This window comes from Eptesicus fuscus, chromosome 8 (genome assembly GCF_027574615.1).
Source record: "Eptesicus fuscus isolate TK198812 chromosome 8, DD_ASM_mEF_20220401, whole genome shotgun sequence".
Lineage (NCBI taxonomy): Eukaryota > Metazoa > Chordata > Mammalia > Chiroptera > Vespertilionidae > Eptesicus > Eptesicus fuscus.
In genome coordinates, this window is record NC_072480.1 from 76,272,075 (window position 1) to 76,343,548 (window position 71,474).

At 44.3% G+C, this 71,474-nt stretch overlaps 2 protein-coding genes and 1 non-coding gene across 5 annotated transcripts; all 3 read left to right on the top strand.

The window, feature by feature from the left end:
* Positions 1–5,524: 5,524 nt before the first annotated feature.
* On the top strand, positions 5,525–23,341 carry UPF3A (UPF3A regulator of nonsense mediated mRNA decay). 3 transcript variants are annotated; one of them, XM_008144010.3, is made up of 10 exons: positions 5,525–5,771; positions 7,033–7,139; positions 10,092–10,198; positions 12,600–12,698; positions 12,822–12,932; positions 15,388–15,443; positions 15,527–15,685; positions 18,507–18,667; positions 20,462–20,759; positions 22,924–23,341. In XM_008144010.3, exons 1-10 carry the CDS (start codon positions 5,565–5,567, stop codon positions 23,074–23,076), a joined length of 1,458 nt encoding a protein of 485 aa, XP_008142232.2. In that variant the 5' UTR covers positions 5,525–5,564; the 3' UTR covers positions 23,077–23,341. The 3 variants fall into 3 exon arrangements, with proteins under 3 accessions (XP_008142232.2, XP_028004565.2, XP_028004566.1); XM_028148764.2 differs by having other exon boundaries at positions 15,527–15,673; XM_028148765.2 differs by lacking the exons at positions 18,507–18,667; positions 22,924–23,341 and having other exon boundaries at positions 20,462–20,551.
* A 7,864-nt stretch (positions 23,342–31,205) lies between these two features.
* Positions 31,206–56,049, top strand: LOC103288202 (uncharacterized). Its single transcript, XR_008556769.1, has 3 exons — positions 31,206–31,487; positions 35,541–35,663; positions 55,843–56,049. It is a non-coding gene; the product is annotated as an uncharacterized LOC103288202 (transcript).
* On the top strand, positions 39,663–43,171 carry CHAMP1 (chromosome alignment maintaining phosphoprotein 1). Its single transcript, XM_054719990.1, has one exon. The coding sequence runs from the start codon at positions 39,704–39,706 to the stop codon at positions 42,164–42,166; it is 2,463 nt and encodes an 820-aa protein (XP_054575965.1). The 5' UTR covers positions 39,663–39,703; the 3' UTR covers positions 42,167–43,171.
* Positions 56,050–71,474: the final 15,425 nt, after the last annotated feature.

Sequence of the window (71,474 nt, forward strand, 5' to 3'; positions counted from 1 at the left end):
CAGGGGAGGGCACTTGGGGGGGACCAGGCCTGTAGGGGAGGGCAATTGGGGGCAGCCAGGCCAGCAGGGGAGGGCAGTTGGGGGAGACCAGGTCGGCAGGGGAGGGCAGTTGGGGAGGACTGGGCCTACAGGGGAGGGCAGTTGGGGGTGATCGGGCTGGCAGTGGAGCAGTTAGGCATCGATCAGACTGGCAGGGGAGTGGTTAGGACAGAGGTCCTCAAACTTTTTAAACAGGGGGCCAGTTCACTGTCCCTCAGACTGTTGGAGGGCCAGACTATAGTTTAAAAAAGAACTATGAACAAATTCCTATGCACACAGCACCTATCTTATTTTGAAGTAAAAAAACAAAACAGCAAAAACACCCACATGTGGCCCGCGGGCCGTAGTTTGAGGACGCCTGGGTTAGGGGGTGATCAGGCTGGCAGGCAGAAGCATTTAGGGGCAATCAGGCAGGCAAGCGGTTGGGAGCCAGCAGTCCTGGATTGTGAGAGGAATGTCCAACTGCCAGTTTAGGCCCGATTCCACAGGGATCTGCCTAAGTCGGACATCCCCTGAGGGGTCCCAGATTGGAGAGGGTGCTGGCTGGGCTGAGGGACACCCCCCCTAGTGCACAAATTTTGTGCACCAGGCCTCTAGCTCTATCTAATAAATAGGGAATATGCTAATTGACCCTCATGTCATCACAAAGATGGTGGTGCCCACATCCAATAAGGAGGAAATATGCTAACTGACTGTCCCGCCCTCAAAGATGGTGGCGCGCACAGCCAATAAGGAGAGAATATGCTAATTGACTGTCCCGCCCTCAAAGATGGTGGCACCCACATCCACTAAGGAGGGAATATGCTAATTGACCAGTTTTTGCATTTATGTCCTCTTTCTCTGCCAGCATCCCATCCAGGGGCCACACTATGCAGCTGTCCTGTCTCTTTAGGCTCTTCTTAACTCAGTATCTCAAAGATGGCGACACCCACAACCACAAGATGGTGGCACCTGGTCCCCTCAGTCCCGCCGGGGCAGCAGGCGTGTGGCAAGGCCGGGCTTGGCCACTCTGCGCACCTGCATCGGGAGTCCCCCAGTCCCCTCAGCCCCCAGCCGCCCAGAGCTGGCCTGAGGTGCAGGCAAGCCTCGGATGGTGGCTGCCGTGCTGCCCAGGGCCACCCAAGGCTCAGGTAACCAGGGCCGGCTGAGGCTTGCACTGCTGGCAATGGCAGCAGCAGAGGTGTGATGAGGCGTCGCCTTCCCCTGATCGCCAGGTTGCCTCCTGCCCCTGAGGGCTCCCGGACTGTGAGAGGGGGCAGGTCAGGCTGAGGGACCCCCACTCCAGTGCATGAATTTTCATGCACCGGGCCCCTAGTCCTATATAATAAAAGGCTAATATACAAATTGACCGAACGCCGGAACGACCAGTCGTTATGACGCACTGACCACCAGGAGCCAGACTCTCAGCGCTCTGTGGCAGCGCTAAGGATGACTGACTGACGGTTTAGGCCCACTCCCCATGGGCTTCTGGACTGTGAGAGAGAGCAGGCTGGACTGAGGGACACCCCCCCTGAGTGCACAATTTTCATGCACCAGGCCTCTAGTATATAATATATAAGACAAAAAAATATTCGATCTCATTTTGTGAGGCCCCCCACCGATAAGTCTTTCTATAAATGAGGACTCTGAGCACTGTAATGAGGCAGCCAGGCCCCATTCTCTGTCTCAGCTCATCACAGAGAATGACAGTTTAATGCAATGATGCACTTAGAGACCATAACCTGCCCTCTATTTAGACTCAAATAGTGTGTTTTGAGTTTTCCTTTTTTTTTTTTTTTTTTTGCATTAAATATATATTTTTTTTATTTCAGAGAGGGCGGGGGGGAGAGAGAGAAACAGTGATGAAGGAAAATCATTGATTGGCTGTCTCCTGCATGCCCCATACTAGGGATCAAGCCTGCAACCCAGGCATATGCCCTTGATCTGGGACCCTTCAGTCCATAGGTCAACGTTCTATCCACTGAGCAAAACCAGCTAGGGCTTGAGTTTTTCTTTTTAATGGATTTTCTGTCTTGGTCAGGCAGGCAGGTGAGTGGTTAGGAGCCAGCGGTCCCTGATTGTGAGATAGATGTCCGACTGCTGGTTTAGGCTCAATCCCACAGGGATATCCCCTGAGGGGTCTCAGATTGGAGAGGGTGCAAGCCAGGCTGAGGGACATCCCTCCTCCCCCGCTCCTTCCTATCCCTCTACCCCCCCATTCACAAATTTCATGCACCAGGCCTCCAGTACTTGTATATAAGGATTTCTGGTACCAAGAATTAACCAATCAGATGCAATCATATGGAATGTGACCAATAAGATGCAACTCTATTATATGACATATTTATGGTTCAAGATAGGGCATTCACACTGGATGGCTATTTTTTTTTTTGGCTGTTGTCATTTTTTTAATTTTTTATTTGACAATCTAAGGGAAAGAAGGTCAGTGCCCCTGACTAAATAGTCAGGTATTACATGTTTTATAAATTCTTGCAGCACACCTTTTGAAAATCACTGAGTTAAGCAAAAGCAAAGTTACTGTATTCATGCTGATATTTTGAGATTATTACTGGTTTGTTTTGGATATATTTATCTGCGTAAGTAAAATAGAATATTTAACAGGATGGGTAAATCTTTACATTTTTAAAGACTTTCTTCATATAAAATCATAACCTATTTTACCAGTGTATTTCATTTACTATATCTTGACATTTGTATTTTATTTAAAGAATAATTTCACAGACAAACCTGAATTCTAAAATCTGTCATTTTTGTTCATTCATTTCTCAGAAGTTTGTGATAATAGGCAGTACAGAATTAGAGGGGTCTTTTAAACTTTAGATTGGTTTATGTTACTTGGGGGAAAAACATTTGGACATATTGCTGGCTGGATTGTCAAGAAATACACATCCAAATGAACACAAGACACCTTGAGGGGGTGGGGGGGTGACGGCATGTGCCAGGGGTAGGGGAGGCTGGGGGGAGGTCAATGGGGAGAAAAAGGAGACATATGTACTACTATTTGTAATACTTTAAACAATAAAATAAAATTTAAAAATAAACAAAAAGAAAAGAAAGACACATCCAACAAACATGTGAGTGCCTTTAAGTGCCAGATACAGGCCTGAGGTGGACATACCGAGTTTAATAAAGACATTAATTCCTGCTGCTTAAGTAAAGGCACAGTTTGGGGTTGTAGGGAGTGTCCTCTAAGCATTGAGGACAATGTAGTAACTAGGTGATGGAGGTCTGTTCAAGATTCTGGGGGATCTCAAATGAATCGACCTTGGCTGGGAAGGCGTTTGGTTGGGTTGAGAGGGCTTCATAATAACATAAGCCATGGCTTCGTAGTAGTGGAGGCAAAATAGGGACACAAGAAACATAAGGCATAGTTCATGATTGTGCCTACTGAGAAGCTGAGGACAAGAGATCTTTTCTCCATTTGATAATTTTGGTGTTATTTGGCAGAGTAATAAAAAAAAATTCCCTTGGAGCAAGAGTGCTTCAATAAGAAGAGATGAGAGGTGTGAGACCTAGGATCCTTTTTGTTATTACCCCTATCTAGAAATCTCACTACAGACCTAAAATTAAATACTGCTAGATGATTATTTAATCTGAATTATAGTTAGAAATTAGAGAGGGAAAACCTGCAAATAGCAGTTTTTTAAAAGACAGTCCAAATATATGCTCTGTATTTAAAGACTGTTTGAAACATTCAAATTTTTCAAATGAATGTTTTTTTACAGTTTTCACCATCAGCCCCCTCTGCCCTACCTCCCACTCACTATAAAAAGATTATGTCTGGCAACCATATTTTCCTTCTTTATATCACAGATAAGGCCATCAGAACTTCTGATCAGCATAACGAGGCTTTCTATACCGACTTTATGTGATATAAAAAAGGACACTGGATCTAGTTTGTATAACTTTATCAATAGGTGTGTTTTTAATAGTATACCTTTACACTTTATAATACATTGAAAACAGCTCCTGGCCCCCTTTGTGGAGTTTTAGAGAACTCAGTTTTGGGACTGCTTTTTAAATCTTTTGGCCCATTAATATACACTGAATGGCCAGATTATTATGATCTCTGAACGCATAATAATCTGGCTACTCAGTGTATATCCTATATTAAAAAAGGCTAATATGCAAATTATCCCCTCGACCAGGAGTTCAACCAGCAGGCAGGCAGGCCGGCCAACCGCCCATGTCCCCTCCCCCTGGCCAGGCTGGCCAGACTCCACCCATGCACGAATTCATGCACCGGGCCTCTGATTTTATTTATATATATACATATATATATATAAATTACACACACACACACACACACTGAGTGGCCAGATTATTATGCGTTCAGAGATCATAGTAATCTGGCCACTCAGTGTATTTCCACTGTGTTCACAGGTTTTAGTGGTTCAAGGAGCACTGGCTTGCAGTAAACCTGGATTTACTTCCAGTGTCAGCCAGTGGCTCCCTTGATCTCTTAATGCCTCAGTTACTCCATTCTCTAATTTCCTTTTTATTTGTACTTGAAATTCTGGGAAGAAAGGTACTATGAATTAAAGTATAGCCAACATATATAAAGAAAAAAAATGAGAAAACGATGAAAAAGCATTGCATTTTAAAATGTAGAACTTCCATGTATAAATTATACTAACCAAATGTTAATGCCTGTATGTTTGTAAAATAAAAATATACAAATGTGAACCTGGCCTGGTTGCTGTCCTATTAATTGAGAGCCCCCCAAAAGTTGAGTAAAAACTACATTTGAAAACCTTACGACTTGTTTTGTGAATGTCATGGGTCTGAACTATTACTCTAATCTAGCCAGAACCACCATCCAGACAGGGGTCAACGTTGACACCTGAACTCCTAAGGTAAGGCCTAGAGCTAAAATGAACTTTTTATGCCAGCCAATTCATGCTCTCCCCTCTGATGCACTTATTTTATTCCGTATAGAAAAGCCACCGATCTGTGCAGTTTGTCAATCGATTCACTTTTCTTAAATAGAATTGCTGTTCTCCGGTGAAACTTTCAGATTGCCTTGGAAAAGGAAAAAAAAAAAAATAGCTGTCAATCGTTTATTTAGCACGTGTATGTAACGTTTAGCCAAAGGGCCGGCTCTTCTCCGTGGGAAACAAATGCAGCCCCGCTGAGACCAACGCCCTCTGGTCCTCAGGGTCCCGGCGACTGCAGACAAGCTACGCCCTCAGACCCTCCGAGGTCCAGGCAGCAGGAGAGCGTGGGCAGTCGGACCTCTCACCCTCCCTCCCTGCTTCTCGGTGACCGAACACCTGGCAGGGGAGAGGTGGGTGCTCGGGCTGCGGGGCCACTAACCCCCGGGTGGTCTGCAGCCCCGTGTGCGGGGGCGGCTTCAGAGGTCTTGCTCAGGGAGCAGGGAAGCTGGCCTTGGAGCTACACGGACGGGGAGGGGGCGGGCGGTGTCAGAAGCCAGGGGGCGGGGGTGCCCCGGAGGCGGCGGCGTCTCAGTTCTCGCGAAGTTTAGGCCCGGGCGGGAGGCGGCGGTGGGTCCGCGGCCGTGCGGGATGCGCTCGGAGAAGGAGGGGCCCGGAGGCCCCGGCGTGGCCGTTGCTGCGCGGAGCCAGAGCGGAAGGGAGAGGGCGTCCGCCGCGGACGTTCACGTCCCCCGGGAGTCGCCTCGGCGGGAGGCAGGGGCGCCGCCGGCCTTGGCCCCCAGCTGTGCCGGCAGCGCAGGCAAACCTCGCGAGGAGAAGAGGACGGTCCTGAGCAAGGTGGGTGCGGCCAGAAACGGGGCGGGGTGGAGAGGATGAGGGTCCTGCCCGGCTTGGAGGGGCGAGAACGGTGGTGCCGGCAAAGTCGGGAGAAGAGTCGAGTCCCGAGCCTGGCGGGGAGGGCGAGGGCCGGACGCCGGGTGGGCGGAGCGGTGCTGGCCACCCGCGCTGGAGGAGGCGGAGGGTTCCAGCGAGGTGGGGCGGGGAGAGGATGGGGTGGTGCGAGCGAACGCCCTGGGAAGACTCTGGTCCTTGGCGAGGCGGAGGCGGGGCGAGGGCGGAGGGCGGGGTGAGGAGATGCGGGCCTACGTCGCGAGGAAGACCTTCCCGACCAAGGAGGAGGCGGGGCCAGGGCGGGGCTGGGTGGGCGAATGGGAGAGTGGGCGAGGCCAAAGGGCAGGCGCTCGGGGCGGGGCTAAGGTGCAGTCCTTGGGCGGGTGGGCGGGGCCGAGGAACTGGGCGGTGCACAGGGTCGGGGGCGGAGCTGCTAGCGTATCAGCACCGCGGACAGCGGCCAGGCTGCGCGTCCTGAGCCCCTCCTGCAGCCAGAGAGTTTGGGGAGAAAGAAACGTATTTTCAGTCTCTGGAGGTGGACGTGTCCTATTGAGGCTGAGTCGCTGGGCTCAGCAGCTCCCCAATGTCGAGGACCTGGGCCTGAAGGGACACGAAGTGGGTGGGTGCGGCTCAGGGAAGGTCCTATCAGGTCCAGGGAAGCTGGGAAGAGAGCCTGGGAAAGCCTGGTGGCGCGGTGGGAGAGGACCCGCAGTGTGGACACTCTGGACTGGAGGCGAAAGGTGTCCAATGCAAATGGCATTCCTCTTGGCAGTAAGAGCAAATGCACTGTTGATTTGTTACTTCTGCTAACAAACATTCCAGCATACATACATTCCCGGCATGGGTCTTACCTTCTCGTGTGGCTTACCCTGCAGAGAGAGTGTAGGAGAAGCTATTATTTTTCATCTCGGGCACAGACATACCAATGGGTTGTCCAGTAGTAATGAAATGGTTATATGAAAAAAGAACTGTTATGCACAGCCTTTTCTGACCTCAGGGATCCTTTTTCAATTATTCACGCTTCATGACCCTTGTGACAGCCATGTTCTCATGTATGTTTTTCTTAACCTTTCCTAAAATATGTGTTTCTGCTAGACTCCTGGATTAGATTTTCCTCTGAGCATGAATACAGGTCACCAAGCATTGAAATAATTAAAGCTTAATACAGTAAGAGTGAAACAAAACCCAGCCAGCTTCCTTTCCCCAGGTAGTCATCCGGCGCCTTCCTCCCAGCCTCACCAAGGAGCAGCTGGAAGAGCAGCTACACCCACTACCTGCACACGATTACTTTGAATTCTTTACTGGGGATCTCAGGTGAGAAGCTGTTTACCAACATTAAGAATCTGAGAGGCATTGTCTCTTTCTGGCAAATTATCCTATCTAATAAAAGAGTAACATGCAAATTAACCATCACTCTGCTACACTCACAAGCCATGCCCACAAGCCATGCCCACTAGCCAATCAGGAGCAAATATGCAAATAAACCCAACCAAGATGACTACGGCCACAGAGAGCAGGAGAGAGGCTTGGGTTTCCCAGGCAATGGAGGAAGCCAAGCTTTCTGCCTGCCCTTGCCAGCCTAGGCCTCCATTCAAGGCTACAAAGTTTCAATGATAAAAGATACATAAATCCAAACAGAAATGGCGGCAGCAACCGAGCTGGAAAGAGCAGGAGGCTAGGGTTGCCCCCAGCGATAGAGGAATCCAAGCTTTCTGCGCACCTGGCTGGCCCAGGCCTCCGCTTAAGGCTACAAAGTTTCAATTATAGAAGATACGTAAGTCCCAACAGAAATGGCTGCTGCCACAGAGCAAGCAGAAGGCTTGGCTCCACTCCAGGCTACAAAGTTTCAATTGTAGAAGATAAATAAACCCCAGGTACCAGGGCCTCCGCTTGGGTTGCCAGGGAGAGGCCAGCCTGCAAACCACCACAGGCCCCTCGCCCAGGCTGCCCCACGTCCCAAGGGAACCCCCACTCTGATCCGGGACATCCTTCAGGGCAAACCAGCTGGCCCCCACCCATGCACCAGGCCTCTATCCTATCTAATAAAAGAGTAATTTGCAGATTGACCATCACTCCAACACACAAGATTGCTGCCCCCATGTGGTCAAAGATCCTGCCCCCATGTCGACACAAGATGGCTGCCACAAGATGGCCAGCAGGGGAGGGCAGTTGGGAGGGACCAGGCCTGTAAGGGAGGGCAGTTGTGGTCGATTAGGCCAGCAGGGGAGGGCAGTTGGGAGGGACCAAGGCCTGCAGGGGAGAGCAGTTGGGGGGGACCAGGCCTGCAGGGGAGGGCAGTTAGGGGCAAACAGGCTGGCAGGGGAGAAGTTAGGCATCAATGAGGCTGGCAGAGGAGTGGTTAGGGAGTGATCAGGCTGGCAGGCAGAAGCGGTTAGGGGCAATCAGGAAGGCAGGCAGGCGAGGAGTTGGGAGCCAGCAGTCCTGGATTGTGAGAGGGATCCCAGATTGGAGAGGGTACAAGCTGGACTGAGGGACACCCCCCCCCCCCCCCGTACACAAATTTCGTGCACCAGGCCTCTAGTTGTAGATAATAGAAGATATCTCCATTTTCATCTTCTTTCCCACATTTTCCCAGAAACCAGAGCAGTCCTTTATTTCTGCAAGTTATTTTAAGTAGGCAGATCATTAAAGGCCTCTAAAATAAATTTTAAATATGCCTCTACTGGCACCACCAGTCTAAGAAAAAAAACAAAGCCATACCATATAACAACATATTAATTTTTGTTTTTGAATATCAACAAACCATATTTCTTGTAGCTTTTTAAAGTAAAATGTATTAAGACATAACAAAGTAAATTGAATATATAGATGTATAACCTGATGAATTTCACAAGAGAACATGCCCATGTAACTAACACCAGATAAACAGAAATTCCAGACCCCAGAAGTCCCACTCTGCTCCCTTCCATCACTAATACCCAGACTCCACTCCACTCTTCTCAATTTATATCTTTTTCAATTCCCTTTTACAACTTGGGAGATGGATGACTGACAACACTTTTTTTTTTAAATATATTTTATTGATTTTTTACAGAGAGGAAGAGAGAGGGATAGAGAGTTAGAAACATCGATGAGAGAGAAACATCGATCAACTGCCTCTTGCACACCCCCTACTGGGGATGTGCCCGCAACCAAGGTACATGCCCTTGACCGGAATCGAACCTGGGACCCTTGAGTCTGCAGGCCGACGCTCTATCCACTGAGCCAAACCGGTTTCGGCTGACAACACTTTTTATTTTCGAATCTCTCTTTCGTTAACAAAGAGAGTGCTGAGTTCAGGTTAGACCTTCAACAGGTGACAGTTCAGCTGTGATTTAGTGATTTTTCAGTATGTTTTTATTATTATCTTCATTGTTATTATCCTTTTTATCTTCAATATCATGAGTTCTTATTTATGGTAGCCATAAAACTTTCCTTTTGAATAAATACATTACAATAAATAATGTTAGTCTATTCAAGAAAAAATACCTCTAAAAGGTACATATAAATGGGGTTTAAAAAAACAAAGATGATATTCAAATGACTAAAATTTAACCTTTTGCACTCAGATGTCGAGTGTGACTCCACACGGTTAGCATTGGTAGCAGGAATCTAGAAAAAAAGCAAGCGAGTGCAAAGGGTTAAGAAAATGTACAGTTAAAGGAGGGCTGACACTGGACCCAACTGCTCAGATTGGAATCCCAGGCCCACCTTTTAACTAATGGCACCCTCTGAAAGTACCTAATTTCTCTGAGCCTCAGTGTACTCATCTGTGATATCAGGTTGAGAGTAACTGCCCTGAAGGAAACTGGTAGTTGTGAGATAGCAGAGAAAGGCTTAGTTCTGTAGACCCTGTTCATTGTGCTACAGTAAATACTCTCACACCTAAAAATGATCTCTAAATCAGTAAAGAACCTTTTTTACAATATAACATTTTATTCTATGAAGGAATTATAACTAGTTTGTATTGCAACCATGATGCAGGATGAGGAATGACTTTGCAAACCCTGAGAACCATGCAGTAGAGAAACTAACATAGAGTCTTTCCCAAGTCATTAAAAAGGTATCAGTTAATGTTTTGTTTGTTTGTGGGTTGTTGTTTTTTGCTAAAGAATATCCAGATTGTTGTCATTTACTGAGAGATGAATTTTTGATAAAGAAGTTTTATCTGAAGTAGTTTTGTTGTATTCAGACAAGGAAAACAAAGGCAAAATTAAAGAAGTCATATTTTTTACTAACCATTTTCACTGTTATTTCTTATTTCAGTCTTTATCCTCATCTCTACTCAAGAGCATACATTAATTTTAGAAATCCTGATGACATTCTTCTTTTTAGAGATCGATTTGATGGCTATATCTTCATTGACAACAAAGGTTGGGTCATTGGCTTTTTAAATCCTTTGTTATAATCTTTAAGTACATTAATTACATTATGCTGGAATATTTGTGAGTTTTAATAAAAAAGCTATCAGGGCCGAAACCGGTTTGGCTCAGTGGATAGAGCGTCGGCCTGCGGACTCGAGGGTCCCGGGTTCGATTCCGGTCAAGGGCATGTACCTTGGTTGTGGGCACATCCCCAGGGGGGGGTGTGCAGGAGGCAGCTGATCGATGTTTCTCTCTCATCGATGTTTCTAACTCTCTATCCCTCTCTCTTCCTCTCTGTAAAAAATCAATAAAATAAAATTAAAAAAAGCTATCAGGTACAAATCTAAAGTAAAGCAGAAATTTACATCATGTTATTGTTATTGTGTGCTTGTTAAAAATTAAAATGATATATCAATGGAAAGAATTCTAACAGTTGTGTAATAGTGATAACCTATTTATGTATTATCATAGGACATAGAAGTTTTTCCATATAAATGGGCTTTCTGGATAAGTGAACTTTGCTTTTTATGTCTCCAAACTAAATTATTTTACCCATGTTTGATAAAATTTTCTAAAACATATTATTTATTTATATTAGTATCTTCTTAAACAAAATATTCTTCATAATTATACCATTTCTGGATGATGTCATGAGGGAAGGGATTGTAACACTGAGCATCAGTTTTTGACCCCGTTTAACAGGGTTGTCTGCTGAGAATGTAACTTACCTCTTCTTTAAATGGTTCCAATTCTCTGTCCTTTTTAGATTCTACTTAGGACTTTTTTTTCTATTTCCTCCTTTCCTGTCAGACTGTCAGCCGTTGTGTTCACTGCTATCATGTGTGTACACTTTTAGGAGCATATTGTTGTCTATACACCCATCACCAACCAGCCTCTTTCCATTTTACCCCACCCCCACTACTGACAGTGTCTTCTTCCCTTCCACTGTGTGTGGGTCACAAACTAGAAAAGTGCGTTAAAGAGTGACTAGATTGAAACCCAGACATTTTTGCTGTGAGTAAAAGCAAGTTTAATGCTTGACCTATGTGACATTTCTGTTGAATGCTCATTTATTCGGTAATTCATTCAAGTGCCTTTTTCTTTTTTTTAAATTGTGGTAAAATACACATAACATAAATTTACCATCTTATTTTTTTAAGTGTGTAGTTCAGTAGTGTTAAGTATATTCACATTGTTGTGCAACCAATCTCCAGAACTCTTTTTAGCTTACAAAGCAAAAACTCTGTACTCATTAAATATCAACTTTCCCCATTTCTCCCCCCCCACCCCCAGCCCTGGCAGCAACCCTTCTAATTTCTGTTTCTATGAATTTAAATACTCTAAATACCTCATAGAAGTGAAATCATACAGTATTTGTCTTTTTCTGACTGGTTTGTTACACTTAGTGTAATTTTTTCATGGTTCACTAATGTTGTAGTGTGTGTCTTCCAGACAAATGAGAGAATGACAGTATCATAGTTACCTGGTCATTCCTGATAAGTCCAGAGTGATTACTCAGTGGGTTCAGTATGGAGATAGAGTGTACTATTTTTTAAAATATATTTTATTGATTTTTTTACAGAGAGGAAGGGAGAGAGACAGAGAGCTAGAAACATCGATGAGAGAGAAACATCGATCAGCTGCCTCCTGCATACCCCCCACCGGAGATGTACCCGCAACCAAGGCACATGCCCCTGACCGGAATCGAACCCGGGACCCCTCAGTCTGCAGGCTGACGCTCTATCCACTGAGCCAAACCGGTTTTGGCTAGAGTGTACTATTTTTATTAAGCATCTAGCAGATTCTCCCATGAACATTTTTATGTGCGTGCCCCCGCCCCCCGCCCATATCACAACAAAATGAATTGTAGTGACTTTCAATCTGAACTTTTTTATTTGAAGCAAATCTTACTTGAATATTATGTAGACACTTTGAAGGCCCCTCTTTTAGCCATGTGTCTATTCAAAAGCAAAGTACTTTTCTTGAATTCATATAGCAGATTAATAATTGCATTAACCTTTTAAAATTAAAAAGACTTAAATGTGATTAAGAAACTGATTTAAAGATATTACACTCTTTAGTGAGGAGAGAGACGCTTATTGAGGTATAAGTAACATGGCAAAACTCATCATTTTAAGGTAGATAGTGTGATGAATTTTAAATGTATTCAATCATGTAATCACCACTACAATATGAGAAATCGTTTTATTTAATAAACAATTGTTCTCCTTTACTTAAATGTGGAGTCTGACATGCTAAGGTTGCACTTGCTTAAAAGTATAATTAAATTATAGTTTAAACAGTAACATTTTCATTGTTATGTTCAATCCTTAAGAAAGCTAGATCATTCTTCTACAAAATGAATATAGAAGGATTTCAGAATGATTTTTGGAATTTGTTTTCGGTGAAGGGCTAGAATACCCCGCAGTGGTAGAGTTCGCTCCATTCCAGAAGATAGCCAAAAAGAAGCTGAAGAAAAAAGATGCCAAAACTGGAAGCATTGACGATGGTGAGTCCTTTTTCAAAGGCTGGATTATGAAACTACCAAATTAAATACAATGATCACATACAGTTTATCTCCTTTATATGGGGAGGAGTGTATTTATTTTCTTTTTTCTCTTTAAATATACAGATCCAGAATATAAGAAGTTCTTAGAAACTTACTGTGTGGAGGAAGAGAAAACTAGTGCCAGTCCCGAAACTCTTCTGGGAGACATAGAGGCAAAGACAAGAGAACTTATTGGTCTGTTTTGCTCATTTCCTCTCTTTACTGTATTAAGATATGTATTCATAGAGTATACTAGAGGCCCGGTGCACGAATTCGTACATGGGTAGGGTCCCTCTGGGTGGCCTGCAGGGATCAGGCGAAACCCGCCATCCAACACCAGCTGCAGCTCCTACCTGCTGCTCCTGCTCATCCAGGCCCCACTGTGCCTGCTGCGGGCTCACGCCCAATCAGTCTGATTGGGAGAGGCTCGCGCTGCCGCAGCAGTGGTCACCAGCCATGAACCCCTGCATCTGGCGCCCTCCCAAAGCAAGTGGCCTGTGGGATTGGGCCAAAACCGGCTCTTCGACATCCCCCGAGGGTTCCTGGATTGAGAGAGGGTGCAGGCCAGGCAGAGGGACCCCACTGGGGAGGGACCACAGGAGGGCTCCAGGGCGTGTCCAGCCCCATCTCACCCAGTTCTGTTCTGGGCTGATCAGGATCATCTGGCTGGGGAGGGACATGGGAGGTTGGCCAGCTGGGGAGGGACCATGGGAGGGCTCCAGGGCATGTCTGGCCCATCTTGCTCAGTCCCAATCAGCCAGACCCCAGCAGCAAGCTAACCTACCGGTTGGAGCATCTGCCCCCTGGTGGTCAGTGCATGTCATAGCGACTGGTCAACTCTCTGCCTCCTGGTGGTCAGTGCACTTCATAGCAAGTGGTTGAGCAACCTTAGCATATCATTAGCATACTAGAGGCCTGGTGCACGAAATTCGTGCACAGGGGGGGTGGTGTCCCTCAGCCCACCCTTCACCCTCTCCAATCTGGGACCCCTCAAGGAATGTCCGGCTGCCCTCTCACAATCCAGGACTGCTGGCTCCCAACCGCTTGCCTGCCTGCCTGATTGCCCCTAACCACTCCCCTGCCAGCCTGATCGATGCCTAACTGCTCCCCTGCTGGTCCGATTGCCCCTAACTGCCCTCCCCTGCCAGCCAGGTCACCCCTAACTGCCCACCCCTGCTGGCACAGTCACCCCTAACTGCCCTCCCTTGCCAGCCTGGTCGCCCCTAACTGCCCTCCCCTGCAGGCCTGGCTGCCCCCAGCTGCCATCCCCTGCAGGCCTGGTTGCCCCTAACTGTCCTCCCTTGCAGGCCTGGTCACCCCCAACTGCCCTCCCCTGCCAGCCTGGTCACCCCTAATTGCTCTCCCCTGTTGGCCTGGTCCCCCCAAACTGCCCTTCTCTACAGGCCTGGTTGCCCTCAACTGCCCTCCCCTGCAGGCCTGGTTGCCCTCAACTGCCCTCCCCTGCAGGCCTGGTCCCCCCCAACTGCCCTCCCCTGCAGGCCTGGTCCCCCCCAACTTCCCTCCTCTGCTGGTCTGGGTACCCCCCAACTGCCCTCCCCTGCAGGCCTGATCTCCCACAACTGCCCTCCCCTGCCAGCCATCTTGTGTCGACCATCTTGTGTCCACTGGGGGTGGCCATCTTTGACCACATGGGGGGATGGCCATCTTGTGTGTTGGAGTGACAGTCAATTTGCATATTACTATTTTATTAGATATAATTATGCTTTGATTGGTTGTTTGGTTGTTCTGCCGTTTGGTCTATTTGCATATTACCCTTTTATTATATAGGATACTTATTTCTTCTTTTTTATGACTTTCATAAAAAATTGACACCTTTGACAGGTTTGGCAGAAATGTAGAATATTTCCTACTTTTGACAAAAGGATTGCAAGACAGCAGCTTGGGAAAATATTCTGAGTATCTGTGGATGGGATAGCTTGAGCTTTCAGTTACATTATACTCATCTTGTTTCAGAGTTGTGATGAATGAACAGTTGAAAAGACATTTGAGTGCTCTGTGTCTGGCTGTATTCAGGAAAGGGCGTTATATCTCAAGGTTGGAGTCAGTATCTTTTCAAAGACCAACCACTGAAATGAGATGCGTGGCTTAAATATGAGATCATCTTGCTGCTGTTCAAAAACATATCAGGCCTTCTGAGCAAGCAAGCAAACAAGTTGATAAATACAGCCAGAGCACATAATCAGTTTGAATCAGCCCTACACCTGCAAATGGTGTGTCTTAGAAATAAATGGTTACCTCCTACTAGCATTCTCCAAAAACTTGAGTAGACATAAAACACCTTTTCATAATTAAGTTTCCTTAAGTATTTTAAAGATTACATTGAAAACAAGTATTTAAAACAAAGGCAAGATGCCCTAGCCCATTTGGCTCAGTGGATAGAGCGTCGGCCTGCGGACTGAAGGGTTTGAGGTTAGATTCTGGTCAAGGGCACATGCCTGGGTTGTGGGATCCATCCCCTGTATGGGGCATGCAGGAGGCAGCCGATCAATGATTCTCTCTCATCATTAATGTTTCTATCTCTCTCTCCCTCTCCCTTCCTCTCTGAAGATCAATAAAAATATATTTTTAAAACAAAGGAAAGAAATCTTATTTTTTAGTTAAATACTTTATTACAATTTTTTTGTTCTAGCTAGAAGAACCACACCTCTTCTGGAATACATTAAAAATAGAAAATTAGAAAAGCAGGTATGTCTGGCCTTTTGTGCATATGCTTTATGTTTCTACCACATCCATGCAGACAATTTATGCACAGACTTTTCCACCTCTAGAGGATTCGAGAAGAAAAGCGAGAAGAGCGAAGGCGAAGAGAATTGGAAAAGAAACGCATACGGGAAGAGGAAAAAAGAAAGAAAAGAGAAGAAGAAAAATGTAAGAGAAAAGAAACAGACAAACAAAAGAAAGCTGCTGAGAAAGAAGTAAGGATTAAGGTAATTTGGAGACCTTTCATATCTTTTTTCCAAAAATAGTTCTGCTATCCTAATCATGACTTTGAAGTATTTTAGCTGGGTTTCTGTAATAGTAGTTCTCAAACCGTGTTCCTTGAGCCCTTGGGGTTCCTTGGGCTTGCTGTGTTTGGAAGGACTGAGTGGGTGGGAGAGGGGAGGAGGACCAGCCTCCTGAGTGCGAATGGAGCACTTCGCTCAGAGGAGCCCTGCATTTAAGAACCATAGATTGGGTTCCTGCTTACATTTTACTTTAATGAAAATATGTCCTGACTAAAAAATACACATCTGAAAACCAGTGGCTCAGTGTATACTAGCCCTGCCTTAATACTCGTAGAACTGGGTTTCTCATAGAAATGGTTTCTGCATCTCTTGCCCAATTTTCCCTTTGCCTGATGCGTACATTTAGGAGGGTTGCTTCATTCATAGAGGGAACTTTTTGCTATGTAAAATATGTTGCCCCAAATTAGAGTCAGCCCTTACCTTCTTAGTGTTCTGCTCAGATGACCTTATTAAACTTAGGTTTCAACCTAATGTGCTTCTTAACTCACTCTATGAAGGGGATAAGGTGCCTTATAGGGATTCATTAAAATTGTGTGATAGACAGAAAAATCATCAAAGGTCGGTGCTTGCAGGAAGATAGAGAGTAGAAAGGGAAAGGATGGGGAAGAGATTACCTTCTCCATCATTTTGCCATAGATTAGTTTCTGATCAACTAAGCAGTTGATCAGAAACATTATTTTCACTATCCATGAAGAGAAAACATGCCAGTTCTTTAAGGGAAGCAAAGCTTTTTCTAGGCCTTTGCTTCTAAACAGTTTCTCCCATATCGGGTGTCCTAGCAATGGAGGGAATGATTTCTTAACAATATTTCTACAAAAACACATCAGCATTTGTATCAGCCAGGATTGCTTAGGTTATGCTGCAGTAACAAATAGTTGCAAAAATCTCATTGGTTTCATAAAACTCAAGTTTTCTTCTTGTTCATGTCACTTGTTCATTGTGTATTACTCATTGTAGCCATCCAGTGACCCAGGCTGATGGAGGATACATCTTGGCATTTGCCCCTACAGTCTTTGTGACAATGGAAGGGAATGTGTAATATGGCAAATTGCACACTAGTACTTAAATCTTCCATGTGGAACTGACACATCCCGGTGCCCACATTTCACTGGCCAAAAAGCAAGTCACGTGACCCTACCTAATCTCAAGTAACAAATAAAATGAAACCTTAATATTACAGGAAAGGTCTTTGTCATTGTAAGAAGTTCAGCTCTGTCATGACCAGGGACAAAGTAGGTATACATTTAATGCAAATTTAATGGTCACAGGTGTGAGAACACTAACCTTTTCATTTTGCTTTCTGAACAAAGAGTTGTAGCTCATGCAGTGCCTAATGCTTTCCATTCTCAAAAGCACTTTTGTCAACATCTTTGAGAATTTTTCAGGAAGAATCACTGAAACTTGTAGCCTATAATTTCAACTATGTATAATTTTAAGTAAGACTTCAAGTATTTGGAGTATAGCATTGTACTTACTCAGTTTGGAGAATGGAATTAAAATCCAAAATAAGCCAAAGATATGAAAACAAATTTAAGTCAGTAAAGTAAATATAGGATCCTTCATAAAGAAAAAATGAAATCAGTACTTAAACACAGCAAGAGAAAGTTATATAGTCCAAATCTGGTAGAACAAAATCTTGGTGGCAGGTTAGACCCAATGATGTGAGTAGCCCACAGCTTCTGTTCTGAGGAGTGTCTGGTGCTCTAACCTAATAGAACACATCTGACCCAATAAGCCTTTAACAAGCATCGTTGCTCAATTTGGGGATCTCTGACTTATGAATGATTTGGAGAATTTAAATTAAAAAAAAAAAAAACCTCTGAAAAACAAAGTCTGTGAAGAAATGCCAAAAGAATTTGTATTAATAGCCTTATATAGAACAAAATTTTCAGAAGCAGGTCTTTCGTTTATGTTCTACAAACTGACTTTATCTATGGTACTTAAATTTCAAAGAGCTGGAGAACTAACTGGATGGGAGGTGCAAATAAAAGGCATACTAAATTAAAAACATCATAGCAACCTGCTAAGTCTGAAGAAAGGAAATAATAAGTTTTGAAAACTCTAAAACTGTTCTAAAAGCCATTAATATAAAGCAGCCTTTTAAAAAATGTTTTTTTATTATTACAAAAGATTTTGTATTGATTTTAGAGAGGGAGAGCAGGGGGTAGGGAGAGAAACATCTATGAGAGAGAACCATCCATCAGCTGCCTCCCGCATGCCCCCTACTGGGGATTGAGCGTGCAACCCAGACATGTGCTCTGATTGGGAGTCTAACCGATGACCTGTCAGTGCACAGGACAGTGTTCAACCAACTGAGCCATACCTGCCAGGGCAATACTTGTTTATTTTTAAAAAACTAGAACCTGTAAGTAAAAGGAAAGAAATTCATTTCAGTTCTGTCACCTAAAAATAATCACTATGAACACAGTGTTGCAAGCTTTCTGGACATTTTCCTACACGTGTGTATCAACATAGAAATAGAAATCAGATCATTCTTTTGTAACATTCCTTTATTCATTAATACCAGCATTGAGGCACCACATTAACTATCCTAAATCATTTTTCATAACCACGAAATGTTTTATTGACTGAATGTTGCCCTAGGTATTTTTAACCCAAAACCTGTTCATTGGACCTTTATCTTGGTTTGTATTCAAACATTTGGGCTCAATATTGGTATATAGTTTTAATTATTATTAATATACTCTTAAAGTGACATTTTACTAACATTATAATTTCTCAGCTTCTTAAGAAACCAGAAAAGGGAGAGGAAGCAGCCACTGAGAAACCAAAAGAACCTGGAGAGGAAATTGAAAGTGGAGAGGGACAGTGGGAAGCCAGTCCTGGCTGCGCCGTGGGGAAGGCCAAGCCCCGGGAGAGCCTGCTGGAGGAGCGCAGGGAAAAGTGAGCCCGCGCTTCTGTTTCTTTGGCCACGTTCAGCATCACAGGATGGTCATCAGTCATGGTCATACATCCTTTGTCAGTGCGAATGCTCATAATTTCATGGTATTCTTGAAATTCTTGAATGCTTGTCCACATTTTTGTTTCTTTTTGGTCATGCTAGGAACTTGGTAAACCCATTTAGTGTGCAGCCTCAAACCTATCTTTGAACCAGAGAAATGTCCTTCTGTATTTCCTTTGGGTTTCTCTTGTTGCACTTTAGGTCTTCAGGATCTTCTTCCCAGTCTCTTTTCCTTGTGATTTTTATCAGTTTGTAATGTTCCTGTGTCTTCTGAGTTATCATGCCCATTTGGTCTTCCAGATCTCCTTCAGTTTGTCTATGGAATCATGAATTTGAGAACTTGGTCTTTCAGGTGCTGAAAGTCTTCTTGTCCTAAAAAGATAGAATTCTAAGTGCTGTAGTTCCTTTGTGGGAGTTGTCAGCCCTCTGGCCCCATGGACTTTGACACACAGCTGTAGATCCTGGTGTTGTGACCCATAGGTCTTTACCTGCTCATGACATGAGCTCACGAAAGGACCTGGGCTTCTCTGGGAACAAGACAGACATAGCAGTCTGTGCAGAGTCCAGAGAAAGACCAGCCATTCGCTTGTCCAGAGGTAGGCCCTTCGTCCTGCCCCTGACCCTGAGTTTGGTCATGTCCCACAGTCAGTAGGGCCACATGCAGCTGGGCTTCTTGTCCCCCTGACCCAGGGTGCCTGCCCATGCCTTGCATTTGGACACCTGCAGAGCCTCCTGGAGGCAAGGGCTGTTCCGCTCACAGGAGTGGCTGGAAGTGGATTCAGCTGCAGAGGTCAAGGTCATGGGATTAGGCTGCTATTTGCCCAGGATCACAGTGATCTGAGTGACTTATGACTACCTTCCTTGCATACAGAGTTATGTAAAGCTTTCTCTCCCTCTTTTGGGTGGGTTCTAGTTTATTGGTTTGTATATAAAATTAATTTATACATGATGTCAAATCTGATCTGTTAGAATTGTGGTTTATGTTACAGACATTTGTATTATTATTGTTTAGGACAGCAGTCGCCAACCGGTGGTCCGCAGACCACTGGTGGTCGTGAGGTCCGAAAGGTTGGCGACCGCTGGCTTAGGACACAGCACTGCCTTTTGTCATGTTACTGGCACCAGTTCACGCTTTGCTTATAGATCTTTTTGTCCCCACCAGTCCTGCCGCTTCTGTATGTGGGGGGTCCACAGGTGGTATGTAAGGAGGGAAAGACTTTAAGAACCAAATGAGCTAACCAGCCACTTGGTTACTTACTATTCATTTAATAGTTTGACACATACACAAATGTTATTCAATTTCAGATAGTTTTAGCTATGGTTGAAGCAGAAACTAAGCTGTCACTACCAGCTCTGCCTCGTGATGGATGTGCATTTGGGATACCGGGAGTCACCTGACCACATGTAGTCTCATTTACTTTATCTGCAATGCGGGGGGAATATATTTATTTTGGAGGTGTACTGAGAATTTTAAAAGTATGTGTATTTGGGTACCTTAGCATAGCGCTTAATACATATGTGTTACTCAAGTATAACAGGAAATATTGTTAATACAGTTTATTATATTTTTTATAGTTTTTATTGAATGCCTGTGGTGTGTGCATACAAATTTGGCATTAAATGATGGGCAGACTTACATGTTCCTTGCCTTTTCTGGAACTTATAGTCTGGAAGGGAAGACAGGTCATCAACAAGCAGTTTATGTAAGGTTACTGATCTTTTGTATTAAACCACAGGTCACAAAATGACAGTGATAAAGAGCAAAAGGATATGGAGAGAAAATTTCGAGAAAAAGAACTTGAAGCACAAAGATACCACTTGGATGATAGCAGAAAGCTTAGAGCTCACTATGAGTTTGACAAGTTTTCAAGAAGAAATGAAGAAGAGATGAAACTGGGGAAAGGATTCACCCCAGACAGGGGGAAGACGGGGAGCCAGGACCGCGGAGTCGCTGTGGAGGCAGCAGAGAGACCAGCGAGAGAACAGAAGAGTGAGGACAGCCCGGCACCCAGAAAGGAGAGAGTGCGGAACAAGGTTCTCTTCTTCATTTGGGATAATCCCTCCTTCATCTGTCTGTGCTGAAAGTATGAGATGTCCTTTTACAGGCTTATGACTGCTCTTCCAAACAGAAATTCTTTTATTTCACCTAAAAAAGGAAAATCTACACAGGTGCCTGAGGTGCAGGATCTCTGAGAGGGTGCACTGCCCTGAGCCTGTATTTGCTAGAGCAGTTATTCTTGTCCACTTAGTGGGCGCCAAGTGCTGAATGACAAATCGAAAAATAGAACCAGCCATCATCTTTTTACCAGGAAAAAAAATAAGCTTTTATTTATTATAAAACTAGCACTTTCATACTATTTGCTTGAGAAGAAATAACAGTATATTATCAGATTTACCACTAAGTAAGGAAAATATTAACAACATTTCATGAAGCTTTCTTTTCCATTATTAACAGCATCTGATGATTAATGGACAATCAGATGGCTCATAAACACCCAGAAGTTAGATCTGCACAATCAGCACACAATTGAACTTAGCCCAGCAAACAGGTTTTCTTTCAGAAATTTGAGGTTAATTTGTATTCAGATCACATTGTCACGGAGAGGCCCTGTAAATGGGTTCATCTCCCTCCCAGGGCCAGGCCCCATGATGCTGTCAGTCCCCCAAAGCCTGCCCTCCAGGTGAGCAGATGGGACTGAGGCTGCAGGTCGCACCCACCTCCTGCCGTTCCTGACCCCTGGCAGCCACTCCGTTCTGTCTCTGACTTTGTAGTTTCAGGAGCACTCTATAAATGGAAACGGAGTATGTAACCTTTGAGATTGGCTTTTTCACTCAGCATGATTCCCGTCAGATCCATCCAAGTTTCTGCGATGTTGATTTTCTAAGTATTTCCAGTAAAGCCAAGGGAGATCTTCAGAAAAGCCAGAACCTTCTAGCTTCACCCTTGACTGGTCAAGTCTGCATTACGAAGGGTTTCTGTAGTTGCCTTGACCTTGGGTACATCAAGTACAGCCATGGGTCTCATTGATGGGGGTTGTTCCTATGAGCACTTGTTTTTCAACGGAGTGATTTGGGTATTTGCACAGCTTTAGGTGTGGGAACATGCGATGACTCCTGTCAATTAAGTTTGCTGTGTGGTAGTAATGAGAAAGTGCTTTGTGGGTAATAGCTCCTTTCTTACCAGACCTGGCAGGTTATGATGTGCTTTTAGGGTCAGTTTCAAACTCTGTACATGTGACCCTGGTGAAGAACAGAGCCATGCTTGTTGGCGCGGGAGATGGTGGGTTGTCAAGCCTGCATCTTGGCCTACACAGGGGTCCTGTTGAACCCTTTCCCACTCTTCTCATTGGCCAGGCTTATGTTAAGAATATTAAGATAAATCCAGGTGGTGACTGTGGGCCTCCACACACAGCCCAGGAGTGGGTAAAGGTAAAACACCAGTGGGACATGCCCACCCGAGCGAGTCGCACTGTCCTTGCACTCCAGGTGGCGTGGAAAGGCTAGGGCTGCTGCTGTTCTGTCAAACATGCAGGCGAGGAAAGAGCACTGAGCTGGGATGGGGTTGCTGCCTCCCGCTCTTAGAGCGCTGGCTTTCCTGAGGAGCAATCGTTCCCACTGGGAGTACAGGTCCCAGCCTTCAGAATCACACTGTTCTTCCCTCATTCCACTGTCCTCGTGCCTGGAAGCTACTTAATTGCATTTTGTGTACTTTATTCAGTCTTTGTTTTTATTCCACCACCTCTAAGAGTTTAATAAGATGATGGGTATTTTCTATGAAGGGGACAGTTCAGAAATAATCCACATGAATGTTAACAACTGTTTCGTTTAGCACTCTAAGAGCCATCCGAGGGGCCGTGACTCATTTTGTTTCAGACTCAGGTTCGCTGCTTGGCGACTGTGTGGGACCGAGATGTGTGTGTTTGACTTGTCATCTCTCAAACTGGCAGGAGAGTGCCATGGTGTACTATTTCCACAGAGTGTTGTAGGTTTGAGCAGTAACATAGTAACTGTATTTTCATAGCTTTTTATTGCCTTGAAATGCTTGGTTTCTGAGATAGTGTTGTGAAAAGTGCTGATTTTTAGCTGTAAGACTGATAGTCTTTAGATATTTAAGATCTTCAGTCCCTAGAAATAGTGATGTTGTTCCCTCCTGCATTGCCAGCCCTTGGAAGAGTAACCCACCCTTTTGTCCTGGCAGGACCGGCCGGCCCTGCCACTGTACCAGCCAGGAGCTCGCATGAGAGCACGTGAATGTGGTGGAAGATTCTCGGAGGAAGGCCGAGATGGGAGGAGGGCTGAGGCAGAAGATCCAGCAGGAACTGGTTCCAAGAAGAGCAAAGAGGCAGAATGAGTCAGCGTGCATGCCACGGTTGTGACAAGGGTGAGCTCGCATTCCAAATTCCATGGATTAGAAATGTATACAAGAGTCTGGAATATAACCTGCAAGGTGAATCTGCTCCTTACAAAGAAACTAGAAACTGGTGGCATAGAAACAGTCTTTTAAAAAATTGAACAGAGTTTCCTTTGATTTTACCATTTCTGGTATAAACTTCTGTGTATCGTTTAGCCACAACAGAGAAAACCATCTCTTTGGGAAAGTAGAAAAGTATGACCAGAATAGCATGAATTCCGAAGCACTTTAACCGTGTGGTAGGAACAACTCACACTCTGCATTTTATACATTTGTAAGCAAATAATCTGTTGGGATTTGTATCTCATCATGCTTCTTGTGAGGCCTCGTTTCCGGGAAGTGAGCAGCTCTCATTCCATTGTAATCCTGGTAATTCAGCCACGTGTGCGCCTTCTGTCCTGAGATTCCAGGAAGTCTGTTGTACTGTAGTCCCTTGGATAGGAACCTAACACTATGTAAAGCCCCACAGCTTTCATTATGGCCCTTTTAACAATTTGGCCACTGACTTGATCAAAATAGTTTGACATTCTTTTGATGGATGTGCTTGTGGTTTATAACCATTATAGTTTAAGAATTGCTAACATAAATGGCGTTATTTTGGGACATGGATAATTTAGGTACAGCATCTAGGTTTTTTCTTTTTGCAGCCTGAGGTAATTTTAAAGTGACTTTGTATAGCTTCCTGCAAGTATGCATTCTATAGTATTTTTCCCTCTTAGTTAAATTTTAAAATGTCTGGGTATTTTTGGTGCTGTGTTTTGAACCTAAATAAAAATTTTAGTAGCTATAGATTTGAAGACCAGTTATTGTACTTTTCCTACATAGAATTTTACACAATAAAAATTTGCTTTTTAAAATAGACTTTAACTATATGAATATTTTGTTGTTATATTTATTCCTTATTAAATAGGAAATGTTTGTCAAAAAACTAAGAATGACTCATTTATCATTAAAAACATCCGTAGTTGTTGGACACAGTTTTATGGCATTGCTATGGTCTTGTTCTTTACCTGTGAGCTCCAAGAACGTGGTGGGGGAGGGAAGAGAAGGGCTTGCTGTGGATTCAGCCAGGTCCAAGTGATTAGAGGAGCCAACCCTGGCTGAAAGGGCTAGATAGTCACATTTTACAGTTTGCAGCTGTATGGTCTCTGTCACATCTACTAAACTGCTCTTGTGGTGAGAAAGCAGCCAATACATAAATGAGTCCAATAAAACTTTATTTATAAAAACAGGTAGCAGGCCATATTTAACCCGTGGACCATCGTTTGCTGACCCCTGCTTAGAGGATGCATTAGACTGAATCTCCTGAACAGTGAGCAGCTGTGGTCCTTGATGCTCATTTTGGCTTTGATCTGGAGATTTCCAGACCTGAGAGATCAGGACATAGTAAATCTTATTTCTAAGGCCCCCATCTTGGTTCTGTTGGCTTATTGGCTTGTTTGTATTTTAGTGATCAAAGACATGGAGATCTTTAGAGCTCATTTTCAAAATTTGTGGTTTAGAACAATGGTTCTCATACATTTTGGTCTTAGGACTTACTTACATTTTTCAAAATTATTGGCAACCCCAGAACTTTTATCAACTAGATTATATCTATTGATGTTTACTGTATTCAGAATTAAAACAGAAATAACAGAAATATTAAAGCACAAAAATACATAAACACATGTTCCATTTACTGTCATAGTAATAGCATCACCGTATATTATGTAGCCTCTGGAAAACTCCACGGTACACTCAGGAGAGGATTGGAATAAAAAGGAGAATAATACCTTAAGTCTTAATATAAAAGTAGTTATACCAAGCCCAGCCAGTGTGGCTCTGTGTTTGAGCGCCAACCTATGAACCAGGAGGTCATGGTTCAATTCCAGGTCAGGGCATATGCCTGGGTTGTGGGCTCAATCCCCAGCAGGGGGCGTGCAGGAGGCAGCTGATCGATGATTCTCATCATTGATGTTTCTATCCCTCTCCCTCCTCTCTGAAATCAGTAAAAATAAAAAATAAAAAATAAAAGTAGTTACATCAAGAGAGAACCAAGTAGGTAAGTCTGAAACTCACTCTCACCATAAACCCCAATCCTGGCAAGACACCGTACAACCAGAAGGAAACCCCCAATTACCAGCTTGTCCTTGAGGAGAACCTAGGGTCCCCATATCTAGCATCTACTTTTAAGGCTCTCACCTGAGGGATGGGCCCCCAACACACCTAGCTCTGTAAGTCGGTGGGCTTGCATCCATGAGACCCACAGGCCTGTAGGAAACAAAGCAGCAGTTCTTAGTGCATGGGTACTTGCTGTTGCCTTCACCCAGGGCTCAGCACAGAGGAGCAGACAAACATGCCCATCTCCCAGAATTTTCCTGGAAGACCTTGGAGTACAAACTGCTGCCCCGAGGGGCTGGCTTCTCATTAGCACACATCCGAGTACTGACTGCAATCCTCCCTGGAGCTGGGGGCAGCTGGTGGGCCCTGTCCCCACCTTCTCCCTCCAGCTCACTCCAATGATAAAACCATATCTCTGGAGGGAGCTTGTTCATTTTTCTGGTGTGTCAGCTTTTATGGCTCCTGCCTGAGGGTCGGCCCCTGGATCACCCAGCTCTAATACAGAGCAGGGCTTGCCTTCACAAGTCCCCCAGGACTATTTCAACCAAAGAAGCAGTTCTTTACAGGTGTGCAGGAGAGCAAGCAAAAAAAGAACACAAACCTCTCTCAGTTCCTCCCTTCAAGGGATTTGACTGCATCCTCTCACATCTACCTGAGGGTCCAGCTCCTAATCAGCCTGCATGTGGAAGCTGACTGGGATTGTAATCTAACGTATACACACAGTCTAGCAGGTAGCCTAGCATAGATTAACTTTTATTTAGAATTCATAACTTTATCAGATTAACCTGTAAATCCACTTAGATCGCTCTAGATTTTATAAAGTGTAACCATGTCCTATAATTTGTTGAGTTTAACAGAAAGGCTGAAACTTAAATAGTTAAACTTCCATACTGTGCCCCTCCCTGACATTGATGATTGCAAGAGCTGTTTTTCAGGAACAAACCCAGAATATTTTGCAGGACCAGGGGGTTGATCTGGCTGAATCTGCCCCAAGCTGGCAGAAGCTACTTGGACCTCCTCATGAACTTTTCTCATCTATATATATAAAGCCCAGCCAGTGTGGCTCTGTGTTTTGAGTGCCAACCTATGAACCAGGAGGTCATGGTTCAATTCGTGGTCAGGGCACATACCTGGGTTGTGACCTCCTCATGAACTTTTCTCATCCTACCTAGTAATGGACAAATATGCAAATTGACCATACCTTCGCTATGCCCACAATTGGCCAGGAGGCGCGGGGGGGCGGGACTCGGGGTGGCCAGGATGGCCGATTGGGCCGCTGGGACGCTGAGCTCGCGTCGCCAGCGGCGGCGCGAGCTCAGCGTCTGCGCCATGGCTGTGCTGCGGCACAGAAGGGGCCTCTGGGGCAGCGAGCTCACATCCCGCCGTGGACCATCAAAAGCGGGGGAGCTGGTGCCTGTCCGCTCAGGCACCAGGCCTTTCAGAGCCGAGCTGGAGGCTTCTGAAAGGCCTGGTGCACCAGCGGACAGGCACCCAGCTCCCCCACGATCGAAAGCAAAAGCGTGTAGGGGACCCTACACGTGCATGATTTAATCATGCACTGGGCCTTTAGTCTATATATATAAAAGCCTAATATACTAAATGTCTGACCGTTCAGTCGACTGCTTGACCAGTCACTATGATGCACACTGACCACCAGGGGGAAGATCCGGCCTATTGAGACTGGGCGAGAGGGCCAGACATGCCCTGGAGCCCACCTCCCATGGCCCCTCCCTGGCCTCTAAAATACTTCTTTTAATTAATTTCCTTTGAATGTGCACGAATTTGTGCACTGGGCCTCTAGTTATAATATAAAATCTCTTCCCAGGAGCAGAGATTTTTGAACATCATTGTATGTATAGCCATGTTTTCTAACTGCACATGTGCAGGAATGTCCCTACCTATACATGCCATGACAAAATTCATGATGTTTATGCATGATATCCCTGAATAAAGACAAATCCAATCCTTTGTTCAGGACACACTACTTTGGGACTGATCTTTGGTGTGACCTTGCTTGCTGGCTTGGAATAAAGTTTCTTCTCATAAAATCATCTCAGAGTTGTCTTTTGGCTGGCAACTACTGAGTAACTGGACCAGGTTTGGTCTGGTAACAGGATCCTCCCCTTTGGAACACTGACAGGTCTTGGTACACACTCAACTATTGGGAACCTCTAAGAACCAAGATGGTGGCTTGGACCATCATAAAGGTTTGAGAGGCAATCATCTATTTGGGCTGAGCTGATTGACAATCCTACAAGAGACGAATTTCTCAAGACTGGAAGAGATGGCTGTCTTATCTAATGCACAGAAACCAACAGAGTCAAGGAAAATGAAGAAATAAGGAACTATTTTCCTAACAAAGGACAAGATAAATTTCCAGAAATAGATCTTAATGGATTGGAGATAAGTGATTTACCCAACAGAGAGCTCAAAATAACTGTCATAAAGATGGTCACTGAGCCGTGGCTGGCATGGTTCAGTGGTTAGAGTGTCGGCCCGAGCACTGAAGGGTCTCGGGTTCAATTCCTGGTAAAGGGCACAAACTTGAGTTACAGGCTCTTTCTCTACTCTATCGGAGCACATGTGGAAGGCAACGAACCCATATTTCTCTCTCTTCCACCTCATCCACTCTAAAAATCATTGAAAAATATGTCCTCTAGTGAGGATTAACAAAATAAAAAAGATGGTCACTGAGATCAGGAGAGCAATGCATGAACAAAGTAAGAATTCCAACAGATTGAAAATATTAAAAAGTACCAAACAAACAGAGATTAACAATACAATAACTAAACTGAAAAATTCAACAGAGGGGGCGATAGCAGGCTAACTTAAGTGGAAAGATGGATCAGCAAACTCAAGGGCATGGCAATAGAATTCATCCAATCAGAGGAGCAAGAAGGAAAAAGAATGAAAAGAGTAATGATGTGTTAACATAAAAACGTTCAAACCTGTAAAGAATTTTTGTGAGTTTATTTGAGCCAAACTGTCGACAATTGCCAGGAAGCAGAACCTCAAGGGGTTGAGATAATGCTCTGGAGAATGGCAGGTTACATCTATATTTATACATTGCAATCAAAGTAAGGGATATAGGTGGGTTACATGAAATCCATTGGTGATAGACTGGAGAGGCCGGAGAAAGCTAAGTGAGGGAAACCCCTGGGATTGGATAAAAAGTAAAATGATAGACACATACTTAGGTGGGTGCAGGAACAATTAACATGATAACAATGAAGGAATTTGTGGTATCTGTCCTGGCACCCAGACACATTATGTTGTGTACCTAGGGGTCCAAAAAAAAGGGAAGTTACAAGTTACTGAGACATTTCAAGGGTATGTTATTATAGATGCAAAAAGACAGAGAGGCTCAGTTAAGGTAAAGGTTGGCCTTGTTAGTGAAGATACCAGCCTAGGACGGAACTACCCACCATAACTGCTTTTAGTTAAAGTTTAATTTCAGACCATCCTTTGTGGTTACCTTAGGTCTCTGAGTTTGCAAGACCGCCATGCAGGCCTTCCCTGAGCTTGTCAAGTTAGTATGTGACCCCTTTCATCCACAGATAGCTTAAAGGACTTAGAAAACAGGATCTAGTGAACTAATGTATGCACTATTGGAGGGAGGGGTCCCAGAAGGAGAAGAGAGAGGGAAAGGGGCATAATTGTGTTTTGTTATTTATTGATAGAGAAAAAAAAATTAGAAAGATCCAGAGTTTGTGCCACATCACAATCTAGATTTTGGCTTCCAAGAGTTGTCCTATGATAGAGGTTTGTGGAAAGTTCAGTTGGGATAATCAACTCATTCCAATACTTAAGGAAAAAACAAAGTAAAGCAGCCTTACAAAGGACGGCCTGCAGTCACAATGAACCTGTTTCTAAAGTGTATCTCACAACAGAAAGTAAAAAGGTTCCAAAGAAGCTCCTTAAGGAAACGAAACCTAGAACTCCAGTGGTCCAGAAGCTCCCCACACTCCACAGCCACTTCTAGACCCAAGGGATTCCCTTCTGCAGATAAGAAAGCACAAAACACCAAAGGAACAAAGTACACATCTGCAAGTCGACATTTCATTGACAAATCACCCCAGGACAGCGCATCTTCACCAACTGCAGAAAATAAACAGATATATTCCTATAAGTCTTCAAGCTCCAGTCCTTTAATTGGAAATTGTGTGATATGAATGATAAACTATTTCCCAGGAGGTGGCTTTAGGAGTAACAACTACAATAATAATAAAGGGTTGCAAGTTATTTTGGTAATGCTGATATAGAAGCACCACTTCCAATAAAAATATTACAAGGTTTTTACAATACAGACTTAAAATAAGAAAAACAGTGTAACCAATCAATGGGTCCTGACTGCCTGTCACTACTTGAGCCAATTCAGCAGAGACAGGATCGAATCACATATGAGCGTTTATTCCAATAATGCCAACAGTATGGGAGAGCAGCAGGTCATTCACGAATGTCTGCTCTGCCTCCCACCCTAAGCCATATGCTTATATTGGGTAGAAGGTCAAAGATTACTTGGGAAAGTAGGTAGAAGGGATAAGAATGGATATGCAAAATGGGGAGTTACAGGTAATTTGGGCTGGGGGTTTGCAAAGGACTGGGGGTATGCAAGAGACAGGACTTTCAAAGGGCTGAGCCTCTGGTTTCTACAACAAGGTTGTTAATCTTTCCATAATAGGCAGCTCCAATATTTTATTTCTGCCCCTAACAACAGCATTCTAAATATGTCCATACTGAATTTTATGACATAACTTATTAAAGGTAACAATCACAAAAGTTAACATGTAGAACTTGATGTTCAGAGAAAAGTTCCTCTCATTTCTGCATTTAAAATTTACAGCATAAAAAGTGCTTTTATTTGTATTTTATTATTAAGGCTGAAGATTATTTTTACTGTTTATTGGACATTTGTCTCTTTCGTAAATTAGCTGTTAGTGTATTTTGGCTGTATTTCTAGTGGGGTGTCCAGCTTCTCTTTTTTATAAAGAACTTTTTGATCTTAGGAGATTAGAGTTCATTTCAAAGTTGGGCCTTGAAGGGTGGGAAGGGTTTGAATGATGTTTAATTATTTGTGGTCCACCTTGCCCGTTTCGTTTCAGTCCTGGATTGATGAAGTCTAATTAAAATGAATGGATCACTTTGCTACAAGAACAAAAATCTGAAATTTTCGTAAAATGCACCCCAGTTACTATATAAACATTAGAAGTTAGAATATGTCCAGAAATTTAAAACACAATATCTTAAATTCTGCGCGAAACGGAGACTAGAATAAAGAACAGTGGAACAGATTGGAGATGCCAGCAACTGAGGTCGAGTGTGTATGTCTTTCAAGTGCACCTTGCGGGATGGCCTTTGCTCGCACAGGTGAACCTGGCGGCGATGCGATTGCTCACGGGAGAACCAGGCGGGATGCCGTTTGCTCACGCAGGTGCACCTGGAGGCAAGACCGTTAGCTTAACGTTGGTGAACTTGCTGAGACCTGCTGGGCGGAAACGCCAGGTGAGGATCAGCTTGTTTTACCCTAACAGGTTCCAATCTACCCCCGCCTTCGGCCAGAGAATCTGAAACGCCAAGCCTCCTCCTTGCGCAGGACCCTCTCCGTTGGGCGCACCCAGGCCAGGGTTGCACGCCTGGACCTGGCAGGAGCAGCGGAGGCAAGCTCCGGCTCAGCCAGCTTGGGTGAGGACTGCGAGGAGGCCCTCCAGACCCCCGCCGACGTGCAAGAACTTCCAGGGGCTGAGCAAGAGACACGTCACTTCCGGGGGCTGGGCGGGCCGCTCCACGCACCAGCGCACTTGGCTGGGGGCGGGAGGCGGGGAGGCGGGGGGAGGATGCGCCCCCCGATCAGCGATCTGATTGGCCGGCACCGAAGGGCGCGCGTTGCCAAACTCTCTTCCCGTCAGCCCCGGCCCTCCGCTCCTGCAGCCACGCGCATGCTCGCGCGTCTGGGGCCCGCGCCTGCGCTTCGCCGCCATTCGGGAGGCCGCCGCTCTGCAGGGCCTCGCGGCGCAACCCGGTACCGCGAGACCGGCCCCCCGCCGACATCCGCGGTCCAGCGGCGAGGATCGGGGCGAGCAGGCCGGGGCGTCGTCCGGGCCCGCACTCCCCGCCCGCGTCTCACGGAAGCCTAGGGCGTCCACCGAGGAGGGGCCTGCACCCCGTTAGCTCCCGCCCGGCCGGCGGAAAGACCCGCTCCCCAGAGGCCGCGGGCGGAGAGGACGCTGCGGGACTGGAGGGTGGGGAAGCAGGTAATGTTGTGCTTAAAACCCTGCTGGGAATTCGGTTCTGGCTCTCAAGGCGTGCCTTCTTTCCGTTTCAGTCCTGGATGCGATGTTCTCCGCCCCTAGACTGCGTGGGCTTTTGTCATTGTTTTAAAAACAGCTAGGGAGAATGGGAGAAATGTAATCACGTATCAGGTAAGGGATTAGTGTCCAGAAAATGTAAAGAACCTAAACCCAATAACAAAAAGCAAATCCAGTTCAAAACTGGGCAAAGGATTGTAGGTATTTCTCCAAAAAAGATATACAAAAGGCCAATGAGCACCTCAAAGGATGCGCATTTGCCATCGGAGTTACGAAAATAAAAACCAGAATGAAGACCATATCACACCCATTAGGATGACTACTCGGGAAAAAAAAATCACTATTGATGGCTAGGATGTGGAGAAATTGGACCACTTGGGCAATTGCTGGCGGGCATGTAAAATGGTGCAGCCAGGAGCTGTGGCCCACCGTTGAGTAGTGGTTCCTCAAAAACTTAGAGTTATTATATGATCCAGCAATTTCACCCCAAGGTATAAACTCCAAAGAATTGAAAGCAGGGACTCAAATGGATGTTGCATATGTGCATAGCAGCCTTACTTAAAGTAGCCAAAGGGAGGAAACAACCCAAATGTCTGTCACCACATGAATGGAAGACAGAATGTTTTTCACCCTTAAAAAGGACTAAAATTCTGTTACATGCTGTAGTGTAGATGTCCTAAGTGAAGTAAGCCAGACACAAAAGGACAAATGTTTGATTCCACTTACAGAGGCAGAAAATGGGATAGAGATTACTAGGGGCTGGTGGGGGTGAGGTGAGGAAGGGAAGTTATTGTTTAACGGGTGCAGAGTTTCTGTATGTGGTGATAAAAAATTCTGGAAATAGATAATGGTGATGGTTTCCCAATATTATGAACGTACTTAGTGCCACTAAATTTGTGCTTTTGAAACTGGTTAGAATGGCAAATTGTGTTATCTTTTACCACAATTTAAAAAAAATGTATAGGAGCCGAAACCGGTTTGGCTCAGTGGATAGAGCGTCGGCCTGTGGACTCAAGGGTCCCAGGTTCGATTCCGGTCCAGGGCATGTACCTTGGTTGCAGGCACATCCCCAGTAGGGGGATGTGCAAGAGGCAGCTGGTCGATGTTTCTCTCTCATCAATGTTTCTAACTCTCTATACCTCTCTCTTCCTCTCTGTAAAAAATCAATAAAATATATTTTAAAATAAATAAAAAAATAAAAAATTGTATTGGAAAAGACAAAACTACAGAGACAGTAAAAAAAAAATCAGCAGTGGTTCAGAGCACAGGGAATTGTTATGGCAGTGAAAGTATTCTGTAGGAATCTGTGATGGTGGATAGTTGACACTATACATTTAGGAATTCCATTCTATATAATAAAAGGTTAATATGCAAATCGACCAAACGGCGGAATGATGGGTCGCTATGACACACACTGACCATCAGGGGGCAGACGCTCAATGCAGGAGCTGCCCCCTGGTGGTCAGTGCACTGCCTCAGGGGTGCGCCTCTCAGCCAGAAGCCAGGCTCACAGGTAGTGAGCGCAGCGATAGTGGCAGGCGGTAAGGAGTGAGAGGGCACAGGCTGGGCTGGGGGGACCGACCCCTCCCCCCCCCCCCCCAGTGCATGAATTTCCTGCACCGGGCCTCTAGTAGAACTATAAAACATGTAAAGTGACCCCTAATGTAAACTGTGGACTTTAGTTAATATTGGTATTTGTCATTTGGAACATGTACCACACTAATACAGGATGTTAATAATAGGAGAAATAATAGGAATTTCAGTGCCTAGTCTCTACCCAGCAGCTGAATTCTGGACTCAGTTCTGAAACACCTCTGAGGGAAAGGCAGCATTGCGTTACAAATAGATTCAGAATCAGGAAGCCAGGGTCTTCTGTTGCTTCCTCTGACCTAATTCGTGTGATCTTTCACAAGTTGCTTCTCTCACTGAGCATCAGTTTTCTCAATTATAAAGTGAAGATGTTGGACTCAAGTCCTCTGAGGATCCTTCCAGTCCTGTCCTGATCATTGGCTTTCTGTTTTGGAGGGTTCCTACCTGACAGAGCAACTTATCCGTCTGTGATTGAGTAGTTCATAAATTTTGATATGTTGAACTGACAATTGTTTTCCTGCTGGCTCGACTTGTTGCTTCTAGGGCAGCTTACATATTATCCATAATTCTCCCACTTTTGAAGTTAAGTGCCTGTACTTATTATAAATGACAGGTTTTCATGCCTGGCATCCTGCTTGCTTTCATATGCAAGTTCCCTAGTGTTAGGGACTCTCTTAAAGTGCCCTTCTTGCCCAGAGCTGGAGACAGTGATCCACTGGGATACTCTGCCAAATGCAGAATATGGAATGCAGTTCTCTATAGTGCTATATTCTGCAATTGATATTTGGATTCTAAATGTTTGATAAATTTTATCTTGTTGATTTTGGCTCATTGTATTGGCTTTTCAAGATCTTACAAAATTCCACTGTATTAAGTTGGTCAAGATAAAATAGATCCTGGATAGATAGCAGAAGTTTGTGATCATCACATGCTGATTATTTGCCTTACCTTGAGCAAATTAATGTCTAAATTTGAGTTTCCTCAAGTATAAATGGAAGTGTTAAAGTAGATGGTCCTTGAGCTCTTCTCTTGTCCTAAAATCCAATGGCTCTAAGACTAGATGATAGCTTGGGTCTTTTCTAGTTTTAAAATTCTGTGAATGTAAGATCAGGGCTCCAGTCTTGATGACAGAGTGTGTGAGATTGAACAGATACTTTCTGAGCATGTACCATATGCCAGGGAAGTGTAAGGGTTACAGAGGTGAATGGGTAGTCCCTGCTCTCCAAAAGCCCACAGCCTGGTATGAGATGACCACTACAGTAGAGATGTATATACAGCAGGGGGTCCAAAGAAGATTGGAGATGGTGGGGATTTGGCCAGTATTTAAGAAACAATCCCTCCTAAAGGATGGACAAACTTGCCTGATTACTGGGTGGCAAGATGTAGAGTGTGAAGGAGAGGAAATACCTGTGTAAAGGCCCAGAAGCTTGAATTGTCAGGGAATTACAGGTGAGTCATATTTGAAGAAGGCAGTGTAGTCATGGGCCAGATTGTGAAAAGCTTTATATACTACTAGAGGCCCGGTGCACGAAATTCGTGCACTGGAGGGGTGTCCCTCAGCCCAGCCTGCACCCTCTCCAATCTGGAACCCCCTGGGTGATGTCTGTCTGTCGGTCATCCCTCTCACAATCTGGGACTGCTGGCTCCTAACAACTCACCTGCCTGCCTGGTCACCCCTAACCGCTTGTGCCTGCCAGCCTGATCGCCCCCTAACTGCTCCCCTGCCAGCCTGATTGACACCTAACTGCTCCCCTGCCGGCCTGATCGCCCCCAACTGCCCTTTCCTGCAGGCTTGGTCACCCCCAACTGCCCTCTCCTGCCGGCCATTTTGTGACTATGTGGGGGCGGCCATCTTGTGGTGACCATCTTATGACGACGTGGGGGTGGCCATCTTGTGATAATGTGGGGGCGGCCATCTTGTGATGCAAGGGCATGAGGGTCAATTTGCATATTACCTCTTTATTATATAGGATGTTCAAATTTTGTGCCATAGGTGTTAGAATTACCTTGAGAAGTTGTGAGCAGGCAAGTCACATTAGGTTTTTGTGTTTGGAAGATGACTGGTAGCAGTATGATGAATGGATTGGAAGGAAGTAAGCCTAGTGGCAGGCAGGGAGATAAAGTGTCAGAATTAAAGTAGTTGACACGGTGTAGGGAATAGAGGGAAGGATAGAGAAGGGCTTGGTTATATACATGGTAGATCATTAAAATGGAATTAGACCGGGATGGCGTCGTGGATAGTAATTGGTATAATTTCATTAAAATAAATGTCCAGGCTGATTGGATTGGACTCTTCATTGTTGGGGGTGGGGGGCACGATGGTGAGAGAAATAGGCAGAATTCTATTATAGGGGGCACAAGATCTCATAGAGATGGGATTTTGATTTCCCTTTATTTTTTTATTTTCAGGTTTAACTTCTCATCTTTGTCCTTCTGCATGTACTCCAGGCTGTTTTCTGTGGTTTAGTAAAAAAAGCCATGTAAATTGCTGCCCTTTGAAGACTTTTTTAAAGACTTCTAGTAAGACAGCTGGTAAGTCTACTAGGGAGAAGCATGTTGGTCATTATTTCTTCTCACTCTAAAAGTACTTGTCTTGGATTTATAAAGTGTTATTCTACCAGTATTTCTTTGCCTTTTTTTTTTTTTTTTAACATTTCTTGCTTTTTAATGTTTAGGAGAATGTTTTAAGATGAGAATATTTTTGAAAGGTGCTTGGAGTTCTTACAGTCATATATATAAAATGATGTATGAACATGTGCTAACTTTGGGGTTTGAGAGGTAAATTCTGTAACATTTAAAAAATTTATTTTACATAGACTTTTTAGTTTTAATTTTTTAAGAATTCTTTACTGTTGAAAGTTTTACATATGTCTCCTTTTTCCCCCATTGACTTCTTCCCACCTTTACCCATCCTCCTATTGTCTGTGTCCATTGGTCATGCTCATATGTATGGATACAAGTCTTTTGGTTGATCTCTTACTCCCACCCTGACCCTCCCCTGCCTTCCCTCTGAGGTTTGACAGTCTGGTCTGTTTGATGCTTCTAAGACTGTGGATCTGTTTTTGTTCATCATTGTTGAAAGTATTACATATGTCCCTTTTTTTCTCCCATTGGTCCCCCCTCCCCCCATTTTACTCGACCCCCCTTCGACCACCCCCCAAGCCTTCAGCACCCTATTGTCTGTGTCCATGGGTTATGCATATATACATACAAGGTCGTTGGTTGATTACCTCCCACCCCCACTTCCACCCTTCTTTTTTTAAGAATTTGATAATGAGACTTAAATAGTAGGCAGGTGTGAGTAATAGAGACCTTGAGATTGGCCAGAAGAGTTTTGGTAGCAAGAGAAAGAGGGAGGGCCATTTGGGAAAGATAGGGAATGAATGCTTTGGAAGTCTGAGGAGCCATCAGGGTTTAATACAAACTGAAAGGGAATGGGAATGGATGATGCCTTTACTGAGTGTCCATACATGAAGGGTGGGAGAGCTGGTGAATGGACAGATTTGGCAGACAGCAATTGAGTACAAAAGTAGTCCAAGAAGCTGAGGTGGCTGGAGGATGTTTGAGGCAAGAGCAGCTGGAATTAGGCTAAATGGTATTCATTAAAAACGGACTAAATTGCAGGAGCAGCTATAAAATGTAGGGTTAGTATAAACTTTCCAAAAAGGCAAGAAAGGGAGAAATAGATCAATGGCAAGTAAAAATAAGGAGAAGAGGTTGTAGAGCTTTGCCTACTGAAAGGGACCACAAGACTGGGATAGCAATCGGCAAAGAGTATGTGCCAAAAAGGAGACCAACTCTCTACTGTTGTACTGTGTTAGAGACGTCCATTTATGAGATGTGGTTTTGTTTTACTTTGTTTTTCATTTGAGAAGTTTGCCAGAAGCATTTAAAATTTTTTTCCTGATTATAAAACAGTGTGCTCAGACATTTCTGTGGGAATAGAAGAAAAAGTGCTTTGCCCTTAAAGTTTATAATCTAAGCCTTGTATTATGCACTTACTGGACTTTTTGATGATTAGTAGATTATATGAGTTACTATTGGTAAAAGTTGATGGGCAGCATATAGGAAAGGAAGAGAATTGTTTTGTTAATGGGACTATACATTATTCAAAGAGAGGAGAGATGCAGCTAAGTAAGTGCTGCTTTGAAATGAGAAAAGAAAAGTACTTTCTCCATACTGTATATGAATTACTTCTTGAGAAGTTAGGAAAAGTTCATATAGTTAACAGTTTGATTTCTTTTATATACAAGGACAATTTATAAATAATTAAGAAAAATGGACAAAGCATATCCTAGAAAAGAAATATACATGGCTAATAAGCAAGGAAAATGTCCACTTCTCATTTTAAAAACACATTAAAACAGTAGTGAGATACTAGTTTTCACCTAAGAAATAGTAACGATTAGAAATTTAATGATACTCAGTGTTGATGAGGAATTTGGGGAATTGTCCCTCGTATGTACACTATTAATTGGTATGCAATAGTGCTGTGACTCTTAGAGAGTTTGGTACAATGTGTCAATTTTAATGTAACTAGCCTTTGAACATGGTAATCCATTTCTAGGAATTCTCCCTTCAGAAGTACCCTTACATTCAAAGATATGTACAAAGAAATTCAGTGCTTAGCTCTGTATGTAAAATTGTCCTAGATTAGAAAATGCCCTCTAATTCAGCAGAGCTCCTGAAACCTCTACCTGCCAGAAACTTGGCCCGATTTTGTTTCTAGAATCAAAAAAAACTACTCTTTTTGCTTTGAAACTTCAGAAACCTAGCCCTGTAATTTCTTTTGAGCCAGAGAGACACCTTCTCCTCCTTAAATGAAAGCAGATTACAGAACAATATGTTTAATATCTCATTTGTATAGAATGTGTTTATGCATTTGTGTATACATAGACCATTTCTTCAATGACACGTAAGTACGGGGCTACCCCTGGGGAGTGATACTGTGTGAGTATCCTATACTATAGGAATGAGTCTGTTTTTAACTGAGCTTTTGTTACTTTTATCACCTAAGAAGACTCACTTAAAATTTTAAAAAGTTCTATTTTCTGGCAAACAAGTTCCTGCCTCCAGGCTATCTTCAGTCTAAATTGCCCTTTGCTTGGTAAAGGGTAGCATCTCTGCTCAAGTAATAATTTTAAGCCTAGGATGGCATGTTATTCAAAATCTCTGCTTGAATGTCTCCTTGACAGCTTTCTCTCTGTTGCCCTCTACACTCTTTTTTTTTTTAAATATATTTTATTGATTTTTTACAGAGAGGAAGGGAGAGGGATAGAGAGCTAGAAACATTGATGAGAGAGAAACATAGACCAGCTGCCTCCTGCACACCCCCCACCGGGGATGTGCCCGCAACCAATGCACATGCCCTTGACCGGAATCGAACCCGGGACCTTTCAGTCCGCAGGCCGACGCTCCAACCACTGAGCCAAACCGGTTTCGGCTGCCCTCTACACTCTTACGTCCCTAAGGCCAATGTAGGCATCATATTGCAAGACACCCCTTTAACCCTGAGTGCTTAGAAAAGCATGGGACACAAAAGAATTTACTTATTAAATAAATGAATCAAATACTTTATATTAAGATGGATAAAATATAAAATATGTTGATTTTTTTTTAACCCTTTGCACTCGCTTGCTTTTTTCTCGATTCCTTTATTCTACTCGGGATTTAATTTTTTAAGTACCCCAGATTTTACAAAGCGCAGCAGTAGAATAAAAAAACTGGAGTTTCTTTTCATACAAACTTACTTATTTGGATTTTTTTATATTTCAAATTATTGATACATTCAAAGAGTAATTTTAATCTCAACATCCGAGTGCAAAAGGTTAAAGATCTATGAGCCCTGGCCGGGTAGCTCAGTTGATTAGAGCATCATCTTGATACAACAGGTTTTGGGTTCGATCTCTGGTCTGGGCACATACAAAAATCACCCAATGGATGCATAAATAAGTGGATCAAGAAATAGATGTTTCTTTCTCTCTCAAAAAAATCAGAACATACATAAATTTTTAAGAAATTTATGGAGTTTTCATAGTTAACAATTTAACAAGTGATTTCTGAAATAGATTTAAAGTTTCTTGCTCAGCCTTAAATAGCCTAACTTGAATTTTTATATTTCCTTAGCTTTGTGCACAGACGGCTTGTTGGTATTTGGGGTTTTAGACTCAAGGTGTAAAGCACATGTAGTAGATAATTCTGGGTCACTAATAGTTTCATAACCTGGTTAAGTCACTAATCTGAACCTCAGGTTTTTCATCTCTAAATGAAAAATAATACTTGAGTCAGATTATTAAGAAGATTAAATAGAATGATGTATGTAAACCTAGCAGAGTTCCTGGAACTCAGTTAAAAATTAGTTACATTTTTTTCTTAAAAATCATTTATAGATAAATTATTGAATAAATGTGTATGTGCGCCATCCTATGCTTAAAATTATGCAGTTTTAGAATGGGCTAGAATAGCAATTCATTCAAGATTATGTTCCCTGAAAATAATTTATTTCTACTTTATTTCAGCACTATTGAAAGTTTTTAAAGAGTATAACTGTGTATGTTGTAACAGAAAGAAAAATGGAAGTATTTCAGGAACTTCGTAAACCATCAGTACGTTTGGAGTGTGACCACTGTAATTTCAGAGGCACGGATTATGAAAATGTACAAATCCACATGGGCACCATCCATCCAGAATTTTGTGATGAAATGGATGCTGGTGGGTTAGGTAAAATGATATTTTACCAGAAAAGTGCAAAGCTATTTCATTGCCATAAATGCTTCTTCACCAGCAAGATGTACTCTAATGTATACTATCATATCACATCCAAACATGCAGCCCCAGAGAAATGGAATGAGAAACCAAAAAATCAGTTAAACAAAGAAACAGATTCTGTGAAAAGCCCTCCTCCTTCTGAACACCAGAAAATGCCCCCTAATTCAGAACTCCAGAAATCTGTATCTGCCCTTTCCATAGAAACAGAGAAACTTGGCCTGGTTTTGTCTCCAGAATCACCCAAACCTACTCCTCTTACTTCCTTGGAGCCTCAGAAGCCTGTCCCTGTTTCTCCTGAGCCACAGACACCTTCTCTTCCTTCTCCTGAGCCACCAAAAACTACCCCTGTTTCTTCTCCTGAACTTCCAAAAGCAATCCCTGTTGTTCCTGAAGCTCAGAAACCAGTCCCAGTTCCTTCTCCAGAACCACAGAAACTTGCTCCTGTATCTCCTGAGCCAGTAAAGGCTTCTCTTATTAATCCCAAACCTCAGAAACACTCCCATTTCCCAGAAACATTGGGGCTGCCTTCAGCCTCCTCTCCAGAGTCACCAGTTCTTGCTGCTTCTCCTGAACCTTGGGGGCCGTCCCCAACTGCGTCTCCAGAGTCTCGGAAGCCAGCCCGGACAGTCTCCCCTGAGCCAAGGGAGCCATCTCCATCAGAGTCTCCTGAACCTTGGAAGCCATTCCCTGCTGTCTCTCCAGAGCCTAGGAGACCAGCCCCTGCTGTGTCGCCTGGTTCTTGGAAGCCGGGGCCACCTGGGTCCCCCAGGTCTTGGAAATCCAGTCCTTCAGCGTCAGGACCCTGGAAGCCAGCTAAACCTGCTCCATCTGTGTCTCCTGGACCTTGGAAACCAATTCCTTCTATATCACCTGGACCTTGGAAACCAGCTCCATCTATGTCCCCCGCGTCCTGGAAGTCTTCGTCAGTCTCACCTGGTTCCTGGAAATCTCCCCCCGCATCTCCCGAGTCGTGGAAGTCTGGCCCACCGGAACTGCGAAAGACAGCTCCCACCCTGTCACCTGAACATTGGAAGACAGTTCCCCCGGTGTCTCCTGAGCTCCGTAAAGCAGGACCCCCCTTGTCTCCTGAGCTTCGCAAACCAGGCCCACCATTGTCCCCCGACATTCGTAGTCCAGCAGGATCTCCAGAGCTCAGAAAACCCTCAGGATCTCCAGAGTTTTGGAAGCTTTCTCCTGATCAGCGGAAGACTCCTCCTGCTTCACTTGATTTTCCTGAGTTCCAGAAAAGTTCCCGTGGTGGCTCCCCTGATCTCTGGAAGTCTTCCTTCTTTATTGAACCTCAGAGACCTGTCTTCCCCGAGACCAGGAAACCTGGGCTATCTGAGTCCCCTAAAGCAGCCTCCGATATTTGGAAGCCCGTTCTCTCTATTGATACTGAGCCGAGAAAACTCGCCCTGTTTTCTGAGCCTACCAAAACAGCCCCTCCTGCTTCTCCTGAACCACGAAAACGCGCTCTTTTTCCAGAGCCCCGGAAACATACCCTTTTCCCTGAACTTTCCAAATCTGCTCTATTCCCAGAATCTCAAAAGGCAGTTGAATTGGGAGATGAACTACAGACAGATGCCATAGATGATCAAAAGTGTGATATGTTGGTTCAGGAAGAACTACTAGCTACACCTAAGAAACTCTTAGAAGACACTTTATTTCCTGCCTCAAAGAAGCTCAAGAAAGATAACCAAGAGAACTCTGATGCTGAGCTTAGTAGTAGTGAGTATGTAAAAACAGATTTGGAAGCAATAGATAGTAAGGGCCAAGAATCAAGCAGTGATCAAGAGCAGGTTGATGTGGAATCTATTGATTTTAGTAAAGAGAACAAAATGGACATAACTAGTCCAGAGCAGTCCAAAAATGTACTACAGTTTACTGAAGAAAAGGAGGCTTTTATCTCTGAAGAAGAGATTGCTAAATATATGAAGCGTGGAAAAGGAAAGTATTATTGCAAAATTTGTTGTTGTCGTGCTATGAAAAAAGGTGCTGTTTTGCATCATTTGGTTAATAAACATAATGTCCATAGCCCTTACAAATGCACAATTTGTGGAAAAGCTTTTCTTTTGGAATCTCTCCTTAAAAATCATGTAGCAGCCCATGGGCAAAGTTTACTTAAATGTCCACGATGTAATTTTGAATCAAATTTCCCAAGAGGCTTTAAGAAACATTTAACTCATTGTCAAAGTCGGCACAATGAAGAGGCAAACAAAAAGCTAATGGAAGCTCTTGAACCACCACTAGAAGAGCAGCAGATTTGAAAACAGTGGCTACATGCTCTACAAAATTGTTGGTTGAAACCATTTGTTGAAAGTACAGTTGAATAGCCTAGTTGGGTCAGTAGATGTTGCTATGTATGGTGTATAGTGTTTGTCTCAGTAGTGTTCACAGAATAGACATTTGTTATCTTTTTCATGGTCTCTGTTTATGTTGCTATCAATTCAGACTATATATTCTAGATAGATAACGTATCTAATCTCTTTTAAGTATATTTGAATAATATGAAGATGTAGGCATTCATTTAACAAGCAAGAGCCAGTTGTACTCAAATTAAAATAATCTAGTTAAAAAGTGTATCTTTTTTGTGAAACTCATTTCATACCATGGAAATTACTAGTTGGAATGTTTAAGAATTAGGCAAGACATTTTTGAGAGATTTTGTTCTTTTTCCTTAAAAGTATTTTCAGATCATAAAAGTTATTTTGAAGTTTCTATTTGATCATTTTTATAAATCTTGAACAGAGAGTTTCTAGATGTTTATTAACTTTTATGTCTTGGAAAATTGGAGTCTCAGGGTTGCTGATTTTCTGCTAAAAGGGAGAAAATTGAGTAAGTATAAAAAACTATTTGCAGCCTTCTCCTACAGGAAACTGAGAAAGGTGAGTATGATTTTAGGTCTTGTCCTTAGTTGTTTGCGTTGGAGTCTTCCATTCTGTATCTTATCCCGAGATCTGGCCCTTCACTTCCCTGTGAGCTCACACCAATAGATGATCCTTAATTGCCAAATGTGTTTGAGATGTACCTCCTACTCCTGGGCCTTATGTGCCACCTGTTGGAGCTTCACATTAGGGTAATGAGTAGGAATTGAAAGTCTTCCAGATACACCATAGAAAATTTTATAAAGACATATCTGTTTGAGAATGTATCCATTTTTGTTTTTAAAGTTGTTACTGTAAATACCTTGAGCCTGTTCATGGATTATTCTATTCCAAAATATTTTGTTCAAATGTGTATCAACCGAATTAAAAACAAAGGCTTTCATGTCACCATCTTCATGTGTGTGTTTTCTTTTTCATTGTATGATGTCCAATTTCTGTTATTCTTTCCTATTTCCACTTGTTTTCAGCATACTAATTTTTTCATATCTGGAGCAGCATTTTCTCAGCTTTGTTTTCTCAAAGTTCTGTGGTCAGGTAAGTTAAGGAATCACTATACTAGGTGTTCCTTGTGGAGAATCTCATCAGTGTACATAATTTATTAAAGGTTGTTTTCATTTCAGTGATTATCCTGGCTGCTTCATTTAAACAGTGTGAAACATTTCATGCTGTTAGGATTCTGATGTATAGCCAGATTGAAATATTGGCTTTAGTTGAGCTGTTTCTGGACATTTTTGAACAGGAGTGTTTTTTGTTTAATGGCATACAAATTAGCATGCCAGTTGGGAAGACAGTGTTAGATTATACTGGGAAGGTCTTCGAAGCTTCAGATTTACCACTTTGGTGAGCACAGTTAGGCAGGGGAAGCACTGAATAGTTGTCAGTTTACACTGGGCACCTCAAGAACAAGTTTCCAGTTCTGACGTTTCCTTCTAGGCATGATGCCAACAAGTAGTACAGGTAAGATATCTTTCATATACAGTTGTCTTTTTCATTATACTGATTTGATTAAAATTATGAATGGAAAAACAAAGGGTCTTCAGTATCCAGAAACCCTTTTGAAGCCTCCAGTCTCAAACCAACCGTATTATGTGCATAGATTCTTTATGCCTTAAGATTTCACACTTTTTGGTGCAAACTTCTCACAGAATTCTTTGCTCAAGGTGGTGCCAACTAGATCCCATGATCTAGTTGCCATCTGATGTGGCTTTTTCATAATATCATAGGATAGAGGATATTATACTAGGGTAAGTGGTGGTGACATGCATAGTTTTGGCTTTGAGGCCTTACCCCTATTTGTTTAAACCACCATGTTTTTGGCTCATCTCACTGTTGACTTCCCTCTTCTTTTTGCCTCAACGGTTAGGGTGAGCTGTGCCATTACTTTAAGACCTAATAATTTATTTTTTAGCGTTGATAATTTTGCCTCCTATTCAAGAGCATACCTCTCCAATCAATATGATGCTTTCTTTACATTTTTATTTTCTTATTTTTCTATGTAATTATAATTATTTTTTAATGAATTCTCAAACCATTGATTTTACTTAATATGCAGGGGAATAAAAATTATTACATCATCTTAACTCTGGCTGGTATGGCTCAGTTGGTTGGGGATCACCCTGTGCACCAAAAGGTTGCAGGTTTGATTCCTGATCAGGCCACATGCCTCGGTGTGGGCGAAATCCCCAGTAAGGGGTGTGCAGGAGGCAGCTGATAGATGTTTCACTTTCACATCAATGTTTCTATCCCTCACCCTTTCTCTCAAAATCAATAAAAAACTTTAAAACAATTTTTGCCCAACATTCATGGTCTTGATGCCATTATATTTTAGGTGACCAATTTTCATTAGTTTGCATGAATTGTGATGTATCTAATCACAAATCTGAATTCTGATCTGTAAGCATCACAAAAGAAAAGGGGTGTGGGGGGGTACTTTTAAAGTTGAATTACAACCCTAGAGCTAAACTCTGAAGTTCCTCTTTCTCAACCTACCTGTTACTCTTCACATAGTGTATTAGTTTCCTATTGCTGTAACAAATTACATTAAATCTAATGGTTTAAAACAGCACAGATTTGTTCTCTGTCAGTTCTATACCTCACTGAGCTAAAATCCAGGTGTCAGCAGAGCCGCATCATTTCCTGGAGGCTCTAAAAGAGAATCCATTCCCTTCCCTTTTCCTGCTTCTAGAACCCACCTGCACTCTTGACTCGTGGTTCCCTTCCTGCATCTTTGAGCTGGTGCATAGCATCTCTGACCATGCTCTATTGTCATCTCTTTCCCTCTCCATTTAAGGACTCTTGTGATTACATTGGGCCACTCAGGTAATCTAGGATGATCTCCCTATTTTAAAATCAACTGATTAGCAATCTTAAATTTCCCCTTCAATAAACTGCCATATTCACAGGGTCTGGCAGTTAGGACTTGGACATCTTTGAGGACCATTCTGCCTACCACACCTGGGCTTGAAAATTGGGGGTTTTGACAAGCAAAATAGAGACACGTTCAGAGAACAGGTAGGCAGCGGGGAGTGGGATGGGGGGTTGAGGGAAAACACTCATGGACAACAGTATGATGATTGTGGAGGGGGATACGTGGAGATGATAGAGGGGGGAAAAGTGGTAGAAAAAAGTAAAATTTAAACTGAAGAAAACAAAAGTTTTATTTCTCTGTTTGGCCTAAATAAGCCTGGTTTGGTTTCCTTGGCAATGGATCTGTTGCTAGCCCCTCACTGGTCTATGCCCTCACTGTGCGCACAGATTGGTGCAGTAGAGACTGCTCATAGTGTGGGGCCTGCCAACCCACCCTTTAAATTTAGGTCTCTACAACACTGATTTTATGGTGCATTCTCAATACAAAATGACCCCTTAAGGTCCAGTTACTTAATGATATTTAAGTAACGGTACCACCCTACCTTGCTCATTTCCTTTTTCTTCCCCGACGGATAATGCTTACTCTTTTTCCTATTAAAGTCCTACCCTCACTAAGCCTGGCACAGTTCCCTCCACCTGCCAATGCTATTCTTGCCAAACTGCTTTTCATTTTATTGGGGGGAAGAGGGGAGATCCTATAGGACTGAATTGAGCCTCATTAATTTTAATTCAGTGTAAGAATTTTTACTTTTTTCCTTACAAATTCCCCAGATTGGACACTACATTTCAATCCTAAAACTGAAAATACTGTTGGAATAAAATGATGTTTCAACACCTTTGATTCTGATCAATTAGTAGCTTAGTTGGTTTGAGCATAATGTCAGTTCACTTTTTGCTTCTAACACCATCCAATCCCTTGCAAATGTCATAGGCCACAGGGAGGATTAGTGAAATAGATGGAAAGACTACTAAATTCTTACTTGATTTATATAAATGAAAGAGTTTTAGGTCAAGTGAGCAAAATGTAACTTGAATTATGAAAGAGTCATGGCTCCTCAGTTTCCAGACTTGAGCCAGTTTACAGACCCAGAGCCACTTGAATGAAAGGGAAGTCAAGTCCCCTTGAGCAAGGACCCCAGTACATTGCCAAAAATTCTATACTGTTAACCTTTTCCCCTGCCTTTAGGGAACTATGTCCATTTACCTGAGTGTGCTCTGGAGAAAAGGAAATCAGACCCTTTAGGAATGCCTGGATACTGGCTCTGAACTGACACATTCCAGGAGACCCCAAGCATCACTGTGACCCTCCAATCAGTGGGGGCTTATGGAGGTCAGGTAATTGATGGAGTTTCAGCTAAGGTCCATATCACAGTGGGTTCAGTGGGCCCCCAAACTATTCTGGGATTATTTCTCCAGCTCTTAAGGCATAATTAGAGTAGACATAGGAACTGGCAATATTCCCCACATTGGTTCCCTGACTTGGCTCAGTTGGAAGCCACTAGAATTGGCTCTATGTTGGAAAATCCTATCTAATAAAAGAGCAATATGCAAATTAACCACCACGCTGCTACACCCACAAGCCAGGCCCGTCAGCCAATCAGGAGCGAGTATGCAAATTAACCCAACCAAGCTCCTGCGTCCATGCAGCGAGCAGGAGCTCGGGTTTCCCTGGCAATGGAGGAAGCCAAGCTTTCTGCACACCCTGGCTGGCCCAGGCCTCCACTTAAGGCTACAAAGGTTCAATTATAGAAGATAAATAAATCCCAACAAAAATGGCTGCGGCCATGGAGCAAGCAGGAGGCTTGGCTCCGCTCAAGGCTACAAAGTTTCAATTATAGAAAGATAAATAAATCCCAGATACCAGGGTCTCTGCTTGGGTCGCCAGGGGGCGTGGCCAGCCTGCAAACCACCACAGGCCCCTTGTCCAGGCTGCCCCACACCCCAAAGGAACCCCCACCCTGATCCGGTACACCCTTCAGGGCAAACCAGATGGCTCCCACCCGTGCACCAGGCCTCTATCCTACCTAATAAAAGAGTAGTATGCAAACTGACCATCACTCCAACACAAGATGGCTGCCCCCATGTGGTCAAAGATGGCTGCCCCCATGTGGACACAAGATGGTCAGCAGGGAAGGGCAGTTGGGAGGGACCAGGTCTGCAATGGAGGGCAGTTGTGGGCAATCAGGCCAGCAGGGGAGGGCAGTTAGGGGTGACCAGGCCGGCAGAGGAGGGAAGTTGGGGGCCACCAGGCCTGCAGGGAAGGGTGGTTGAGGGGGACCCAGGCCTGCAGGGGTGAGCAGTTGGGGGGACCAGGCCTGCAGGGGAGGGCAGTTAGGGGTGACCAGGCCTGCAGGGGAGGGCAGTTAGGGGCAAACAGGCTGGCAGGGGAGCAGTTAGGCATCCATCAGGCTGGCAGGGGAGTGGTTAGGGGGTGATCAGGCTAACAGAAGCAGTTAGGGGCAATCAGGAAGGCAGGCAGGCAAGCAGTTGGGAGCCAGAAGTCCTGGATTGTGAGAGGGATGTCCAACTGCCCATTTAGGCCCGATCCTACTGGGATAGGGCCTGAACGGGCAGTCAGACATCCCTCGAGGGGTCCCAGATTGGAGAGGGTGCAGGCTGGACTGAGGGACACACACCCCTGTGCACAAATTTTGTGCACCAGGCCTCTAGTAGTAAATAAAAAACAATCACGAGGTGAAAATTCTGGGAAGATGGTGGAGGAGGAAACACTAAGAATCTGTCTCCCTACCTAGACAATAATTTCTTTGGCAGAATCTGCTATAACTGTTTTTGGAACTCTGAAGTCTGTTGAAGGCTTGCAACTTCCAAGAGATTGCAAGTACCTCAACACAGTACCTTGACCCCCAGCCATGTGAGTATCTTGCACACAACTTGTGGGAGCTAGGATTGGTAAAAATGATCCTGTCTTCCAAATATTGGGAATCTGTGCTCTGATTGCTATTTACTGCTTTTTTTTTTTTTTCATTGATTTTTTTTTTTTACAGAGAGGAAGAGAGAGGGATAGAGAGCTAGAAACATCGATGAGAGAGAAACATCGATCAGCTGCCTCCTGCACACCCCCCACCGGGGATGTGCCCGCAACCAAGGTACATGCCCTTGACCGGAATCGAATCCGGGACCCTTGAGTCCGCAGGCCGACGCTCTATCCACTGAGCCAAACCGGTTTCGGCTATTTACTGCTTTTGATCAGAGTTGCAAAGAGGTGGGCAGCCATCCTTATTGCACCCCCTCTCCTTCCCCAGGTGAAGTGACTTTCTGGACAGTTAATGATCAATGGAAATTATCAAGCTAAGGAACAGAATGAAAAAGCATTGAAAATAAGTGATCAGAGCCTAAGAAGCCTGTGGGACAGTATAAAGCAGACTACAATATGCATTGTGGGAGTCTCAGAAAGAGAAGAGAAAAAGGGACAGAGAATATTTGAAGAAATAATGGCTGAAAACTCCAAATTTGATGAAAACCATAAATATAAACATCCAAAAAGTTAAGTGAACTCCAACTAAGATTTTTATTACTAGTGGGAAATACTGCTGCCCACATTTCACTTATGGAACTTCCTGTTACTTGTGAGCTGTGTTCCTTTGGTGGAAGAGAAGCACCGAGGTAGGAACTGGCCTGCCCAGGACTCCCAGCTTGTTAGGAAGATGACAGCCTCCATTCTTACCCAGTCTCTTCCACACCAAACAGTAAGCAGTAGAATTCACACTAGACAGAATTCAAAGCAAGCAGAAAGTATCATGACACTACATATCTATCCAAATGATGAATTAGAAATTCTTATTTTTAAGGAGTTGAAACTTCCATATACTATTGCTTTAAGTAGTAAGCTGGAGTAAGGATGGCATTTAAGGCTTGTGGGTAAGTGAACAGATGACAGAAAGAACCAATGATTTGAAACAAGACTTGAGTTAAGACCTCATTCACTTACAGATCAGTTGGTCTTTGGCACATTAAATGGTTTGTCTCTAACACACCTGAGATGATAGTACCTGCTTCATAAATTGAATTTGAGGACATAATAGGAATAAGATTAGAGATGGAGAATAGTTTCTCCTGAGCTACAAACACCTTCTCTTCCTTCTCCCGAGCCACCAAAAACTACCCCTGTTTCTTCTCCTGAACTTCCAAAACCAATCCCTATTGTTTCTGAATCTCAGAAACCAGTCCCAGTTCCTTCTCCAGAACCACAGAAACTTGCTCTTGCATCTCCTGAGCCAGTAAAGGCTACTCTTATTAATCCCAAATGTCAGAAACACTCCTACTTCCCAGAAACATTGGGGCTGCCTTCAGCCTCCTCTCCAGAGTCACCAGTTCTTGCTGCTTTTCCTGAACCTTGGGGGCCGTCCCCAACTGCGTCTCCAGAGTCTCGGAAGCCAGCCCGGACAGTCTCCCCTGAGCCAAGAAAGCCATTTCCTGCTGTCTCTCCAGAGCCTAGGAGACCAGCCCCAGCTGGGTCTCCAGGTTCTTGGAAACCAGGGTCACCTGGGTCCCCCAGGTCTTGGAAATCCAGTCCTCCAACTAAGATGAACTCCAAGTAAAATGAATTCAGAGACCTACACTGAGACTTTTAAGTCAAACTTTCAATAACCAAAGACAAAGATTGAATCTTAAAAGCAGTAAAAGAGAAAACAGTCATCAAGTACAAGGGATCCTCAATAAGAATATTTGTAGATTTCTTACTGAAACCTGGAGGCCAGAAGATACTGGGTCAAAGTGTTAAAATAAAAAAACTGTCAACCAAGAATCCTATTTCCAGCAAAACTGTTCTTCAAAACTTTCCCACATAAACTAAAGCTGAAGGAGTTTGTGACCACTAGATGTGGCCTGCAAGAAATACTCAAGGGAGTCCTGCCAGGTGAAATGAAAGTACACTAGACAGTACCTTAAAGCCCTATGGAGAAATAAACATCTTAACAAAGATAAATGTATGGGCAATTATAATAGCTAATACTGTAACAATGGTTTATACTTTGTTTTCTACATAATTTAAGAGACTAAATACATTTAAAGAAAATTATTAGTGTAAAACTAGCATTACTGTAAATCCAAATCTTGTTTTCTTTATAATTTAGGAGACTAATGCACTTTTAAAATTATTAGTTTGTGTTTTGGGGCACACAATGTATAAAGATGTAATTTTGTGACATCAAAAATCTGAAGGGGTGGGAACAGCTGTAAAGGAGCAGAGATTTTGTATGTTATTAAAGTTAAATTGCTATAAATGCAGGTTTGAATATTATAACTTTAGGATGTTAATCTTTATGGTAACCACAAAGAAAATTGCTATACAGTGTACTCAAAAGGAAGTAAAGGAATTTAAACATTTCACTACAAAACCAACTAAACATTAAATAAGAAATACAAGAAATGTGGAACAAAAAGATAAGCATACTATATGCTTTATAAGGTACTAGAGGCCCAGTGCACAAAAATCTATGCCCTCTGGGCAGGGGTGGGAGGACAGCTCCTCAGCCTGGCCTGTGCTCTCTCACAGTCCAGGACCCCTCGAGGGATGTCCGAAGGATGGCTTGGGCCCACTCCCCGGGGGATCAGGCCTAAGCTGGAAGTCAGACATCCCTCTGGAAGTCTGGGATCCCTTGGGAGATGTCCACCTGTCAGCTTAGGCCCGCTCCCCGGGGAGTGGGCCTAAGCAGTTAGTCAGACATCCTTAGCGCTGCTGTGGAGGCGGGAGAGGCTCCTGACACCACCACTGCACTGGCCAGCCATGAGCTGGCCTCTGGCTGAGCAGCACTCCCCCTGTGGAAGTGCACTGACCACCAGGGGGCAGCTCCTGCGTTGAGTGTCTGCCCCCTGGTGGTCAGTGTGCATCATAGTGACAGGTTGTTCTGCTGTTGGGGTCAATTTGCATATTACCCTTTTATTATATAGGATAAGGCATATAGAAAACAAATAGCACAATGTCTTATCTAGTGGATGAGGCGGAGGCTTTCTACTTCAGCAAGAAAACTGGATGACCAGCCATGGTCTGAGGGCCATTCGTGAGCCCACCTTATAGGAGGGAGCAGGGCCTTTGCTAGAGAGAGTGGGGCTCCTTCTCTTCTTCCAGGCAGAACTGGCTCTGATGAATGACCACTGAAGGTTCACCAGCTGGCCAGGCTGAGGCAGGTGGGAAGTGACAGGCTCTACTGACTCCCCAGTGCCTGGTACATTGTAGGCACTCATTAAAGACTAGTTAAGTACATGAGTGTATGGGCTTTTCACACACATGGCCAGATGAATTCCTTGATGCATGGCCAATGTATAGGGACAGTGCAAACCCAGACCTCTTTCAAAGAGTTTTGTTTGTTCCTGTGAAAGGGGGAGGGGTAGAGGGCATTGTGCTTCAGGCAGGCTGCCCCAAGAGTGAAGGCCACCTGCTCTTGCTGGTGAAAAACGGGGGCAGTGAGCAAAGAAACCGGCCAGGTCTTGGATACTGTTTGTGGTTGTTGGATACTGGAACTGCAGGAGGAGCCCATGACTTCTCTCCTGCCCAACATTCTGTATGAGATTGGAAGCCGGGCTCCCTCTCCAAGCATGGACTTCCACCACCTGGTCATCAGCAAAACTGAGGTAAGGCACTGACAAAGCTAAGTACAAGCTTTCTTGGAAGTTACAGCTTTAATGCTTGGTAAGCACACACTTCCTCTTGTGCTGGGAATAACAAGCACAGTGGTTGAGAGCTTGGGCTGTGAAGTCAGACATACCTGCCTCCATTGCTTAGTGGAGATGGGGGAGGGGGTGAAGTTGAACTTGGGCCCGCTATTATCCTCCTCTACAAAATGGGGTAGACTTGTAGGACCTACAGCCTAAGACAGCATAAAGCACTCAGAGCACTTAGTAAAGTACTTGATACATGGAATGTGCTTAGTAAATGCAAGATTCCATTGCAAGAACTTTGACCACTAGCAGGGAAAATAAGTTCATATTGAAAGTTCAGGGTTTTATGGCTTACCTCTTCTTGGTAGTGTGTTAGGGTCTTTGGGAATTTCATGCTATCAAACATCTGGGTCATGAATAGCCAACTTGTAACCACCCTGGAAATATCCATGGTGGACTCCGCCCTGGGGTTGGAGGTCCAGAGGGCAAAAAGTCATTTCTGATGTTCCATGCACCCTTCCTGCTGTCGCCACAGAAAGGAGACCTCAGGTCCTGGTTAAAACAGCCGAGGCACCACTTCCTCAGCCAGACTTGCTGCCTCCCAGTCTGGGCAAGGCACTCAGACACCTAGCACTGTATCATTCACTTCTAAGGGAGTGCCTCTCCCTCTCTGAATGCAGAAACCTGCATGCCTTATTCCTGGAATACAGGAGTTGCTCAAATATTTACTGAATGAGGAGAGGATGGCACATTCTTTGCTACCCAGCATTTCCCCATAGTCTCAATGTTACCTGGCGATACCTTGGAATCACCAGGAGAGTTTAAAAACTAGTTCTTGGGCCCCACCCCAGATCAGTGAAATCTTTTTAGGTACCGGGCACAGACCCAGGTGTTTTCTAGAGCCTCACATGCTTCCAAACACAGCCAAGGTTGAGAACCATGGTAATAGATCATATTGTTAGGTCCTCAGTCTCGTCCACAGCTCACCTGTGCTGTGGTAAGAGAAACTCCCGTGTAGGAAGGAGACCTGCCTTTAAGTAAGGGGGCACCTTCACTCTCTTCACTTCAGTTTTTTGGTCTTTAACAAGGTAATATGACATCTACTCCATGGAGCTGTTATTTTTAAAAAGTGGTAAAGAGAATGTGGTTATGCACATTGTAACCACACTGAGTCACATTTGTAACTGAAGCAGGAATGTCCTGTTATACTGCACTTTTAGTTATAAAACTCAATATTTAAATTAACAGAAAAGAGGCCAAATGAGTTCAGTTTTAAATCATGATCTCTACACTCGGGGAGGGAAGAGGGTTGAAATGAAGCCAGACTGAGTCAAGTGGGTGCCAAATGCAGTTAATAGATTTGTTCCCCTTCAAGCTGATAGTCTTTAAATATTTGCTCAATATTCATTCAAAAGAGGTTCAGTGCCAGTTGGAGGAGGACACAGGTGCTCTCTGCTGTACTAAGCAATTCAGCTTTAGTCTCAGAACAAACTCTCAGAAGGCAGAGTTTGTTTAGTGATCAACCACTGGTCCTGCAGGAAGCCCCTGGGGAACCTCACCCCCACCAAGCATTTCTATAAAATATTCCTTCAACCACATGGAATTCTCTCTCAGAGGAGTCTGGTGGATAGAATTTTTACCATCTTGATGCATCTCAAATACAGCCAGTCCTCATCTTCATCCAGCTCTGCTTGCAAAGTAGAGGCCTGGCTCAGGGCCTCTGGGCTCTCTAAGCCGTCTCTTTGGGAGCTAATTGGCAGTTGCTTGATAAAAAAAATCATGTTTATTACCAGCGGAAAATTCTGCCCACATTTCACTTATGGAGCTTCCTGTTACTTGCGAAGCTGTGTTCCTTTGGTGGAAGAAAAGCACAGAGGTGGGAACTGGCCTGCCCAGGGCTCCCAGCTTGGTGGGAATTTGACAGCCTCCACTCTCTTCACCCAGTCTCTTCTACTCCAAACAGTGAGTGATGGAATTCACACTAGACAGAATTCAAAGCAAGCAGAAAGTACCATGAGACTACATATCTATCCAAATGATGAATTAGAAATTCTTGTTTTTAAGGAGTCTAAACTTTCATATATTATTGCTTTAAGTAGTAAGCTGGAGTAAGGATGGCATTTAAGGCTTGTGGGTAAGTAAATGGATGGCAGAAAAAAACAGTGATTTGAAACAAGACGAGTAAGACCTCATTCACTTACAGGTCTGTTGGTCTTTGGCACATTAAATCGTTTGTCTCTAACACACCTGAGATAATAATACATGCTTCATAAATTGAACTTGAGGGCATAATAGGAATAAGATTAGAGATGAAAAATAGGGGTGTGGGCTTGAGATCAAAGCATGATTTCTAGAAAGCCAAAAACAATGAATACGTTTCAGAGTTAATCAGCTTGCGAGTGCAGAATGGGTGAATGCGCTATTTCAAAGGAAAATTTGGTGAACAGAGATTTACTATATAGTTGGCAAAGGCAGGCTGAAATAACTTTGCTAAGTTACAGAAAACTGGTTAATGGGACTATAGTCATGCACCACATAACAACATTTTAGTCAACAATGTACCACATATACAATGGTGGTCCCATAAGTTTATATATAATGGAGCTATAAAATTTCCATCACCTAGTGACATCATAGCTGTCGTGACATCATAGCACAACACATTACCCACATGTTAGTCATGATTCTGGTGTAAACAAGCCTACTGCACTACCAGTCTATAACAGGAATAAGATTAGCAATATATTTGTGTACAGTACATAATTCTTGATAATGATAATAATCAGCCATGTTACTGGTTTCTGTATTTATTATACTATGCTTTTTATCTTTATTTTAGAATATACTGTTTCTACTTATTCTATATAATAAAGAGGAAATATGCAAATTGACCATCACTCCAACACACAAGATGGCCTCCCCCATGTGGTCAAAGATGGCCACCCCCATGTGGACACAAGATGGTCACCACAAGATGGCTGGCAGGGGAGGGCAGTTGTGGGCAATCAGGACAGCAGGGGAGGCAGTTGGGGTGACCGGGCCTGCATGGAAGGGCAGTTGGGTCAATCAGGCCTGCAGGGGAGGGCAGTTAGAGGTGACCAGGCCTGCAGGGGAGGGCAGTTGGGGGGGACCAGGCCTGCAGGGGAGGGCAGTTGGGGGCGACCAGGCCTCCAGGGGAGGGCAGTTAGGGGTGACCAGGCCAGCAGGGGAGAGCAGTTAGGGGCAATCGGGCCAGCAGGGGAGCAGTTAGGCATTGATCAGGCTGGCAGGGGAGTGGTTAGGGGGTGATCAGGCTGGCAGGCAGAAGCAGTAGGGGCAATCAGGCAGGCAGGCAGGCAGGCAGGCAGGCAGGCGAGCGGTTGGGAACCAGCAGTCCTGGATTGTGAGAGGGCAGTTGGATATCCTTCAAGGGGTCCCAGATTGGAGAGGGTGCAGGCTGGGCTGAGGGAACCCTTCCCCCCACCCCCGGTGCACAAATTTCATGCACCGGGCCTCTAGTATAACTATAATTGCTTCTATATTTCAAATAGAGCCACATTTGGGATTAGGGCTTCAACATGTAAATTCTGGGGGACACAATTCAGCCTGTAGTAAGGCCTGACTCCAAATATCAGGCTTTCTGTCATATGTGAAGATATTCTAGAAATTCAAGCAGTTTGGCATTCAAACAGCATCTTCTACATTGGCCCTCACACTCCAAAGTGGCACAAGAAACCTGTAAAATCAATTAATTCAATTTTTGGTTCATAAAAGTCTGGTCCTAGTGATGTAGGAAATGGCTACTCCATAAGTATTGAACAGGGGTAAGCATATATAGGTACACTGTATATAACATGTAGGCACACTGTATGTACCATGTAAGTACACTGTATGTAACATGTAGGCACACTGCTCTTAATTTGGCACATTAATTTTTTTTACCATGAATAAAATTTCAATTTATTCTATTAACTGCCATTATCATTGAAAAAGCCATTTCTTTTATGGGGTAGACTGCTTGTGTTTAAATTGACCCAGACATCTTTTATTCCTTTTGTGATACAAGGTTACTTATGTGATTATTTTTCTTTTAGATGTGTAACAGTAAAGAATTCTGGGAGAAATTCAGGAGTTTACAGGATAGAAATGCTTTGGATACAAAGAAGATAGGGATAACCATTTACAAGAAGCTGCCAGCTTTCCACCAAAATGCAGCCCAACAGAAGATCACACAGAGAAGACAGATGGCATTTTTCTAAACTTAACAAAATTTAAAAAAGGATTTAAGCTGATCTTTCATATAGCAGTTACTACCATTAGACCTTGCCTTGTAGCTGAGACCAGGTTTAAGCAATTATCTGGTGGATTTAAGTTGGATAATTTGTTTTTTTGTGTGTTTTTTTAAAAAACCTTCTTGACTTGGAATAATGTTCTTTTTTTTAATAATAAATCTTTATTGTTCAGATTATTACAGCTGTTCCTCTTTTTTCCCCTCCCCCCATAGCTCCTCTCCACCTGATTCCCCACCCCACCCCATACCCTTACCGCCCCGCCACTGTCTTCATCCATAGGTGTAAGATTTTTGTCCAATCTCTTCCTGCACCCCTCAGACCCCCTTCCCCATGAGAATTGTCTGTCGCCTCCCTTTCTATGTCCCTGATTCTATTATATTCACCAGTCCATTCTGTTCTTCAGATTTTTTATTCACTTGATTTTTAGATTCACTTGTTGGTAGGTAGGTATTTGATGTCTTTTTGTTGTTCATAATTTTTATCTTTACCTTTTTCTTCTTCTTCCTCTTCTTAAAGAATACCCTTCAGCATTTCATGTAATCCTGGTTTGGTGGTGATGAACTCCTTTAGCTTTTTCTTGTCTGTGAAGCTCTTCGTCTGACCTTCAATTCTGAATGATAGCTTTGCTGGGTAGAGTAATCTTGGTTTTAGGTTCTTGCTGTTCATCACTTTGAATATTTCTTGCCACTCCCGTCTGGCCTGCATAGTTTCTGTTGAGAAATCTGTTTTAGAGGCATTTATTGATCTGTCTACTTAGAAAGAAGTTGCAGGAACCAAGGCCTGCGTCTGTTCTTATTGCCAAGAGGAACTCTGCCTGCGGCGGACACATTTCGCCTCCAGTCCACAGCGTCACACCGCAGGTCCACCAGGCTTCCCAGACTCTACCTTGCAGGCTTCCCTGGACCTGACGGGACCCTCAGGGAGCAGCTACCCGCTCTCGTGCCTCCTCAGGGCCCCGTCCTCGGCAGTGAGGACAGCTGCTGCCCTAGGTGGTGAGTCCAGGGTCTCAGCCCCAACAGGACATCCATCTCCACCTCCACAGGCTGAAAAGAATTTTCTTTCTCCCCAAACCAGAAAAGAACTGGGTGGGTGTCTGACAGCAAGTAGCACGCGCTCAGGCAGCGCTGCCTGGCTGCTGTCCGCGGTGCTGAAGCGGTCGCCTCCTTTGCCCCCGCCCTTGACCCCCGACCCCCGCAAGGGATCGCACCACGGTCAGCTCCGCCTCTTCCTTCGCCCCGCCCCCGCCTAATTCAGGGCGGGCTCTTGCTCCAGAGTGTTGACTGCCCCGCCCCGCCCTCGCCACGCCCCACCTTGCTGAGGACCCTCCTCTACCTAGGTTTGCAAGCACGGCTCCGCCCGCCCCGCCCCGCCCCGCTCAGGATCTCCGCTTCCTCTCTCGGGGTTTGCCTGCACTGTTCCTACGGTCGGATCACGAGGTCGGAGGTGCCAGGTGCTCTCCCCGCGTCCACCCCCGGCAGAGTCGAATGTCTACATCCCACACCCGCCGCGGGTCCGCCGCTGGCTCCTTCCCGGGCCTAAACTTCGCGAGCCCTGGCCCCCGTCGCCCCCGCTCCTGCCCTCACCGTAGGATGCTCGCCCGTCCCCCTTGGTTCAGCCCTTCGTCCACGTGGCTCGCACACCTGCGCACCCCTCCCCGTTCCGCGACTTCCCAATTCCGCCCCTTTTCACGGGGCCACGGTTAGGACCCCGCATCTGTAGTCCGGAGGCCTGGCCACCCAGGGTGGGCCGTGGACCTGCACCTCCGACCAGCGCTCTGTTCTGTGGTCAGGGTGGCTGCTATGTGGAGAGTGCCCGCATTCTCCTGCAGCTCGGATTTGGGAGGCTTTGGGGATGGACGAGAGGTGGAAGGCCTCTGCCTTTGGCGGGTCAGGGGTCAGCAGGAAAATCAGGACCAGAGGACAGCTGGTTCCAGCAGGGCTGAATCTTGTTTTCCGTGGCGAAGAGCGGTCGGGCCCTTTGGCTAAACATTGCTGAGAGTTACATACTCGGGCATCATAAACCTTACAGCTATTTATTCTCGTCCAAGGAAATCTGGAAATTTCAACAGAATAGCAATTGCATTTAAGAAAAATCAAGAGATTGACAGACATCACAAATCGGTACATGGCTTTCCTATAGGGCAGTGGTCAGCAAACCGGGGCTCGCAAGCCACATGCGGCTCGCGAGCAGCGGTTTGCCGCTCTGTTGACTAATGAGTTTGCCGAACACTGTCATATACTACCCTTTACCTCTTTGCACACAATATGCCACAATTGCCTAATCCTCACAGCTTCCAACTACTACATGGTAACATTTAGTCTACTCCAGTGGTAGGCAAACTATAGTATAGGTCCTACTAGAAGATAGAACAAATGGACTAAAATCTGTTAACTTCTTTTGGCTTTTTAAAATGCCATAAGATACACGTTCTAGTCAGTTGAGTTTGCTAGCTTAAGTACTATTATTGCCTTTGAATGTTTAGTTTTGCTAAGTACTATAAACAATTTTATATGACCCTCAACGTTTATCACAATAATAGCAAAATCTAGCTATAGTTTTAGGACACTAGAGGCCCGGTGCACCAAATTCGTGCATGGGGCTGGGGGTTGGGGCGGGGAGATGAGATGTGTGTCCCTCAGCCCAGTCTGCACCCTCTCCAATCTGGGACCCCACCGGGATCAGGCCTAAACGGGCAGTCGGACATCCCTCTCACAATCCAGGACTGTTGGCTCCCAACTGCTCCCCTGCCTGCCTGCCTGATTGCCCCTAACCACTCCCCTGCCAGCCTAATCAATGCCTAACTGCTCCCCTGCCAGCCTGATTGCCCCTAACTGCCCTCCCTTGCAGGCCTGGGTCCCCCTGCAACTGTCCTCCCTTGCAGGCCTGGTCGCCCCCAACTGCCCTCCCCTGCAGGCCTGGGTCCCCCTGCAACTGTCCTCCCTTGCAGGCCTGGGTGCCCCCCAACTGCCCTCCCCTGCAGGCTTGGGTCCCCTCCCAACTGCTCTCCCTTGCAGGCCTGGTCCCTCCCAACTGACCTCCCCCACTGGCCTGATTGCCCACAACTGCCCTTCCCTGCCGGCCATCTTGTGGCTGCCATTTTTGACCACATGGGAGTGGCCATCTTGTGTGTTGGAGTGATGGTCAATTTGCATATCACCTCTTTATCATATAGGATAGGAGTGATGTCACAGAAGATGGCAAAGGAGGGAGCTCCAGAGCACCAGTTTAAGAACACATTTAATTAAAATGTTTCTCAAAAGCTACTTGCAACATGTATTCAAAACAGTGCTATTTTAATGAATGGAAATGATTACTCCAATACATGTTGTAATGTGTTAAGCATACGTTTTATAAAGATACTAGAGGCCCGGTGCACAAAATTCGTGCACGGGGTGGGGGGGTGTCCCTAAGCCCAGCCTGCACCCTCTCCAATCTGGGACCCCTTGAGGGATGTCCGACTGCCCGTTTAGGCCCGATCCTACTGGCAGCCGGACATCCCTTTCACAATCCAGGACTGCTGGCTCCCAACTGCTTGCCTGCCTATCTTCCTGATTGCCCCTAACCGCTTCTGCCTGCCAGCCTGATCACCCCCTAACCACTCCCCTGCCAGCCTGATTGATGCCTAACTGCCCCCTGCCAGCCTGTTTGTCCCAAACTGCCCTCCCCTGCATGCCTGGTCACCCCTAAATGCCCTCCCCTGCAGGCCTGGTCACCCCTAACTGCCCTCCCCTGCAGGCCTGGTCCCCCCCAACTGCTCTCCCCTGCAGGCCTGGGTCTCCCCCAACTGCCTTTCCCTGCAGGCCCGGTCACCCCCAAATTTCCTCCTCTGCTGGCCTGGTCACCCCTAACTGCCCTCCCCTGCAGGCTTGATCATCCCCACCCTCCCTTGCAGACCTGGTCCCTCCCAACTGCCCTCCCCTGCTGTCCATCTTGTGGTGGCCATCTTGTGTCCACATGGGGGCAGTCATCTTGTGTGTTGGAGTGACAGTCAATTTGCACATTACTCTTTTATTAGATAGGATAGAGGCCTGGTGCACGGGTGGGGGCTGGCTGGTTTGCCCTGAAGGGTGTCCTGGATCAGGGTGAGGGTTCCCTTGGGTCATGGGGTGGTCTGGGTGAGGGACCTGTGGTGGTTTGCAGACCGGCCACGCCCCTTGGCGATCCAAGCGGAGGCCCTGGTATCTGGGATTTATTTATCTTCTATAGTTGAAACTTTGTAGCCTTGAGTGGAGTCAAGCCTCCTGCTTGCTCTGTGGCCATAGCCATTTTTGTTGGGATTTATTTATCTTCTATAATTGAAACTTTGTAGCCTTGAGTGGAGGCCAAGGCAGGCCAGGGCTGCGGAAGCTTGGCTTCCTCCATTGCCAGGGAAACCCAAGCCTCCTGCTCTTTCCGTGGCTGCAGCCATCTTGGTTGGGTTAATTTGCATACTTGCTCCTGATTGGCTGGTGAGCATGGCTTATGGGTGTAGCGGGGGTATGGTCAATTTGCATATTACTCTTTTATTAGATAGGATTTTAAAAAATCTATTTGCAAGATGTATTCAGAACAGTGTTGTTTCAGTGAACGGAAGTGATAGCCACTCTGTACTGCAGGTAGTACAGTGTGTCTAACAAGCTACCAGCAAGCAGTGTTCAGCATAGTGTTACTTCAGGGAGTGGAAGTATTACACACTCTTCACTGCATGTAGTAAAGTGTTTAATAATATGCCTTAATAAGATGTTTCTAACAGTCACCTGGGAGGATGAGTTCACATAATTATTTCAGTGAATGAAAGTGACAACCATCTGTAATGCCTGTAGTGAATTTTAAAAGAACATTTAACATGTTTCTAACAATCCACTTCACAATGCATTCAACACAGTTATTTCAGTGAATCGATGTCATAGACTTTCTGTAGTGCATGTAGTGAAGTGTTGAAGGACACTTTATAAAAATGTTTTTAGCCATGTGCTTGCAGTATGTATTCAGTACAGAAATTTTCAGTGAATGGAAGTAATACCCTTTTTATGCACACAGTGAAGTGTTTAAAATACTTCTTATAATGGTGTTCCTAACAAACTACTTACAAGGTGCATTCACCACGGTATTATTTTAGTATGTGAAAGTGACACCCACTGCGGTGAAGTGTTTACAAACTTATCTAATAAAGATGTTCTAACAAGCTAATTGAAAGATATGTATTAAGCACAGTGTTACTTCTTCGACTGGAAGTTATACTTACTCTGTAATGCATGTAGTGGTATGTTTAGGAAAACATTTATAAAGGTGTTTCTAACAATGGACTTGCAGTTGCATGTAGTGTTATTTAGAGAATGAAAGTGGTACCCAATCTGTAGTGCATGTTGTGAAGTTTTCAATACTCTTGTAACACAGATGTGTCTAACAAGCTACTTAAAGATGCACTCAGCGTGCTTTTATTTCGGTGGCTATAATGTATGACATAAAGTGTTTAAGAACAATTTCTATAAAGTTGTTTCTAACAAGCAACTTATAAGATGTAATCAGCAAGTGTTATTTCAGTGAACAGAAATGATACCCATCTTTAATGCATGCCACGAAGTTTATAAGAACACATTTTAAAAAGCTACTTTCAGAGGCAGTCAGCCCTGTGCTAATTCATTGAATCCAAGGAGTAGACATTCAGTAATGCATCTAATGAGGTGTTTAAGCTCACGTTTAATAAGGGTGTTTAACAAGTTACTTGCAAGATGCATTCACAGTGTTATTTCAGGGAATGGAAGTGATACCCACTTTGTAATACTGGTAGTGAAGTGTTTAACAGCACATTTTAAAAAGATGTTTCTAATAAGCTCCTTGATAGAGGTGAATATTCAGTAAAGAGTTGTTTCAGAGAATGGAGCTCTCTAATGCATGTAGTGAAACGTTGAAGAACACATTTAATAAAGTTGCTTTCTAACAAACTACTTGCAAGATGCACTCCGCAGTGTTCTTTCACTGCACTGAGGAGACAAGTTTTCTCGTAGTGCATGGAGTAACATGCTAAGAACACTTATAAAAATGTATCTACCAAGGTACTTGAAAATGAACTCAGCACAGTGTAAAGTCAGTACCCACGAGTGACACCCATTCTATAATGCATGTAGTAAAGTGTTTCAAACTCTTAATTAAGGTGTTTTCTAACAAGCAACCTGCAAGATGCATTCAAAACTGTATTCCAGTGAACGGAAGTGGTACCCATGCTTTAATGCATGTAGTGAAGTGTTTAAGAACACTTCTTTAAAAGGTGTTTTTAAAAGCTACTTGCAAGATTCATTCAGCACATGTGTTTTTTTTTCAGTGAGTGAAAGTAATGTCACTCTGTAATGCATGCAGTGAAGTGTTTACAAACACTTTCACAAAGAAGTTTTTAATTAGCTACTGATGTGTTTAGCGTTCCTTCAGTGAATGGACGTGATACCCACCCTGTAATGCATAGTGAAGTTTTTTCTTGCCCCCCTTTCCTTCCGGAACCCCAATTAATTCTAATTTTTGTCTTTCTGATCAAACCCAAGAGCTCTCATAAGGTTTCTTCACTCTTTAAAAATCTTAGTTCCTTCTCTTCTTGTAAGCATATTATTTATATTTTCCTATCCTCCAAAACACGTATTCTTTCTTCCATCTGGTCTTCCCTGCTACAGACGCTCTCTATTGCCCTCTCCATCTCGTTTATTGAATTCTTCGGCTCCAGAATATCTGTTTCATTCTTTTAAATAATTTTATCCTCTTTGGTAAGTAACTTCTTCTGTTCACCAACTTTATTAAATTCATTGAGTTCATAATTTTTCTTTCCGAATTTTCTTGTAGCTCATTGAGTTTGTTCATACAGCTATTTTGAATTCCTTATCGTTTAGATCGCAATATTCTCTTCCTTTGAGCTTGGTTGTTGAAGAACTATCATTTTAAAAAAATTATATGTTCTTGATTTTTTTGAAATAGTGTTTGCAGCTAAGTGCTTCTGCTTTCACATTAAGTAGTATACATCTCCTTAACTAAGCATTTTTATGTCTTTGGTTCTCACCAGGCTGGCTATTAGGAACTTTCTGTTATATTCCAGCAGGTGGCACTACAGCTCCAGTGTGCGGTTTTTCCTTCGCCCACTGACCTGGGACTGTTTTCCCAGCACACTCTGTCTCCTGGAGGCTGCTCTCGCTTATGCAGTAGAGTAGTCAGCAGCAGACTGGGGTAGGGGGCGGGTTTAGCACTTGGGGCTTTGGGGGTTCCCTGGGCTAAGTGGGTGGATCCTTCCCCGGGCTAAGTGGGTACAACCAGAAGAAGTTCTGAAGCAAATATCACTAACCACATTTTTTTTTTTTTTAAGTAACCACATTCTTTAATCTTTGATAGTCTTACCTGCCTCCTTCCTTCTTTCCTCTCTGCCCCCAGTCATGGAGGTAACCTCCTCAGAAATCCAGGTGCTGCTGGAGAAGCATGGGTTTCTCCACTCGTAACCCGAGCAGCTAGCTGGAAGCGGGGTGGAGATCTCTCACCACTTTCACTTTCCACCTCTGCGGAGGAAAAGGCCTCTGCTTTCCACCTCCTCCACGGGAGATGTTGCCGCCGCCAGCGAACAGCCTAGCCGACTGCAGTGTTCCCCTGGGGTGGGTGTAGCGCTGGCAAGTTTTCCTCTCTCCTCTGTGTCTACACTTCTCCCTACCCCACTCCGAGGGAAAGCTGGGATCTCCCCTAAGGCAAGCTGGACTTCTACACATTCTCTCTCGCTCCTGAGTTATCTGCTCAGGTTTGCACTCGCCAGGTTTCCCCATCACAGCAAGTGGGGGTGGATCCTCAGCCCCTACTAGGTCTTGTTTCCTTCTGACGCACAGGTGCGCAACAACCCTCCCAGGTCCCGTGGAGTAAGGCGTGGCAGGCACTTTGGGTTGGTTATTCATATCTAATTACTTGTTTTAAAACTAAAAGGAGAGAAAAGAGGATTGATGCCCCCACGATGCTGACATCGCCTCTCTTTTTTTTCTTAACGCAGGCGTTCACAGCTGTGAACTTTCATCTTAGAACTGCTTTTGAAGTTTTGGTTAGTTGTGTTTTCACTTTCTTTCTGTAAAGATATTTTTTTTTTGCTTTTGCTTTTGCTTCCTTTTTTGACCTGTTGGTTGTGCAGGAAAATGTTGTTTAACTTTCACATTCTTGTGCATTTTCCAGCTTTTCTCCTGTTATTGGTTTCTAGTTTTATACAGTTGTGGTAAGAAAATATGCTTGGCAAATTTGTTACGAGTTGTTTTGTGGCCCAACACGTGATTCGTCCTGGAGAATGATCTGTGTGCGCTGGAGAGGAGTGTGCATTCTGCTGCTTTTGGGTGGAATATATATCTTTAGGTCCAGCTGGTCTACAGTGTTATATCAGACTTCTGTTCCACCCTGGCTGGTGTGGCTCCGTTGTTTGGGCTTTGTCACATGCATCCAAAGGTTGCCGGTTCAATTCCAGTCAGGGCGCATGCACTCGATCCCTGGTAGGGGATGTGCAGGAGGCAGCTGATCTATGTTTCTCTCTCTTCTCCTCTCTCTAACAATCAATAAAAAAATCTTTTTTAAAAAGAGACTTCTGTTCCCTATTGATTTTCTGCTTGGATAGTCTAGCCATTGTTCGAAGTGGGGTATTGAAGTCCCCTACTATTTTTGTATTTCTGTCTGTTTTTCCTCTGGCTTTGTTAATATTTGCTTTATGTATTTAGTTGCTCCAATTTGGTAATGATAATTTGCCTTTGCAGGATCACTGGAACATAATAGACAAGTAGTAGCCACCCTCATCCTTCCTACAAGCACACAAACATGCAGGAAAAGGAAGATGAGCTGACTGAGTACTCTTAAATGTCAGTCCCAAATGGCATCATATAATGTCATTTTATGTTGCCTAAGACGAGAATTTATGAAAACCCAGCTCTTCAGCCATTGTTCCTATCTAGTTCTAAATTATCAATGCAGTGAGAGCTGAAATAGAAAACATTCTGTTCACCTTACTAGCAGCAGAACAAATGAAAATGTTTCCTGTTCCATAATTTTTTAAGAACCAAGGTTCCAGGCTGTGTTCCCTGATTTCGGTGGGAGTGGTTGTTTTTTTTTTCTTTTTTGTTTGTTTCAAAATGCTATTCCTGCTGTGCTTAGTCATATTTCCTTATGTAAAACCAAGTATTTTTTTTGTTTGTGTGTGTGTGTGTGTGTGTGTGTGTGTGTGTGTGTTCTAGCTAAAATTGTTCTCTATAAATCTTGGAGATGTGGCCCGTTTGCTTTGCACTAATCTTCTTTATGAAATCCTCATTGATATTACCATTACCTCACTTTGTGTCCACCTGTCCAAATAGCCCAGCATTCCAAGTTTAGTTCAAAGTCTTGGTGGTGTTTAGGAAGACACAACTCTCTGAAGCCACCCTAGGTCTCACCATAGAAGTGATTCCTTCCACTTCTGAACACCCATAACCTTTATTGTCTACTAGAGGCCTGGTGCACAAAATTCATGCACTGGGGGTGGGGAGGGGTTATCCCTTAGCCCAGCCTGTACCCTCTCTAATATGGGACTGCTCTGGAGATGTCTGACTGCCGGTTTAGGCCCGAGCCTGCTTGTCCAGTTGTTTGGTCGTCCCTCACTAACCCCCCTGCCAGCCTGGTCATAGGCAGCCATCTTGTGAGGGCTTGATGGTCAATTTGCATATTACCTCTTTATTATATAGGATAGTCACTGGAGGAATTTCATTTTCAGCCTTTTATGTCCATGTCTGATGTTTCAGGTAGACTGAAAGTTCCTCACATGTAACAATCACAGCTCCTATTTACTTCTCCACAGTCCCTGCTCATTGCAGAATCATTGTCAATAGGTGTTACATTTATTATCTAATCGTATAGCTTATGAAACTTACAGCCTCCTGGGAACTTCCCTCTCAAATGTCCACCAATGAAATGCTTTGATTAACACTACAAAAATAGATTTGTTTACGGCCTTGGAAGATGCAATATTGCTAAATGGCCACCGGTCCTCTACAAAATCAACCTTTACCAATTTCATGATTGTGTTCCTTCCCTCTTCTTACCTATGCCCCAATGGCTTGAAAAGGCAAAGGCCATAATTAACTTGTTCCAGAAAAATACCATAGATGCCTGCTTTAACTTGTAAGCTTCCCTTGGTCACTCAGCTCCTCAATCCAAATGAGATTATGTACATGGAAAATGCAAATTATAAAGGAACATGTGAGTAAATTCCAGTGTTTTTAATTTCTTTGGCTTACAACCATCAGTCTATGAAGAAAGGTTCTCACCTGATCTCTGAAACATCTTGATTCTTAATTAAGATTTCATAGGAAATGGTGAGCTGTCCTTCAATTAGTCTTATTTAACATTTATAGAATCTGTATTTTTGCTTTTGACCTGGGTTTGAGGAGTAGAGAACCAGAGAAAGAAAAATATAGTGAAAAACTTAACGTTATTTAGAAGTCTGAAGTCTCAAACCTAAAAGAATTGGACAATTTTCCATATGGTGTTTTGGCTTCTGTTAACACTCAAAAAATTAAATCTGGCCAGGAAATAAAAAAACCACCCATAGGATAGATGTAGATATAACAAAAGCCTAAACAGAAGATTAAAAAAAAAACAAACCCATTGCTAACCCTATGGCTGACATGCTCTTACTGGTGGTATTTCAAGGCCTCCTCTAACTGCTTTCTGTGGGCAATGCACAATATGCCAATTAATTGTTTCTAAGTTATCTTGCCTCAGGACCATTTGTGGTGAGGCATGTCATGTTGTGGAAAGTTAGATGTGAGTTCAAGAGCACTGTGTGATTCTCAGCCTGTTATGTTGCTCTGTCAATCACTGGGCTCATTTTCTCCAATGGCACCACTTCACAGGAAAGATCGAGAGTCAGGAAGAAACTCATCACAGGTCACACGTAGGTTAGGAGCAGAGAAACACTTGCGCTAGATCTTTTGATGCTTAGTTCAGTCAGGCGTCGTCATTTCATTTCAATTCAGTACAAATCAATAGACATGTATTAAAGTCTCCAGTGTGCAGAGTGCAGAACTAGGAACTAGGTGATTTAAGGATGAAAGAGACATTCTCACTTACACATTCCCAAGCTACATCTGCTGTCTCTCCATATTCCTGAGCCTAATTTACAATGATTGCCCTCCTCAATTTGGTCATATTCTCTCCCATCATTCTTCCACGATTCCCCTTTATGGCAGCTGGAAGTCCAGCTTCATGAAATGTACCTCCATCCTTGTCTCTTAATGTTAATTCATTCTTCAAGCCTTGTTTTAACTCTCTGAAACCATCCCAGCCCATCCCTGCCATCACTGTGTTCCCAATTCCCTATTTCATATGAGGCTCCCTGTCAGCATCATTTCTATGGCACCTAAAACACACTGTCTTGTAGTTTTGACCAACTTTTCCTTCATATGGCACCTTATCAGCCTTACCTCGTGCTATGACAATGCCCAGAGCATGATGGGTATTGCCCAGGGCTGTCCCAAAGATGCAGTACTAAAGGCAGAAACTGGGTGGGCAGTGTTGATGCTCCACTGAGAAGCAGGAATCAGTGATTCTTTCATTTCCAGCCAGCCTTCCGTTGGCTTACTCTGGGTGTCTCAGTTTCTAAAATGAGGATTAAAGGCATGAAGTTGGGGGTTTCCTTGATCAGCAAAGGAAGGAAAAGTGTAAAGGAAGGATGGTGATACTAGGCTTACTTTGGTCTTACTTGGTCCACACTTTCAGTTTGAGTGTTAATTTCTCTGCTCATAAGTGATATTCCACAGTAATTTCTCAACTCATTCCAAGAATAATAGAAATTTCCCTTCTGAAACAAACCTGCCCCATTTGAAGAGAAAGGGGTCCAAATGACTGCTTCCCCTTTTAATGAGATTAGACTTTGAAGGAACATAGGAATATGTGTTGCGTGTGGGAGGGATGTGAATTATTGTAGGGTGGAGGGTGGACTGCTGTAGGTAGCCTTCTAAGATGTCCCCCAAATAAGCAAATTTGGATGCACTGAGGAAGGCAAGAGAAACTTTTCCAGTGCCACCCCTCCTCCCAGGCCACTGACCTGGGCTGAAATAGCTGAAGGCAATCTCTGAGTGCCCAGCTTCCTCAGTGTGCAGAAGCTGCTGAAGAAACCCAACTCAAACAAAATAGAAACAGGCTCATAGATACAGAGAGCAGACTGACAGCTGTTAGAGGGGAGAGGGTAGGGGGTGGCTGGGTGAAAAAGGTGAAGAGATTAAACAACCCTCCCCCCCCCCCAACCTCATAGACAACAGTATGGTCATTACTAGAGAGAAACGGGGGTGGGGAAGACAGGAGAGGGTGAAGGGGGGAATAAATGGTGATGGAAGAAGACATGACATACACAGTACAGATAATGTATTATAGAATTGTACACCTTAAACCTATGTAATTTTATTAAACAACTAGAGGCCCAGTGCACGAAATTCGTACACGGGGGGGGGGAGGAGGGGGTCCCCTCAGCCCAGCCTGCACTCTCTCCAATCCGGTACATCCCTCTCACAATCCGGGACCACTGGTTTCTAACTGCTCACCTGCCTGCCTGCCTGATCTCCCCTAACTTCTCCCCCCCTGCTGGCCTAGTCACCCCCAACTGTCCCCCCTGCGGGCCTGGTCGCCCCACGCAGCCTGCTGCTCGGTTGTTTGGTCGCCCCTCACTAACCCCCCTGCCAGCCTAGTTGCCCCATGTAGCCTGTTCGGTCGTCCGTTCAGTTACGATGATCGCTTAGGCTTTTATATGTATAGATGCCACCCCAATAAATTTAATTAAAAAGAGAAAGAAACCCACCTTTCTCCTGCAGCAGCAAGGTGTTGAGGCAGGACCTCCTAGACATGGGGTGAGACCAAACTTGCAGAAGTCCGGTTAACTCCAGGGGAGACTCCAGTGGCCATCGGAGCACGAAAGTGCTGAGTTTGGATGCTGAGGAGAGGAAGGAACTCTCCTAGAGCCACCCTCCCACCAAGAGCAGCACTGCTTGGGCTCAGGTGTCCAGCACAGTGGCCTCTCCCACAGAGGAGGTGGAAAGCGGCGACCTCTCCTGTGGGGGTAGAAAGCAGTGAGCGAGTGCCCGATTACTCTGGTTGAACGGGTCTTGGCTGGAGAAACCCCTTTCTATCCAGCATCACCCTAAGTGGTGAGGTGGGACCTCCAGGTCTGGGGGGAGGAAGGAGAAAGTGTAGGAAGCAGATAAGAACATCAAATGTGGTTCCTGCTGTCTGTCAGGACTTTGACAGAAAGTCCACACACAAGCCTCTGGGAGTAAGCCACTAAGGATCTCCCCACTGGGTCGTTGGCACTCTCAACACCTGAATGCTAAACTCACACCTGCACTGCAGCCAGCTCCTAGTGCTCATTCCTGGGCAAGGCAGTAGGCCAGGCAATAGAAAAACCACAAGCTGGAGCCACAGCGCCACCTTCTGGTAAACAAAAGAAGTTTCCAGCACCTAGCCTAGTGAGTTATAAGAACAAGCAAAGCTTAAAAATACTGCCACAAGAGGGCGCAAAGACAATGCAGCAAGCCAATCGAAAATAAATGTAGGAAACCCCAGAGAAATATCACCACGGTGCAGTACCCCATGTTAAGATCGCCAGCAAAAATACTTTAACTGTGAAAGCAGCAACACAGAAATGTAAACTTAAAAAATCAAGGAAATAGGCCATTTTCAAAAGATATCAATAATTTTCTAATAACTGGTTCAACCCATAAAACACAGCCACCTAGCTGATAAAGAATTGAAAAGAGCTGTATTGAAGAAACTCAACGAGCTACAAGTAAACTCAGAAGGACAGTTCAGTCATATTAGGAAAAGGATACACGGACAAAATAAAACTCTTTACAAAAGAGATAAACCATAAAAAGGAGCCCAACAGAAATTCTGGAACTGAAGAATTTAATGAATGAGATGGAGAATACAAGAGAGCCTCTGTAGTAGAGTAGAGCAGATGGAAGAGAAAATAAGTGATATAGAGAAAAACAATTTTGAAATAACACAGTTAGAAAAGAACAAAGAGAAAATAAAAATGAGCCCAGAAAGCCTGAATAACCTATGGGATTCAATCTAAAAAAAAAAAATCAGAATAATCAAGATTCCAGAAGAAGATGAAGAGGAGGCAGAAAATTTATTCAAAGACTAGAGGCCCAGTGCATGGATTCATGTACCAGTGGGGTCCCTTGGTGTGGCCTGCGGGGATCAGGCTGAAACCGGCAGTCCAACGCCGCCTGCCGCACCTGCCTGCTGTTCTCTCTCATCCCGGCCCTGCTGCGCCTGCTGCAGGTTCGCACCCAATCAGTTCCGATCGGGAGAGGCTTGCGCCACCACAGCAGCAGCGCTTGCCAGCCGTGATCCCTGCCTCTGGCTCCCGTTGGTCAGCTGAGCAGCGCTCCTGCTGTGGGAGCACACTGAACACCAGGGGGCAGCTCCTGCATTGTACGTCTGTCCCCCTGGTGGTCAGTGCACATCATAGCGATTGGTTGTTCAGCTGTTCAGTTGTTCAGTCACTTAGGCTTTTTTATATATAGATATACTGGCTGAATATTGCCAAGCCTGGGGAAAGACTTGGACATCCATGTTCAAGTTTCTAATAGATCACTCTATTATTTCAGTGCCAAAAGACCTTTTAAAAACACATTATAACAAAACTATCAAACATCAAAGATAAAGACAAAATACTAAAGAAAACCAGGGAAAAAAATAAGTGTGACCTGCAAAAGACCCCCCATTAGGCTATTGGCAAATTTCTTAGCAGAAACTCTACAGGCCAAAAGAGAGTGATGTGACATATCCAAGAGCTGAAATATAAAAATTGCTTCAAGAATACTCTGTCTGGAAAAGTTATCCTTCAGATATAAAAGAAAAATAGAACCTTCCAGACAAACAAAGCTGAGGAAGCCCATCACCACTAGACTTACCTTGCAAGAAACGCTGAAGGGAGTCCTCAACAAGTGTACAACAAAAAATGAGGTAGGGTGATGTCAGCCTGGTAGCAGCATGAGTCCTTCCTTTTCCCTCTCCCCTTTGATCAACAACTAGTGGGACATCCATTATTGAACAAAAGCGTCTCTTCACGTGACACCAGGACACCCGGGAGTTTCCTAACCATCTGTGCATCTGAAAGTGAGTGGGCAGGACCTCAGTGGCAGCTGCAGATCTAAGGCAGTCTGTGAGCATGCCCTCTCCATGCCCTCCTCCCCATGATTGGGAAAAAAGGGAACCTGGAAAATGCAAAACTGGGTGGATATCCATGAGCCAAAGAGAATTTATGGAGGCCCAGACTGCCTGGTGGGAGAATCTGGCATGCCATCAAAGTGGGATGCAAAGGACTTTGGAAGCAGAAGAGAGGAAGGAACTTGCCCAAGTGGTCGCTCCTCAGGACAACACTGGAAGGTGCTTGACTTTGCTAGCATCTGGGGTGATCTTTCTGGCAGAGG

Bases quoted from the DNA above. Each gene is read 5' to 3' on its own strand.
- UPF3A (XM_008144010.3), top strand. From the start codon at position 5,565: ATGCGCTCGGAGAAGGAGGGGCCCGGAGGCCCCGGCGTGGCCGTTGCT. The intron at 7,140-10,091 runs GTGAGAAGCTGT...TTCTTATTTCAG, and splicing joins TTCTTTACTGGGGATCTCAG to TCTTTATCCTCATCTCTACT. The intron at 18,668-20,461 runs GTGAGCCCGCGC...ATTAAACCACAG, and splicing joins CTGGAGGAGCGCAGGGAAAA to GTCACAAAATGACAGTGATA.
- CHAMP1 (XM_054719990.1), top strand. From the start codon at position 39,704: ATGGAAGTATTTCAGGAACTTCGTAAACCATCAGTACGTTTGGAGTGT.